This window comes from Papilio machaon, chromosome 6 (assembly GCF_912999745.1).
Source record: "Papilio machaon chromosome 6, ilPapMach1.1, whole genome shotgun sequence".
Lineage (NCBI taxonomy): Eukaryota > Metazoa > Arthropoda > Insecta > Lepidoptera > Papilionidae > Papilio > Papilio machaon.
The window spans coordinates 5,422,634-5,494,722 of NC_059991.1; the positions used below are offsets into that span (position 1 = coordinate 5,422,634).

The window sequence follows — 72,089 nt, forward strand, 5'->3', positions numbered from 1 at the left end:
ACAATAACATACTCCGTTTTTAATTCAATCCTAAGTTGCAGAAAATAGCTAGTAGGTATATCTTCTAATTATTTGTAAGTCAAAAGAGAGGAATTGTGTAAGTATATATGTTTATGTTGTTAATATATTACGTCAGAGTTCTTATTAGTCTGGTTGGGACGAGTGCGGTGCGTACGCACCGTGCGGCTCGGCCGGCCATTTGCAACGATCGATTGTTTTGGCTGCTGGCAGTCACCTTAATTGCTCGCGAATCAGGACGTCTAGAGCACATCTGTATGGCACGATGAACTAACACTGTTTCTTTTTAAACAAAGGATTTACAAACTTACAAACTTCGTTAGACGTTATTGCCTTTTTAGACGACTGTGTTAACTTTTTTATATTCTTATAAAGGTTAAGCTTTATGTTAGTTTACATGGACACTTTAGATTGTGTAGATTCGAACTTGCAATATTATATGTCATGTTAATTATTTATTCAACCGATGAATTTAAACCTTAAATCCATGCCTAAATAGATAACATTGCTGGCATTTTGTATTCAAAAATTCTGGGGAATAAATTGATAGTCGTCAGATGAATAACATTCGTACAACAATAACAACAACGTTGAATGGAGTTTCATAAAATTCATATGGTTTTCACGAACAGACGGAGTGATTCACGGAAAACGTTTAGATACGTAATTTATTACCTATGTTTTAGATTATGCATCTCGTCACGTTATCTGCTGAGGAGCACGACGTTTGTCAAAATTAATATCAATGCTTAAAAAGAGTTAAATTGAAGCGTTTCTGCGTGTTTATAATTTGCGACATTTCAATTTATTTATATTGACAAGGCGATTAGAAAATGTACATAAACATTATTTACAGTTATGTTTTTTTTTACATAACAATCGTGTCAACTGTAAATACATATTCCTAACAGTGTAATTTATATGGATTATTATACTCCCGCACTCCGTATATTTATACTTAACAGTTATATAATGATCGAGAGAAAGATACAAGTTTGCTTATTTAATAGCGGTAGGCATGTTAAAAAAAGGCAGCTACGATGCGCGCAGTAGCATGCCGTCCTTGCTTCGAACGATAAGAAAATGTTATTTATAAAAATGACAAGTAATTCACGCCCGTTGGTACTTTTGCACCTACGCATACACATTAAACTGTGATGCATTTGTCAGTTTGGTGAAAATAAGAACGAAATAAAAGATACACTCACCATTCTTCCAGTGAAGTTCAGTTCGCAGCCGCGTCGGCGTGAAACATTCTTAAAAATGTATCTAGTCATTTTTCTATTTTTATATTACAAATATAAAAGGATCTTTTGAACACAAAATTGAAATTCCGTAGTACTTAAAGTCCTATTTCAAACATTTTTATGTGATACTAGCTTTTACCCGCGACTCCGTCAGCGCGAAATAAAAAATAGAAAACGGGGTAAAAATTATCCTATGTCCTTTTCCTGGTCCTAAGCTACCTACCCATCAATTTTCAGCTAAATCAGTTCGACCGATCTTGAGTTATAAATAGTGTAACTAACACGACTTTCTTTTATATATATAGATTATTTCAGCCTCCCCTTCGCTCGTGATGTTTCATGATGTTTTGCCTTTCGAGCCTAACGAGATTAATGAACGATCCCTAACATAGTAAAACCAAGTAAACTAAAACATGTTATTTCTGAAAACCTGAACAGTGTATAAGATTCTATCAATGAAAAAAAAAGTAAAAATAACAAATGTCATCTCAAATTTGTCAAAGATTAGTAATGTTATAAGCTACGATACGTGCTTACTTAATTTGAAGCTCAAACAATATATTTCAATATATTAAACTGTACTATACAACTTCGAGATGTAACGCCACGATAAGCCAATTGTGGATTATTGAGTTATTGTTTAGTTTTGACAGGACGTGCGACTTGCGTTTACAAAAATACAATTTGCTTAATTTAACATAATAACGTGGGAAAAATGTTTATAACATTTGATTATTCTGATAGCTTTTTTCCATTGGACCCATTTTCGTTATTTTATTGCATAATTATAAATATACGCATACATGCATCTAAATCTAAACTAATATAAAGAGGAACGATTTGCGTTTCTGACGACAAACTTTAGAAGTAGATAAGAAGGTCTAAACCTATTTTAAAAATTCTTTCACTACTAGAAAGTACATTATATCTGAGAAACATAGAAACGAAAAAAAATACAGTCTTAAATTCTTTGCCCCTCATTGTGAAGACTTGCGGGGTCGCTAGAATTAATGTAGTAGTGTGAACAGTTTAATAACAACAAAGATAAGCCGCTTGTTAAGACTATTTGTATGCATATTTGATAGAAGACATCATTATAGACGTAAACAAAATGTCTTAGCTCTTTTTCCACACCACCTTAGAGGTAAGAACCAAGGTGCGTTTTTTTTATAGAGGTATCCCCAGTAGGCCTAGTCCTCTCTTGAATGCATGCACATGTTCTAAAACTATGCGAATGTCCAATGAAAATCCATTTGACACTGTATATTTTTAATCACAAGTTGAGCTTATCTATTATGTTAAGTGCATGTGCAATTGAATTAAATTGCTTAGCAACAGTTATCAGGCGTTTATATATATAACTTTTGTAACTATATTTTTAGATTTCGGTACTTTCTTATTAGTTCTACATGAACATAAGAGCTCTGTTAGAGAGTAATGTATAACATAATGTGTAAAAGAAAATGCTGGAAACAGCGCAACTTTGTTCTAAAAAAACTACTTAAACGTGAATGCCGACGTCTCTTGTTCGAATTAAATTGTCTCCAACTGTTATTACCGTATAAAAGTTGAGTATAATTTTGTCGTGATGCTTGTCTTTATGTAAATACATTTAAATGTGCTCTCAGCAACCAATCAAAATTCGGATATTGTCATAGGATACGTCGAGATTATTAGGTAATGTGTCAAGAATTGTGTCACCCAGATACAAGAAGGCGGTGCGTTTGCACGTCGATTAAAATTAGGGTTGCTAAATTTGTCTCATTGTCTCCCAATTTAGCTTGTTATCAAACGTTTTATCAATCATATTTACATCAAATACTTATATGAAAATAAGTTTATAACACGTATTTAAACATTTTCTTGTCCTAGATATTTTGTCAAGATTTCGTTAATAGATAAATGATCAGAGAATATTTCTCTACCTTGTTAAAAATAATACAATTCGACACCAAATGCAAACTATAAATATGAATAATATATTACTACTATAATTGTTTGAGTACTTTGGTGTTTCATATTTTAATATAATTTGAAATATATAGTTTCGTAATACGTTATATCAATCATAGGCAGTATTATACAACATTATCGTAGTACATAACATATTTTCCTTGATAAAATTCTAATTTTAATTATAATATAATTTAAGTTAAAATAGTAGCAGCCCTGAAAAATTCGCAAGGTAACGTTGTAAGAGCAGCAAGCCGCAGACTCGGAGTCTGTGGCAGACGCCTACATGCCACTATGTTGAGCCAGTGCGGCTACTCACTAAATCTGTCTTTACATTCTTATCACTTGCGTAAAATGGCAACACTATATAAACACGAAGCTCAAGTAACCGCAAAATATATATAATAAACGCTTAATTTCAATAAAATTTGAGTAGTTTTTAAATAATGCATATTTTCTGTTTGCTATTATTATTAATATAGTGGTGATTGTTAATAATAGATGTCTATTAATAAACATACATAAAGACATTTTATTGATATTGGAATAGGTTATGTTTAAGATAAATCCGTCAGACTAATGAAATTCCTTGTTGTACATATATCATGTGATAATTTGTTTTATTCCTCTATCTAACATCGCTACTCTCATTAATCGTACTTCTTCGTCTTGCAAAAAGTTTGATCAAACATTTTTAATCAAAGTACCAAAAAGTTTGTGGTGGCGGCCACGCACCCTTCAAACTTTGAATAAATCTGCAGATCAATTGCCTAACATACTTCATACACATAAATATATTCTCATCCATAATATAATTCATACATACAACCATGTATTCTTGAATAAAACAAATGCACACAATATTTGGCGAATAAGTATGTTTGTTTTGCAAATTACGATAACGATTAACAATTAAAACAATAGTTATGAAGATGTATATGATGTAAATACAAGAATACATAGATATGGAACAAGTTCTTATAATAAACAAGCGACAGGCTGCAATATTATCTTATTTATTTAAGTCCTACCTATTCCTTTTATATGTTGCTGACATACAAAGTGAACTGCTCACTATCGTCTTTGATATGCTAAAATTATAAATAGTCAAATAGGTCACAACATGTTCGTGGGAATTCTCTGTTGCAAATATTTTTAATTTGGCATTAAGATCAAATTCACGGCCACTAGATTCGTTATTTATTCGTTGTTCATTTATATTAGGTACGTTTCTAGTAAAAATAATGAATTAGAGAATTTGCATAATCATTGACTGCACAATAAATATATGGTTATCTACCTAACATTGCTGTCTCATTTTTCAACAGTTAAACCTAGTATTTCCTTGCCAACAATAAATTTGTTTCCAACGCAAAAGTAACTAGTTTATGCAGTGCTTGTATCGATCCTATTAATTGTTCTATTCGCGCATCGCGTCGATGTTAAAATTGACGTTATCAGGAGCGGTCGAAGCCCCTTGGCTTTAGGCAGATCACATATTTGTATGAACTTAGATAGCCTCGTTTTCGCATAATAACCGATTCTTTGCGTTTTTTTATTTCAAACGAGCCTATGTTTAACATTCTTGACAATTTGCAGTCAAACAATATGCTAATGTAATTGTTAAATATTTGTGAATCGAACGATTTGAGGGTGAAAAAAACTTCAATATGTTAACTCCATTTAAATTTGTATTCATCGGACGTAAGCGGCGTTCGCGATAGAAATCTGGACATAGTCCCATAGACAATGATACGACGCTTTGAAGTAATCATTAGCTAATTAAAATTGGCGGTGCGTGATGCGATCACGGAGTACGTTACCCACTTATAAGCTGCACACGTGCCTGTCAATGAACTCTGGGGACCATAGCGAGCAACAGTCGCTCGCACGTGGTGCCGGCGAGCGGCGACCGGCCACCGGTGACCGCCTAGACATACTCCTACTCGCAAAACCTGGGTTCCCCTATCCGCGTCCGGATATCGCGGTTTTCTTTTCATCGTTATTAAATACATTTTTTGTCGAACATTAGTTACTAGAACACAGTAGGTAGTAGCGGGAACTGTTCACTAGTTAATCACTACATGATAAGTACATGTGTACCTAGGGGCATCGAACCTGGCTCTACATCTATCGCAGCCGGCAGGTTGCGAATGTTTGTTAAGAAACAGGTGCAGATACTAACGGGCAAATATGAGGACGTTGTCTGTGCGGGCCAAGAAGTCGTCTCGTTCGGTGTGCGTGACGAAGGTGCGCGCGGGCGCAGGCGCGTCGGCCTGCACGCCCGGCGGCGGCGGGCGGCGCTCGTAGCGCTCCATCAGGTCGGCGGGAACGCGCGGCAGCTCGCGCCCCGTAGTGTTGGGAGCCTGCGTGAAACCCAACTTGGCGAGCAGGCTCTCACGGATTACCCTCAGGCTGTGCTCGCGCGCGTTCTCGTAGGAACGGCAGGTGGCGCAGAGAAGCGGCTCCTTGGGGCAGGTGGGGTCTTGGGCGGTGGCGGCCGCCAGCCACGCGGCCAGCAGCAGCAGGCGCGCGGGCCTGGCCCGCGGCCCGCGCGACGCGCCCAGCGGACGCGTGGTGCGGCAGAGCGGGAGGCGGCGAGCGCGGCGAGCGATGTGCGGCCGCGGGCGGCGCGTGCGACACTGGCCGCGCGCCACTGCGCGACGCGCCCGGCCCGCTGCGCCAGCGCCGCGCCCGCCGCCCCGCCCTCAACCGCCCGCCACCCTCGCGCCCTGCGCCCTCACCCTCGCGCTAGGGCAACTGCCGCCCGCCCAACATTTACGCTGTTACCATATACACCGCAGCTTTACGACTGCTGGACCAATTTCTCTAAAGTTTGTTTTGATTATTAACTACTTTTACAACACTTATAAGCTCTAAATATGGAAAAAAATATGAATTACCAAAATAATATAATTTACTACCACTACAAATATAATATCAAACAATATCACACAAAAAAGCTAAGTTATTGTAATATATTGTTAAACTAGCTTTTACCCGCGACTCCGTCCGCGCGGAATAAAAAATAGAAAACGGGGTAAAAGTTATCCTATGTCCGTTTCCTGGTTCTAAGCTACCTGCCTACCAATTTTCAGTCAAATCGATTCAGCCGTTCTTGAGTTATAAATGGTGTAACTAACACGACTTTCTTTTATATATATAGATTAGAAATAGTTTATTGATAAATATTAATAAAATTATTTTAAACATAAATGCCTTATTTAGTTTTTACATTATACAAAAATTATAATAACATACTTTTTTTGGGGTGACAATGGAGATGACGGAAGAAAGATTGATTTGGAGGACGGAAACCTGGTGCACAGACCCTACGAAAGTGGGACAAGGTCAGGGAGATGATGATGAGTTTTTACATTATACTTTTGTAGTTTTTTCCTGAAAAGGTAAAATACAAAATGTATGTATTATATAAAGCTAAATATACAAGCAAAATTTATAGAATTTCATCTAATCTAATTGATGATAGTAAAAAAGCAAATAATTATTTATTTTCTGAAAAGTGTGAACTAAATTAAATAGAAAGAGAAGATAGTTTACAACAGATTTATTTATACACCACAGAGTTGTACAGTCGGCAGGCCAATTTGTTTTGTAAAGACTAAATATTTTGACGGAACACTAAAGAAAATATACTTATAGCTACGTGGGTTTCAACGGCCACGCTAGCTTCGCTTAATTTTAGTTTGCCTTGGAGAAAAATGCAACCGCTGTCGAAGCTAAAATAATTGCACATGTGTGTGTATTACAGACGATATCAAAATTAAAGTAAATTAATGATCGTTTGCTACTTGAGGTCCTCGCGGTAGACAACTTGCCCACATCAAATTTAGCTCTCGCTCCGCCACTGTAACTGAATGAAAAATACATGCATGACTGAAGTGTAGAGTAAAATAATATGATTTTGTAAACTTTGTAAAGTAATGGTAACTTCTTTGTAATAAAAATAATAATAACCAGTAATAAGACCATCCCAGAAAGATACAACAAATAATTATTATTGAATAAGATTATTTTCCGTTATATATATCAAGTTACGTTCGTACTCTAAGTATATACGGGGGTGGCTTCACAAAGCCTGTCACCTCCATTGTTAGTGTCTTCTCGCCTCTTTCTTACCAAAGGATCTTTAATTACCACCTTAGGAGTGTTTTCTTTCAGTTAATGGATCTATTCTCTGATATGTCAATCAATTTATCATATATAAGTCGAGGAAAACGATCTTCAAGACGTAGTATTAGTCTGAGGACAGTAGAGAACAGAACCAAAGAAGGATTTTCTAATAGTAATCATGGTAAGTTTGATTATATTTCTTATTTTATCATATACATTGGTCGGTTTTGTGTCGCTTTCTAATAAGAAATTGTAAAAAAAAAGTTATGTAATATTTTGCTTACGCATTTTCAAAACGTACGAAAGCAAATTAACAAACGTGTCGACGTCAGCTCATATGTCTCCGGGCTGTCTAGGGGGCTCCGATCCTATCTAAATTAGGGGTAACAAGACCATAGTCAACTGGGGAAGTACAGTATGGCCTAGGTTGGTTAGTCAATTAACAAACGTGTATTGCGTTGTTATTCCCTATACCGTGGGCTTCTACTGACGAAACATTTATATATAAAGATATCAAAAACAGAACAGATACAGAAAGTATATCAGGCTTAAATTATCCAGATGTGACTTTTTTATTATATCATAATTTGTCAAATTATTAATCAATATAAAATTTATATTTACAGGAAATAAGATGTTCAAGCGTAATCCGAATTTGCACAACTTTTCTACTGATTACTCAATTATTTATAATCATATCAGCGGTACAGAAAACTTCCGACATTACCGAATTCAAAGTGGAAAATCAAAGAACACATAGGAGACAGAATTTTAGAAAGAGAGCGATGGACGAAAGAATACCTGCCACGATCGATGAATCCGAAACTTATTCCGCTGATTACATTGACACTGAAACGAATCTGGAGGAACTACCATCACTGATGGTCGATTATGCGAATATGATCAGAAACGATATTATATTATTGGACAATTCCGTTGACACAAGGTCTCGGAAGCGCGGCAACTTAAAATTTAGAGGAGACGATGTAAGTACACTTACTGAGTTACTAACGAGATGAAAAGCATTATTATGATGGTAATGTGAACTGAAAGACTTTATTAGTTTCTTTTTTATTTACCTACTCTCTATTGTATTGAATATTGCCAATTACTACTAATGGCTTGCTATCAATAATAATAAACCCCGATTGAACAGCTATATTAGTTTCCACATTTTTAAGAACAATCAATATCTAAGATTATTTTTTTTAGCAAGTATCCTGCAGTTGTGAACGCCAACCAAACGATGTAAGTATGTTTATTCACGAATACATATTAAGCTTTAAGTACTTTTACATAAGGGTCATTTCTACATTTTACAGAACGAAAAAGAAACTACATTAATTGATTTAGGCGTGGAATATTTTCCGAGATACATCGAAAAGAAGTTTTGCGCCGACCTTTGCCCACCTTTGTACAGGTGTCAAGAGAGTGTATACAACGTATGTATTTATTTATGTACATTTGTAGATTGAAAAATAAATCTCGTGTTATTTACTTAAGCCATATTTACACCAAAACGCATTATCATTAAACGCAGGCTCATTTTTGACGCATGTGTAGACATAAAACGCCTTGCATAATGCGCTTAGTGTAAATAAAGACGAATATGAATTGCAGAAATTTAGTTACTACGACTTGACACTATAGCTTTTGTCTATGACTAGCTAGTTATGTTAGAGGCAATGGGATAGAGTCAGATAATTCACTCATCAGTCGAAAGACAGAAGTTTATTTCTATATATACAAATATATCTACACGTATTCTGGAAAGATGTCATGTCTCGAATCGGTCTGTCAATAGCCGAATCTTCTTATATCTTAAAATGAGTGTAACTGCCACTTTTTTAATTATTTCAGCTAACGATATTAAAGAAGAAAGGATTACCAGATAGGGAAGATGAAGTGGTGTTGCATTTAGACATGCCACGAGACCTCAAGAATCACTACGTCGCTATAAGGAAGCCTGTAACCATTGGATGTGTCTGTACAAGGGATTATATTGAGTACCACTGATTTATCCAAGAAAATTTAAATAGAAATGTTATATTGATACAGACAGCGTTAGAACCAATGTTATTAAATTAGATAATTCACTTTTAAAACTAGGATTACTTTTATTATAAATAAATAAGAAAATATAACCATGTAGTATTCCTTAAAAAATTGTTTTAATATATTTGTAAAAATTTGTTAAATTCTAAATTTCGAAAAAATATGTATCTAGGAGAAATGTAAAATAAAAACAATAATGAAATGTTTAAATCTATATTATTATTATTATATTACAATAAGTCATTTAAATTACAAAAATTGTCGGTCCCGTTTTCGCACGACACGGTTTGTTTCCAAACTTAAGTACCTTTAAGTCGCACAGTTGAGAAGTAATAACGCGGTCATAAGTCAATTTTGTAAAAAAAAAATACAGTCGAATTGATTACCTCCTTCTTTTTGAAGTCGGCTAAAAACAAAATAATTTCCTTGACTAAAAATCAAATTAGGTGCCAGCAGTGTAACCTGTTTCTTCAGGTTTCTCTTATTGGTGTAAAGTTGTATTGTGTATTACATATTATATACAAAATTATTGCTATCTCACTCATTCTATTTGGGAACAAAAAAGAACAGAGATCACGGCTATAAGAAATACTTCTCATGCACAATAACCACAGGAGGGCACAGTTAATCAAAAAGTTAACTTCGTTAACCGTTGATTCGTTAATCAAAAAGTTAACTTCGTTAACCGTTGTTTCGTTAATTAAAAAGTTGACTTCGTTAGTCGTTAAAGCGTTAAATTCTCGAAAATTAAAGTTAAAAACGCAAGTTCGTTAAAAGTAAGTAACCATAACAAAATTATACTGCTTTTGGGGCTGAGAGAAATAGGTAAAAAAAAAGGGGAAAAATTTTTTGACGATTTTTAATAAAAAACTTGTGAGCCGTCATGGGACGCCTGGCAGATGTGTAACATCGTGTGTGTACAAGTTATATGCATAAAATATAAAATATTATAGTTAAATGAATAAGAATAATGATAATAATGATGATAATGATAATATAATTATTATTATAATAAAACCAGCCACGTGGAGATAGATTTAATATAAAAGAAATAATAATAATAATAATAATAAATATTATTAAACTAAACACATAAAATATATACATGTATACCTTTGTATAGCGTTACGACCCGTCGCCACGGCAAGCGTCGCCACGCCAACAATTCGGTTTAAAAGTGATCCTATAGATGTTTCACATAAATATGCAGGAATTGCACACACTTTTGTAAATTGAATTTACATTTTCACAATTATTGTGGCGACACTTATTTCAGTATATTAATTTCACTATACATTCTCTAACACATTAATTCGTTCTTTTCACACTTGATTATTTTGATTGCAATTGAACCTGGAGTCAGTTAGTGGTATTCGTATCTCCCCCGTTCACGTCTTTCCCCCGGACGCTTTGATGCATCACACTTGCAAGCGAATTCCACATATATTCAACATCAACTCGTTCCTTCACTTTTCGACTCGCTGACAGTTGCCGAACATAGCTCAACTTACGAGCGTGGCGTGGCGCGTTATTTAAACAAAATGACAACACGTCTCCAAGATTCAAATGTAACGATTAACGGACTAAATTAACGGAAGTTAATAAAAGCGTTAACACTTTTTGAAGTTAACTTAAAAGTTAATCCGTTAAGCAAAATGTTAACTTTGTTAATTAACGATTAACGGATTAACGAGTTAATGCCCACCTTTGACAATAACATAATATTTTGATGACGTCACAGCATATTTGTATATTATAAATTGTACAACATAAATTCATCTTATCACTATTAAGAATACATTGCTAAAGATTCAATTCAAAATAGATTCTTAGCAATGGACATTGACATGATCAACAAAAACATTTTTCATATTTTTGAAACCACGCTTTTAAAATGTTTAGAATTTTTTATGCAAAGACTGTACTGTGAATTATGTTTAGTTATCTAACTATAAGATCCAAATAAAAAAAAATTGTTTCGTCAAAAAGAATTAAAATTTCAATTAGACAACAGTTCTTAGAACTTCATATTTGAAATATCAAAAGAGATGCGGCAACAAGCGTGTTAAAGTGACCTATTAATTTACGAAACAAAATAACATTTCTGTTTCTTCAACATACCAACATCAGAAAACTGAAGCGGACTTTCTTGTAATATAATACATACATGATGTGAGTTGATACATTGTTTAATACTCTGAGGTGTGGTGCACAGTCTCGTGCGCTGCGGGCGTGGGCACGTCACTGAGATGTGGCATGATGTGGGCAATGGCGGCGCGCGTCTCGTTCACCATGCCCATCTCACGTCGCAACACTTCCTCCGTCACTCTGTGTATCGACTTGAACTTGAAGTTCAGACCGTGCGCTTTCTGCACATGATTGTTCAAGTTCACTTTGTAACTGAATGCAACGTTGCACACCTGGAAAATTATCATTATTATGTCATTTTTCACTTTAGTCTTAATATTAAAAAGATAGGCAGAATTAAGGTGATAGTGGTCGGCAATCCTAAATTTATGTCATGGTATGAATCTTGGGTAAAAGTATCTCAATCCAGTCCTGTTACAAGCTGGATTAAATCAACAAATTAAAATTGTATAAAATATTTTTTTACTAGATTTAACCCGCGACGGCGTTCGCGAAAATAAAAAACATAAGAAACGGTATCACAAGTAGTAAAAAGAGAAGTGAGTGTATGCGTACCTCACATGTGTAGGGTCTCTCTCCTGTGTGCATCCGTTCATGGTTCTGAAGCTGATGCTTAGCATTGAATGACATGGAGCATTCGTTGCACTTGTACGGCTTGTACCCGGCGTGGATGCGCAAGTGACGGTTCAAGTCACAACGCTGAAATATTATTTATCACTGTAATGTAGTTTATATGACATTAAAATTCTCCAAGTGTTTGACTTGGATCTGGAAAAAATTAACTCACCGCTATAAACTTCTTCGTGCACAAATGACAAGAGAATGGTCTTTCGCCTTTGTGGATAAGGTTATGCCTGTAAAAAAAATAATAGATAATTAAAGTTATATTCAATTTTTTAATAATTTGTGGTCTTTCCTTATATACTCTTCATCATGTCAAAATAAGGAACGTAGTATTTTTTTTATAAAGCAGGCAAATAGATGTCACATGATATTATAAGCCAACATAAATATGATTGTAGCATTCATAAAATATATCTAAAGCATATTTGTAAGACACAAGAGCTAAGAAATGCAGAGGAAAGAATAGGAGAGGGTAGAGACTATACATTAAGGTTATTACCTGATTAATGATTTCTGTGTGTAGAAGCCAGCACCACAAATTTCACAAATATGATCTTTAATTCCAGAATGTTGTTTCATATGCAACATTAAATTACTCTTTTGTATAAACGATTTCGTACATTGATTGCAAGAAAATTTCTTCTTTTCTGAAAATAAACACTTTGGATATATAAAAAGAAAGCGCAAAATATTTTAATTACTTGATAATCTGTGAGTTTATGGTCCTTTCCCACTTAGTAAATATTTTTTTGACGAATTATTATATTCAACATCAAAATTATTACTTTAATTTTTATTCATTACCAAGCTAGTTATAAATTACAAATGGCAACACTACAAGTATACAGTTATACTACATGTAAAATACACATATAACATTCTCTTACCATCGTGAGTTGCTAAATGATTTCCCAGTGTATATGTAAGTATACCACAAACAGGGCACACAAGTTTTTCTCTTTTCTTTGCTTCAGGTCTCTGAGATCTGACCACCCTTAAAGTCTTGTCTCTACGAACCATTCTATTTCCATCACTACTTCCTGAATTTCTCGATTTGTAATTTGGATGAACTTTAAGTACTGTTGCATCTTTGGGTCGCTTTAGTAATATTGGTGGACCTCTGGTGCCATTTTTCATTATTGGATCTGTATAATTTTTAATTTCACTTGACTGAATATAATTAGGTATAATTTATAATAAGGCTAGAAGATTTTAATATACTTGTGCATAAGTCATTTTAAAGAAAACAACAAAAGGCACCATCATATGTTGAAATAAAATTAAATATCTAATATATAAAATTCTCGTGTCACAGTTTTCGTCACCGTACTCGTCCGAAACGGCTTGACCGATTCTCATGAAATTTTGTGAGCATATTCAGTAGGTCTGAGAATCGGCCAACATCTATTTTTCATTTTTTTTTAACTGCGCGCGGACGGAGTCGCGGGCGACAGCTAGTAATATATAAAATGGAGAAATATACATCAAAATGGTAGGAAGATACCAATTACTAAGGCTGGATAGCTTTAGTGTATCTATCTTATATATACAGTGAAACTTGGTTAAGTGGGACCTGGATAAGTGAGAAACCTCCATAACTGGAACTCATGCTGAGGTCCCAACACTTTGGCACTGAATTACCTCTGTTAGTGGGACGAGGTAAACCTCTATATCTGGGATTTGTTCTTTCGATTTATCATCATAGTTACCTCTATAACTGAGACAGCGAGTAAATTTTATATGCATAAACCTCTGTAACTGAGATAACATTGTTTGTTTACTCATTCTTATTCTACCCACAAATTCCACACGTAATTCCAAGTACGTAAGTACAAATTTTGAGCTTCAATTACCTTCAGTTTTAGTTTCGCTTTACTATCATACAGATGTTTATTTGAAAAATGTCAAAACGAAAGCTACAATCGTTATTATTACGTGAAAAACTGAAGTTAATATCCGTTTATGAAAGTGGGAAGACACGCGAAGAAGTTTGTGCCGAATTTAATTTGCCAAAATCTACTCTTTGTAGAATAATTCAGAGTAAACATAAAATTGAATCACAATGTTCTGAAGGACAAGGAAAACTAAAACGTGTACGTAAATGTAACCGACTGTAAATGAGACATATATTTATTTATACCTGTATATCTGAGACACTGGGTAAGTGGAATACCTCTATTAGTGAAACGACATTGCAGGTCCCTTGATGTCTCACTTAACCAGGTTTCACTGTATATATATATCTTTAAAATTGTAAAAGCAACATTCTCAGAAATAAAATTTACTTACAACAGGTAATTGTTGTGGATCTTGTTTTGCCATCTTCACTTTTACCTCCATTTTCTTCCAGTTCCTCTAGTGTCTTTAATACTTTAACTTTCCTTACTACAGCTTTCTTACCTTTAAAAACTTTAATATCACATAGTTTTGGTTTTTTGAATTTATTTTTCTTACTTGTTGGTGGAACATAATCATCATCATCATCATCATTATATATATCATCTGGTACATATTCAACCTGTAATATTATAGCATTAAGATTTACAAGTGCAACTAAACAATACAAAATACTATCAAAATGGTTCACATTTTTATATCACAACTGCTCTGCCTTGCAATAAATATTATATGAGATTGGAGGAGAGCTTTTCAATGCTAAAATAATATACCAAAAGTCACAGAAGTTTAACAGATACAAAATAAAATATTTATAAACACCACACTTTCAACATCTTTGTTCAGCTACAGCTAGGCTTGTTACTACGCTTGTTACCAAATAATATGAAGTTTTTAAGTTAGTGATATAGAATAAAAATTCATATACTTACATCATCATCATCATCAGTATCAACCTCAGCTTTAAAATTGTCATTGGTAGTTTTTGTCCAACTGATATCAACTTTATCATTATCATTGGTTTCTCCTTTTGTTTCTTCCAATTCATGGTCAACTTTTCTTATCACAGTATTTGCTATAACAATATCCTTACCATCAATTGTTTCCACCGTCTTAGGTGGATCAACATTGATTTCCATTTCCCATACAGGTTCCGATTTAACTGACAGAGGACCAATTTCACTTTTGATGTCTTTAAAAGAATCAAATGCAATCTTTTTGGTCGGCACATTTTGAATGGCTTTAGCTAATATGGTTCGCAGTTTTCTATCAGTTCTGCAAAATTAATATTTAATCTGTACATTTCTAAATTCTGTGTGACATTCTAAATTTGTGAAATTTTATAAGGTAAATAATGTTTATAATGATACCTCTCTGCTACTGTTTTTAACAGGTATGCTTTCTCCAATGAAGTACAACACTTGTGACAAATCTTTTCAGGTAAACCATCATTTGATAGCACCTAAAACCAAACAGTAAAAGGATTATCAGGCACAATTAGATTGGTATGAACATAGAATTTTTTTTTTTTTAATTCATAATGTGGTTACTATTAGTGTTAGTATAGTTGCAATATTTATAACCTACATACTAATACTAAACACTTATGTTGTTACTAGATTCTAACTAAAACTATCTATTGCTTTGTCGCTTGATAAAAAAAAGTTTGTATTAAATGAATTTTAAGAATTGTTTGACATTTATTTTTGCGGCTTAAGCAAATGAAAAAACTTTAAAGTTCAATTTTACTTTGATATTTACCTTTACATCGGCAATTGCCGTAAGCATTTCGGCATAGTTTCCAGACAATTTATATCTGAATAAAGGACACAAGGGTTTTTTACTCGATAAACATACACGACAAGAACTTAAGTTTATTGACTTTCTTGAATCATACATATTTGTAAACTAAAGGGATGATCAAAAATCCGTAATAACTATCAACACGATTGCCGATTATCAGAGAAGACCTCAGTTATTTCAACAAAATTGAACGAAATAGGTATGGCTGACAATTCAACTCGCTTGGTACGACATCGACATTTTCCTCCCTATTTCAAGCAGAGCACAGCAAATAGTGCAGATTGTCGATGGTTTTTTTATTCGAAATCAGACACGCAGTCACTATCTGTCACATCACATCAAAGTATTAATTTATGAGAATTATGTTAAGAGCTAAACGTGATTATAATACTATTTTTATCACCCAGATAATTTTGAGGAACTATAAATGAATTATTTAATTCCAGGAAGTCGCCAACATTTTATTTTTCAAATGCTAGAAATACGACTGTATCTTCAACTTACTCTTTGGCAAAAACTCTTTGAATTAAAACCAACAACAACACGAAATGTCAATTTAACACTGCGTTGGACGATAACAGGAACTAATTCCAACTTATTTTTGATCTAATTCTTGTTACGTTTGTATAAAACTCAAGACTTTAAACCTGGTTAAAGTACTGAGTAAAGTAATAAAATTTTATTAGCCTGTACTCCTGAAATTGTATTATAAAATGTTATGATGGCTACCTACGAGAATTGGTCAGGTCGACGGAGAGGTAAATTTTTCTTGTACTGTTATTATGTAAAATTGGTTTTTATGTTCTAATTGAAGTCTTCTATTGATTTCCCTTCTATTAATTTGTATGCGGACTAGTCATCAATTAGCTGAATTTTTATGTAAAATTAATTATTGCAGGTAAACAAGGTGGCGATTTATATAGGTTAGACACTAAAAATAAATCACCTGAAGAAAATGTAAAAGAAATTATACAAGGCTTGTACTTGAAGAAGCCATTTAACAATGATACTTCACCTACTAATAAGAATACACCCATGGAATTTAAGACTGGTTTGCGGAATGTGCAGAAAAATGGTTCTGATTCGTATAGACTTTCTTGTTTAAATGCTTTAGTTGTGCTACTGTCGAAAGAAGATAGAAATAATTTAGGATTTTCAACCGAAGAATTAATGACATGGTAAGCTATGGTTAGGTGACTGATGTTAATATGATATAATATAGTTTGGTGTGTTTTCTTCTATTATTATTTTTTCCGAAAATTGTAGAATATACTAATAATTAAAGTAAGCAGATGCTACTTATATATGAGAGAGTTAGCAAGGGTTGCCAAAGTAAAACATAAAAAACCATTGACAACCAAGTTGATATCATGATGTATGAATGTACAAGAAGAATGGTGTGCAAGAACAATGCTAATAGAAATATGTATATTTCTTGTCACACTGTGTAGTTTTATTTGAAACACATAAACACACATTTTGTTACCTTATTAACTTATAGAAATGTTACCAGTAAGGTGTTTGCAGAAATTATTATTTTTAAAATGTATAAATGTCTTACAGCATCCGAGCTAGCCTTGTAGATGAGTCTACAGTTATCAGAGCTGCAGCATTAAGAGCTCTAAGATATTTGATTAAAACTGAGAGTGATGTAGCCACATTCAACATATTGAAGTTAACACATATTGTAACAAGGTACTTGAATTCTATACCATATTGATGTAACAAAAATAATACTATGTTTTAATTTAAGTGTGATTATTTTACTGTCTTAATTTTTTGTATATGTTATATATTTTTTGTTTTTCTGATACTCTGTTTTGGTATGTATTTAATCCCAAAGTAGGATTTAGTAATAGAAAATGTTTAAATTACAATATTTCATTTTAATTTAAATAATGTTTAATAATATAAATGAACTATATACAGAGACTACAAAAAAATTAAAACTGTAACAATTTGAACACAATTTAGATCCATGGATTTAATGCTACGGAATGAAGAGGAGCGAGCACAAGCTCTCAGAGTTGTCCGACGAGTTATAGCCGTGGTAGGGGCAGCAGAGCAGCCTTTACGGTGTCACAGATCAGCGTACATTGACCAGGGCTTGCTCAGGTGTTTAACTGCTGTGGCTCGCGCTGGCAGTGCGGGGGATGGAACTGGGGATAGACTGTCTCGCCCAGCTATTGCCACTTTAGCTGAGATTTGTAAGTTTATAATAATAGATAAATACATTAATGTTTGAGTATATTTTCTAAACTGTAAATTTTTTTATAGGTGTGCTAAACCCTGACCTATTCATCTCGTGTGGAGGTGTGAATGCAGTAATCCGTCAGTTGGCGGAGTGTGCGACACCGCGCATGGCGGAGGCTCTCTGTGGAGTCTTACTACACACATTGAACGAGCCTTTGTCTCGGAGGGCAGCTAGAATTGATCTAACCTGCCTCAATTCGCCTTACTGTGATTTTCACTGTCGGCCTGCAGGAACTGATTCAAATAGGTAATCTTTAAAATATTAATGAGGTATAATCTAAATGATTATTGAAATATTCATTGTTAAAGTGAGTTTCCATAGTCAAAAATCTGCACAAAAGCATAATTTTAATAGATTTTTTTTTGGTAAAGAATTCATTCTAACATATTAAATTTTACCATGTACAGGGATGAACGTGAGATGCGATTCACTTGCAGCAGACTGGCACTATTATGTGTGCTGCGCAGTTGGCCGGGACTGCTGCACTTCTGTAATCCGTGCAGTAAAGGTGGCCTACGCGCGTTGGTCGCCGCTCTATACTTACCACGGTTAGAGGTCCGAGTGAGTATACAGTTATAGAGCTATTTATTATCTCAATTTTAATTTTTTTTTTGGATTTGATTCAATATCTCAATTTGATGTAATACAGTTTGTTATTTTTAACGTTATTTGAAAACTGTAATTTGTCAAAATTAAATAATTGGCTTTTCTTTTCTTTGTACTTCGTTGTGTTATCAAATTAAAGTGAGGTAATTGTTATTATTTCTTCTATTATAGATTCTGATATTGAAACCTTAAAAATATTTAAAAGCAGAAATATGTTTTCAGAAAGCTATATTGGATTTGTTGTATGAGTTAGTTGGACTACCACAACCAGAGTGGACAGATGAGATTTCCGTGGCCTTAGATGCTGTAGATCCATCTGACTTTCAGGTATGGTATATTTCGTTAGTGTTATTTCAACAAAATACATAGATCTGCAGTTCACACTTATATTTTTATGTGTTGTCTTATTTGTAGGATTCCTGGCGTCTGAACGAAGGATTCGTGGCAGCTGAAGGCACTGCTATTCTACCTCACCTCAGTGCGACCGGACCAGATATTATTGAAATTCATCTTGCTCTGTTACTTCAATGCTTCCTAGAGGTAAACCAACAGTCAAACTCGTGTTATCCACGTAAAATTTTGTTTATGAATATTAAAATATTTTATGATATTTAATGCCTTATCAATGTTGTAAGTTGTGTTTAACAATAGTAACATTTGTTACTGTTACAGGCTGGACTACTGGACGGATTAGCAGAAGTAATAGTGACAAGTGATACATTTATATCGGTCCGTGCTACCGTACTTTTAGGCCAACTATTGCATTTAATACACCTGTTTCTACCTCCTCAAATATGTAATTTAACGCCTGCACTGCCCACTTTGATGTCTCAAGCATCAGCGGGCAAGCCTCAGGCGTTAGCTGCCGTCGCGGCCCTAAGGAGACTCCACTCCATGCTAGAGTCGCGTCCGGCCAGCAACAGCTTGTTCCTAGACCATATCATACAGTACTGCAGTGGCGCATTCAGACTGAAAATAGAAGATATGACAAAAAGTAGGAAAGAAAAGGACAATGCTAACATGGCGAAGCCGCACCAGGAATTATTAGTACATAAAGAGAGTAGCATCGAGTTTCTCAACGAATCCGACAACGAAAACGAACCGAAGCAGAGGCATAGTGTCGGCTCACGTGCTGACGTCACCAGCAGGAATGTTAGTGCACTAGTGAAGAGCAAAAGTGTCAGTTCACGGACTAGTTCGGTGGGAAAAGTATCCAAATCGGCAAAGTTCTTCAGTTTATTCGAACGTGATAGTGATAGTTGGATACGATCCAGTCTTGTCATGCAAAGCAAGGATGGCAATACTTGGGACTGGGAAATTATACGGACGATATTGAAGGTAATATTGCTTGTTCCATCATGAATAATAGTTTTCGACCTTTCTTAATTAATAAATTTATTTTAGGAAAGTGATAGTGCGCCATTGTTAAATTTAAACGACAGTGGACACAAAGCCTGGGTGAGCCGTATCATCAGCTATCTCAAACCTTCATCCAACAAGTATTCACATACAGATATATCAACCACTTGCAATGGACATTCTGCTACGAGGGCTGGATGTCAATTAATTAGACATTTGCTGCAGCATAATGACGTAAGTAATAACAATAATATTGCTTTAATTTACAAACATAATTTGTCGTCGATTCGTATCACAGTAAGATGTACATTTTATTGGTGAGGACGATTATTAATTAAAAAGTTGGTCTTAATCATGTTAGTAAACTATTTTTTTTTCTTTCTTTCATAGCTACAGCTCATATATAATACATCTTTATATTTATACTGTGTATGTTTTCCAGGCTGATTCGCATAGGATGTTAGAAGAGCTATTTACGGACGTCAGCAGACAGATAGAGGCGATAGAGACTGGACGGAAGGCGCACGAGTGTCTCTTCAGTCCTCAGCACATGTGCAACACTATGTGCCAGATGTATTTCCTATTTATCGGACAACTCTGTCACTCGCAAGTCGGACTGAAATTGTTCAAACAAACGGGATTATATGATAAGTAAGTATTTTTTTCTTGGTACTGTTGTAACATCCATCTTATTACTTAAGATTACCTTAAACAATATACTATAGTTATTGGTTAGCTATAATTTAGACCATAGACAATATTTTTGTTCATAAAATTGTCTTTGTTGCAGTCTTCTAGAACTTTCGACGAAGACCCATCACAGTTGCTATGTTAAGCTAGTTATATCGAGTTTGGATTACACGTTGGACTCTAGTCCTCGGGATGTTCTGGCTAAAACATTAACTTGCACCATTCAAGCGTCGAGATTGTATGCGACGCAATTCCTGAATGTCCTTCTACGAGCTTCTAGAAGCTCCCGTGAACTTGTAAGGAAGAAATCTAAATTAAAGAAGAATTACACCCAAGATCAATGGAAACATGTTTATAGAGATGACGGTGATAGTAATGCGGTTGATATGGACACATGGGTATTACAAATGTTGGTTGGACAAGTTAAAGATGAGTCTAAGAAGGTTGTCAAATGTGCTTTATCTATATTGGAAGAAGCATATAGTGTACCGGTGAGTCCATTATTTTGTCATTTTTGTGCACTTCTGTAACTACATCACTCGTCTAAATATAGGCAGTTAAATATATGAAAAACTACCGTTCGCCCGCGATTCTGTCTGCGCGGAATTAGCGGCCTATGAGTTCTTCCAGACTATGTTGACTATGACTATGCCAAATTTCATCAAGATCAATTGACCCGTTTCGGAGATACCTTCATACATCCATCCATCCATTTAAACTTTCGCATTTATAATATTAGTAGTAGTAGGAAGTAAGTAATTTTTTTATATCATAAGATGGCAAACGAGGAAGCAGCCACCTTAATTCGCCAAACAGCGAAGTGACCGCTGCCCATAGATATCCGCAGAAGTGTTGCCTACCTTCAATCTACGGAGGAGGGGATGCATAGAAAGAGGATTTTTCCTTTCCTATGCGTGCTCCCCTTCGTCAAGTCCACTTCCTCCCTCTCCTTCTCATCCATTCCTTTTAAGGAAATAGGACTTATAGGAAGCCTGTGTTACGCAAAATGTGTTGTTTTACATAGGCGTCAGTATAATGTTCATTAATTCTAGTGTTATATGTATTCTTTTCCAGGCGTTCTTGGAGAAAATGATGACAATGAAAGACACTCTCGGTCAGAACTGCCGATTGGACAAAAATGCTGATCCATCAACGTTGGACTTTAGCTCCGTTGGTGATAGAGGCTATTTGATATGGCTGGGTTTAGAAGTTGCTGCAACCGTTCAGACTGGCGATTCACAATCTATAGCATTTCTCAAGAAACATTTGGATTTCTGGGCAAAATCTTACAACTACAGGTAAATACATTGAAATTGTAATATCAAAAAGTGTACCGAAGTTTTATCGTTTATTCGGATGTTGACTGATATTTCTTAGTGTCTTAATTTTCCTTGTCTTAAATAAAAAGTTAATAATTTCGCTGAATAAAAAAAAAAACTTGTGAGCCGTCATGGGACGCCTGGCAGATGTGAAACATCGTGTACAAGTAATATGCATAAATATTATTATTAAATAAATAATAATAATAATGATAATGACCGTGAGGATGACGATGACAATGATAATAATATTAAGAAAAATGTATTAAATACCTTAGTATAGCTTGGCGACCCGTCGCCACGGCAAGCGTCGCCACGCCAACAATTCGGTTTACAAGTGATCCTATAGATGTTTCACATCAAAAACTAATAAAAACAAATATATAAAATACCTACTAAATACATACTTATAAAACACAAAAGACTATCAGATTATTTGTACCTACTAAAAATCTTTACATAATAACGTCCACCATTTCACTACCTGCTTTCTATATGTTTTTAATTTAATGACCAAATGCAAAATATCTACCTACCCCTTTAAATTAGGGTCGCGAGTTATGTTATTTTATTTAATTTTTTTAACTTATTGTGATATCCAGATATGTGTAATGTAGTGTGTGTGCGTGGTGTACAGATACGTGCGGTTAGTGGAGGCGGGCGTGCACGAGGCGCTGACTGTGTGCGAGGGCGGGCGTCGGCCGCGGGCGTCGCGTCGCTGCGTGCGCACACCGCCGCATCTGCTGGCCGCGCTCGCAGCCGTCGCGCACCCCGCACACGCCCCGCACCCCGCACACGCCCCGCACCCCGCACACGCCCCGCACCCCGCACACGCCCCGCACCCCGCAGCCGTACAGCTGCGGGGACTGCTGGCTGCCGCGCTACCACCCCACTACAAGGTAAACCCAACATGTTAGATTTCATTTAAAAATTAAATCACAGTTTTAATAACTAAATAAGAAAAATTACCTTTATTTTTTAAATAAAACCAAAATTTTGCATAAATAGGTAAACTTAAATTATTTTCTCTATACTCACTTTTTATTTCTACTGTCTTACTTTATCAGTCATATTACGTATATTGATTGTATGTTTTGATACCAGATAATACAAGCTATGAAATGTTCAACGGAGCAAGAGATAATGGAGTTAAAGTCATCACTGTGGGCGGTGGGTAACGCGGCGCTGAGCGGTGCGGGGCTGCAGCAGGTGCTGGCTGTGGGCGGCGAGGAGACGGCGCCGCACCACGTCGTGCGCCTCGCCAAGTACAGCCCCGTGTACTCTGTGCGGGCGACAGCTTTCTATGTGCTCGGACTCTTCGGAAGCACCTTTGAAGGCGCTAATCTTCTCTCCGATTTAGGTATAACCAATATTCTTACTAAACACATACCATGTATTGAAAAAAACATATTAATATTCATATTTACATACTTTACGTATTAACAATATACCATTTTTTTTTAATCTTATCCATTTGTCCAGATGTAGAAAATAAGATTTTTTTTCTTTGGACTTTTAGGTTGGATATGCGTGAGACATACCCGTCACGATCAATTCCCTATAATACCGGACGAGAATTACTCACCATACGATAAGACTGGAGACGGCAACTATATCACATCACCGGAACGACGTTACAATGCATTCGATATAGAATTGAGTGAACACTCCGATCATACCGACTTAAGTACTGCTGAAAGCGTGCACTCAGACACGAAACATGGGATTAAAACTATAGTCGACCATGATGTCGTTGACCACAAGACTCCTTACAATGAAAGTCGCCGCGAAGTCAGCAAAAGAAAGTCCCATACATTACCAACACAAGGATGCTCTACTTCTCACGATAGACCGGCTCTAACTGAATCTAGGACTGTTGATATTCTAAGAGATTGTTCGAGCTACGAACGACCCGGACCCCATCGGTTGCATTTCGAGAACAGATTGTTACTAGGAAGGATGAATTCTTTGGAACATCATGAGGGCAGAGTGAGGAATACCAGTGAATCAAGCACGAGCGGTGTCAGTAGTTGTGATTCAGCCGGTGGCAAATATGCAATACCGTAAGTATTAAGACTTTAACATGTTACCTTACTGACCGTAGGTTTCTGAAACCTAAATCTCTGTTTAAAACATATTATTATCTCTCTTTTGCTAAGATGATGACAGGGATGAAGATATGTTTTATGAAGATATTTTGTTCTCAGAAACCCACGGTGACTCAGTTAAAATGTTTTTTTAGCTCGAATGTATGTATGTTGGTTTGTAAATAGTGAGTTTTTATGAATCTTGATCTTCACTTGAACGTCATTGAGGCATATTTTTTTAAGTAATAAAATGAAATATATGCTATAATTTAATTTTATACTCGTTGTCGCCCGCGACTCCGTCCGCACGGAATTAATAAAAAACTTAATAAATAGCCTATGTGTGTTCTTCCGGACTATGTTCTACATCTATGCCAAATTTCAATAAGATCTGTTGATCCGCAAACATTCGCATTTATAATATTAGTAATATTTAATGACTTATATTACAGTGACAGAATATTGACACTGAGTCCCATACCGAGTTCATCAAGTCTGTACGGTATGAAGAGTAGTAGTAGCTCTCATCGGCCCCGACTGTCTGAGTCACAACGGAGAACTTCCACTTCAAGTAAGTTATTTCTTATGTGTAGGTCACAAATACAATTAGTATTCATATCTAAAACATTCGTAAAAATATATTGTCATCCCTTTCATTCTTCTTGGAAAAACTGAGATAGCAATGTTTAATGTTTTAGGTTTTTCAACTTGTGAAGTGGCCAGTTCTCCTCCTACACAAATGGACATGTCAGGTTATGCCACACTCAAGACCATAAATAAACATAGACGGTTAGTTAACTAATTTTAATTCTTTGATATTCTGATATTTTATCTAAACTGCATTAAAAGATAATTAATACTTTAAAAAAATATGGTCAGAAAATTAACTTCTTCAATCAGATTCTTAAGTGCAGTAAGTTCCTTAGTGTCTAAATTAAATAATTTATTATGTGATACTATAAATGAACAACCTCTGAGGCTAGAATTCAAATGATAATATAAATATATATTTTCTATTTAATGGAATTAATACATTTTGGTAATGTTTAGGCCGCACTTGTCGGAGAGCGCGGCGTCAGGTTCTAGCGAACTGGACGACCTGACGTGGCTGCTGACGGACACTCAGCGCCGCTCCAAACCCTTCTCCTCCTTACGAGACCGGGCCAAGTCCACCAGGGAGAGGATGACCAAACTAAGGTATAACTACTTTGTTATTTGTGTTAATTATTGAGCTTTTGAAGTCCAAATGATTTATGTAAATCTCATAATGTAAAATAAAATGTTTTTTTTTTTAACTTTATTCTTCAAAAAAATGTGTCTCCAATACTTCTCTAATTAATATTACACAGTTGGAAGGAATTACTTTCTTACTTTTTTAAAACAATGTTTTTGTCGCACAATTTTCTCAGCCACAGGGAAATGTTATACAATAGATTTACATTTTACAAACTGTCTCTCAATGTTTCAGTCTCCTAGATTACGATTGGAAGCCACTCCCCCTGTCGGAAGGGGGTCGGACCACTCCCCCTCCCGCAGCGCGCGAGCCCCCGCGCCGCCCACCGCAAACCCCCTGCGCCCCGCCATCGCACCCCGCGCACCCCCCGCACCTCCCACCCGCGCCCCACGTGCCGCACCCGCCGCCTTACATCGGCATCTGTCTGCCCAGGGATCTAAAGGAACTGTTTCCTAGGTACATTACTTAAAACTTTGCAATAGTTGATCACAAAGACATTTCCTTCTCTTAATAATGAACAGCTCAAGATAGAGAGAGCGTAAGAATTGAACAACCAAATCTTTATTATAATAATAATGCTTTGCCTTTTCATAAGGGAATGTTACTTCGAATCGGAAGCCAGACATTTATATAGATTCTTAAAACTTACATTACTAAGAATTTAACATTGTGATTTTTAATATTCAGAGATGAAGATGGCAAAGAAGATATTGAAACTGAGAAAAGAGTACCATTTGGTCGAACCGGGTTAAATCTGTTCCCAGCAGAGTATAGTAATATTAGTACAGATAACAAAACGAATGACACGCCTGAACATCATGCTGCCCATATTAAAGGTATGATGTAATTCAAATTGTTGAATTCTCTAAACATTGTCACTTAGACCATAAATAATACCCAAATTTAATTTGACTATGTGCCTAAGGTTAATAATTATGAATAAGCCTTTTTTAATATATTTTTAGATGGCACACCGCATACGCTTCCGATTTCAGTACCACAGACAACAGGAATGAATGTAACAACTATAGCTGGCAACACCAACAATAATATAAGTTTTGAAATACCCGAAGATGTAAAAATATCAAAACCAGAAATAAAGAATACTGTTAAAATTGATACTGGAAAACCGTACGATGATATTAAAATTAATAAAATATTAAATTTGGACAAAATACAAGAAACATCAACAGATAATATAAATGTTACGAAAACTGACAACATTGAAAAAGTCAGTTCGCCCGATCATGTTGCGAAATTCCTTCCAGGGAGCGTTCCTAAGTCTGTGACTTTACCTGATAAAGTCTCAACAAAGGTTACATCTCCCGATAAGACTGGTAATAAAGTAGCAATTGAAGGACCAAGTGCCTTGGACCTATCAATATCGGAGAAGGTCAATGTCACCACAGGATCGGGTTCCCGATGGAGGCATTCTACTGCCGACTGCCTGGCTTGCGTCAAAACACGACCGCCTTCTTCACACGAGTTGCGTGAAGCTTTCTTTGCAGGTAATATTGCTTTCAAAGTTACAATAATAAATAATTATAACAATTTTTCATAGTTTTGATGTTGTATACCACATAAAATTTCTTCAATCCAGTTTACTAGAGTGTTATTGAAACCTGAATATAATTTACGGTTGCAAAATTAAGCGGTATTGGGTTTTTGCCACTTTTTCGATGTTTTGTTTCATTTCAGGAATGGAAAGCCCAAGTACCAGTGTTCCTCCTGATCTTCGGAGTAGATCTGTCAGTCCAGCTAGTGATACATTGTGTCCTCAAGCAGAAGTCTTACACCATGTGCATTTTATGTCAAACCCCATACATCTAAGACAGGTTGTTGTTTTATAATATACTAGCTTTTATCCGCGACTTCGTCCGTGCGGAATAAAAAAAAATGCACACAAGATAAAAAAGTTCCTATGTCCGTCTCCTAGTTCTAAGCTACCTCCCCATCAATTTTCAGCTAAATCAGTTCGACCGATCTGGGTTTATAAGTAGTGTAACTAACACGACTTTCTTTTATATATTAGGTATATAGATTTTGTATTGTATGGATAATATGGGATATTAAAAATTTTTGCAGCATTAAATCGTTATTTTGAATAGTTTTTAGAAAGTACAAGTAATCTGCACTTTTTGTTTGTTACATTAAAACAAACAGAAAAATTGGATCAACTCTTCAACTACTTAATTTGAATAACCTATGCATAAAATTCTACATTATGAACTTAAATAAAATATTTTTGTTATAAAAGCATATAATTTTTGTTTTTTTTTTAATTAAAATTTTTGAATATATTCATGTTTGAAATAATTGAATCTTAATGACATAAACCTTACATTTTGCAGGCGCGTTCTACATTAATATCATTAAAGCAGCGCTACCCTGAGGTATTCCGGAGCCCGTGTGTCTACTCCGACGTCTGCGTATTACTTGCTCGGGACACATACATGTTGTGCGCGCGACGATTCCTGCAGGACCTATTCCTGGACGTCAGCTTTGAATGTTTCGCTCATGAGCCCGCTAAAGTGCTATCAAGACATGGCGCGATTTTATCTCCGACACAAGTGAAACCATAGTGCTTTTGTGAATATAGTGTTATTGTGAGTTATTAAGTGTTCAGTGATAGTGCTTTTACTTGCAGTACGAATTGCTCGACTAAAGGATCTCGTCTCCTAACCTAGAGGTACAGTAGAATCTCGATGTCTAAAATGTCAAGGGAAATACAAATAACTTTGACTTATTGAGTCAAATTAAGAAGAATCAAGATATGAATTTATTTGCTGGGGGAATTAATATAATATTCAAAATAAATTTGTGATTTACATATCAAGAAAATGGTAAAAGCAGGCAAGGTCACATTGTATAGATCTTTACACCAGTGTGTATACCTTAACTATTTTCAAATAATAGCCACTTATTTGAAAATAAAATTAGAGTGGTAATGATACAATATTCGTACTGTATTGTCAAAAGGCATTGGATAGTCACAGAACTATTTTTAGCTTTTTATATCATGAGAGCTCACAGCTTTGAAATAATCTCTTCTATAATTTTTTTTCTTATGGTTTATTGATTTAATAATGACAAACAATATAGACTACTATAAAAAACTTAGACAGAGTTTCAAATACATTTTAGCTTAAACATAGGTCAACCCTTTTGTACCGTAATTTTAGAGCCCGGCGCCGGATTTTTGACAAATTATGGTTATTGAAACATTATGCGTAAGCTTGCGAAATGCGATCTTGACCATTAAATAATGAAGCACTTATACCGAAAGCGTTATGGTGATACATATTTATGGTGAAACATATGTTGACATCAATAAAATCAATCAGCGGTGTTCAAAGGGATAAGACATGTGTTTAACTAAACAAACAGTATTTTTTGGAATAATACATCTTTTTATTTATTTTATTCTTAATAATTGTAAATTTTTGATCCTCTTAATTACAATAATTGTATCATGTGCAATTAATGTCAACATCTAAAATTATATTGTAGAACTATGAGAACTCTATATAAAATCTATAACATAATGTTCGAAACTCGCTAGCCTGCTTTATTATTTAAATTATATAAGGTTAAATATAACTTTCATGTAAAAACTAAACAGGTTCTATTCATAGACTTCAACCAATTTTAATAAATAAAAGCAATAAAACTTAAAAAGAAGAAAATCTAAAAAAAAAATAAGTTTATAGTAACTTAGTTTATATTGTTTGGATTGCATTTCTTCATCCAACTCCATATCCAATTAAAAGTGGATAGATTCGTATAATAAATAAATTCTTTTATAATCTAATTTATTGTGTTGATTTGTCACAGCTAGTAAAGTACTAGTTTAATCAATCTGTCAAATATTTTATTTTTATTTAAATTGTTATTTAGGTGTATAGTAATTACTATTATTTATAAAACACTGTAAAAGCTGCCGATTTGAACAAATTTTTATTTTACTGTGGACTTGATGAACTAAAATTGTTTATAATTTTTGTATAACCTTAGGATACAGATAATCTGTTTCATTTAAAATAATAAGTATATTAATTGCTTATGTTTGTAAACAATTGCATGGCAATTATTGCATGATTTGTTTTATATTAATTTATGTTATTATTATGGAATAATTTATAACCAGCTACTGTCCATATGGTTATTAGACTTGTTTCTAAACAAGTCTTCTTTCTTTCTGACACTTACAAAGACATGTTTAGAAATAAGTCTTAAAGCCATATGGACAGTAGTTGGTTCTCAAGAAAAAAAATTGTATAAACCTTAATCAACCTCCATGTATTGTAATTGTCTAGGCTGTTATATAATGTCTAATCTGTATAGGCTGCTAATATGTTTGTTTATTTAACTTTGGATTCTGACTACAGTGACACTTGTATAATACATACAGTTGAACCTGGATAAACGAGAGTTCAAGGGACTGCAATATTTTTCTTGCTTATAAAGATTTCTCTCTATCCCATGTTCCTCATTTAACCAGGTTCGACTATGTTGTCATCCCTTTCATGCTATTTGGAAACAATGGAGACAACAATATAATATACAAGTGTCATGCCAGTTGATACATTTGTGATATATGTATACAATGTAACAAAGAAAAATAAGTATGTTTAATGGTATTCATAGTTTTATGTTAAGAATTTTTCCTATTAGTTTTGTTTGATAAATCCCATGAATATAATAGCAGCATTTTCGTATATTTATAAACTTACATATTGTATTATTATAATATTGATATCTAGGTCTAGTTATTTTCTAGATTAAAGTAAAATTTCTGAAATTTAATTATCTGTTATGTTAAAAGAATTTGCATCCCTGCTACTGCTAATACAAAAATAGTACATTAAGCTGTTCACCCATAAATATAGATTGTTCAAGAAATGATGACGTCATCAATGCTAATTTGAACCGTGTACTGTATATAGGAAAAAATGTAACATGGAAATTAAGGGAAGATAACTCAGTACATTTTGTCCCGTGGAACTTAGCTCGTGTTTGATTGCCTAAAGCAGTGTTGTGTTATTGATATAGGCGGCAGGTGTCAGATTAACTGTTTACTCACTGCCTCATGCTTTGATGTGTGCTTTGGTATTTTGCTTTTCCAAACTCTTACATACATTGTGACTGATCCATATAATATTAGCCTGTATTGGTACCTGTATAATCTGGCATAATGTATGTGACACAATGAGCGCTACAACTCTTAGCAAGCGCATGTTTAAAGTGAGTTTATCTATCTATAGTTCAGTTAATTGTTCAGCCTAGTATGTGATTCCTTATCTGATTTAATGACAATAGTGTAGGTACATAGAATTAACAATAATTAAAGTCTTTCTAGTGATATTTCACCCACCTGTGGTTAAAATAAAAGAAGTCTCCCATTATATAGAAATTTATAAATACGCCGTTGTGTTCAATTCATATAGCATCTTGCATTTAATACATATAATTCTTGGTCCTCGTTGAAATTAATATGAATACAGTTTATACAAATGATATTATAATAAGTATTAGTTATAATTAAACCAGTTGTCCCTTACATGGTTAGTTTCAATATTCATAAGCTTAGTTACCCCCTTTTTGCAATGTCAATAATTTTATGTAAGCTAGGGCTATCTATGATAGTTTTCAAAGATATTTTACAGTATTCCTATAAAATTATGTACATGTTTTTTTTTTCTAGTTCATTCTAATAGTTCTCGATGTCTGCATTTATATTTTTTTTAGTTTTAATTTCAATTTAGTTTGTGTTACTACATAATAAAGTCACTGTTTCCGTCGTAAATGCTAGTCTTTAAAGTATACGAAGCTCCGTATATTTTTCATGGCATGTTACAATTGTAAATAACATATAATTTGATTTGTTTCAAATGCAATGGAAAATATTGTTTATGTATTTTCCTCAACGGAAATTAAAATATTTCATGAAAATACTGTTAGTACTAGTGCCATTGAGCCTGTTCCTTGAAATTGTAATACATATTATGAAGTACGCATATAAAATAATGTTTAGAAGTATCTGATCACATGTAAAGTATAATCAATATATATAATTTTTATACTATCTTTTTCTTAATTTTATTTTTTGCCCTACTGACGTGTGTAACATTTGTCTAGTAATCTTGTAGTATGGCTGCTCTGTTCCGAGGTGCTGGATGAAATATATATATTTTTTTAATTTCCTTACTCTTTATCCCTGCTGCTATCAGTCCTGCTGCAACCTTGGTTTCCTTGGATGAAATAATATACATGTATACATTTACAAGAAGGCCTATACAAGTTTATAATTTTATAATGTTTTATAAATGAATGCAAATTATGCAGCTGATTGTACACTTGACTTATAATTTTTATATTAATTGTTGCTTGTATTATTAAGATAATGGTAATTTCATGTTTTTTCTAATAGGTAAATTAACCTAGTCATCGGATTTTAAGTGATCACCATCAACGTCTGTGAAATTTTCAGGGTCTTTTGAGACCTATGGTAGAGAATAAGGTGCATTTAATATTTAACAGTGGCAACGCAATAACAATTTGGCCCAAAAAGCATATAAAAAAATGTTTTGGCATTTGGCGATTGTCATTTGTCCAATGCCAATGTATTGTCTTTATTATACCTTTGTTTTTTTTCGATCCAAAGTCAATGTTCAAACTGGCTATAAAATTTACCCATAAAATAATTTGTCTCATTATAGATGTTTTTAATTCACAATATTTAAATATGAGTAATGGGGTAACTGTTCTTTCTAGAGGAGTTTGTAAATAACAGTTCCAAAAGTGCAAGAACCCAGAGTTGTTAAAAACAATCTTTTTTAAGCTGTTTGATAAAAACAGTCGATGTCAAAATTAAATAAACTGTCAAACGATTTCAAAGTGTTAAGTTAGTCAGATTTTTATTTTACATTGGATCTTTTAATCTTTAATTCATTTAAATACATTTCAAAGAAATTTATTTAATGCTTTCCTGGATTTACGCCTCAGATTTTTATATTGTTTGTCGGCAAGAAGCATGATGTTTTGCAGTCTTCTCGAGTTTTATTAATTCACACAGCAAGTAAAACACAAACTTGAGGAATTGTGTAGTTATTTACATACGATGGGAGAACCGTCCAGTGATAGTAACACGTATGGCATGGAAAATTGGACGAAAGAAGAGAAATATAATCTTTTCCAAGCACTGAAAGTATGTGACTTCCACGATTATGAAAAACTAAGTACATTCATTACCACTAAGTCCATAGACGATATTCGAGGCGCTATAGCACATTACAAGAACAAGATATCTAAACATCCAGTTTTGTATAAGAAAGTGAAAAAAAGTATTAAGAAGACTGGAGGCAACCTTATACCACTGACAGATTGGGCTAAATTTCTCACAGAATCTTTAAACTTGAAGGATCTTCGTACAGAGACTGCAACAGCTCTTCGTTTGATAGCAGATTTTGAAGAGTTTCCTGCACCCATTTGCACAAATAATATAGATTTCAGTAAGATATATCACACATTGGCAAATGCATTAGAAGGCAAAGCACTGACTAAAGATAAAATGATAATTTCAATGATGGATAAGTGCCTAATTGATTCAGCTTTGACAAGTAAAGCTTTTATTAGGTCATCAAGTTTTAAAAATGTTCTTAAGACACTTAACATGTCTGATAATGAATTAAATTCATTTCCTCATTATACAGATAATCAAGAGCTGGCTAACATAAGACATTTAGCTTCACTGAGGTCATACAACCCGCTTAACTTATCTGAGGATGTTTTAAGACCATCCTGAAATTGTTTAATAAATATTATTCTATCTATGTTCAAGTATTTTTTAACTTTCTTAATAGTGCTTTTATACAAAAGTATTCTCGAGTTCCTAATGAAATTGAAAAAATGTTAAGTGCTTGTTTTATAATAAATCTTTATTGTACATTTTACATATCTATTTCATTATAACCTTGACTGTTTTTAATTACCTGGTATTCTACAAAACAAACAACGAAAAAAATAACTAATGAAGATACAACTTGCAAACGTGTCATTGTTGTTGATTGTATCTCCATACAAACGTTATGTAAGTTGGAACTTGGTATTTATAGGAAGGCGTGGTATATTCATGGTCCGTGTATAGCGCTCACTAGAACATAATCACGTGTATTCAATGGATTTCCTCATTGTCCGCATCTTTCATGGCATTGCTAAAAGTACATTGATTGCAAGTCATCCATCCGTTCCAATGTCGGAAATAAAGACGCATGGTCAGTTCCCATCCTTTATTACAAACGTTCAACATCAATAAAACTTGGCGCTTTCGAAAAAAAAAACATTTGATTTTACCGCAGGATACGACTAAAAGAGAATAGAAACATCTCTAGATTTGAAGGTAGTGCAAAATTATATCTGTTAGAGTAGGTCATCAGTTCGAATTCCAGTAGACATAGAAAAAAAAATAGTGATGTTTTTCTCAGGGTCATTTCCTTTTATTCGTATTTTATTTGTATTTAGCGATATCGGCGAAAACACGTATACTTAATTTTTTACTAACAATCACGTGGATTGCGTTGGGGTAGTTTAATTGCACATTTCATTAATGTCTGGAAGTCTCATCCCTTCTCTTTACCTCAATAATGGCTACCAACTTGTTTATAATCAAATCTTGTGTCAACTGAAGTACAACAAGAGGTAAACATTTGTTTGTTTGCCATAAAAAAGTATGAACACTTTAATAATGTGTTAGCGTGTTTCAATAAAGCTGACCTTTGTTCCGCTTGAAAAATTGCATACAATTTGTATTGACGGAACATCTAGATTATATCAAGCTGCATTTAATTCATAATCAAAATGTAAAAATGTACATACTGATTTATGTTTACTTTTTTATATTAGTTAAACAAAATTTAACAGTAATAAACATAACCAAAACTCGCACTTGATTATACCTTAAAATATGGGATAAAGTAATATGAAAAATAAGACAGTATAATTTCCTAATTATAATATGTTTAATTAACATAGTTAAATGATTGATACAAATGGATAATTATCTTCATTCACTTCTTTGAACCTCCAAAACCTGAGAAACCCATTATTTGAGCAAGTTCTGACTGAGCTGGGGTATCATCGGGATCTTCAGTCTCCTGTATTTTACGTTTCTTGTCACGGCGTCTCTCACGACGGAGTTCCTTTAACCTTGCCTCTTCTTCTGCAGCTTCCCTCAATCTTGTATCCAGTTCATAATCTCGCTTTTTCTCTTCTAATTTACGTTTGTTTAATGAGAATCTGGCTTTTACCTGTAATATAGTGTTTATGCAGAATTAAATGCATTCTTATAACTTTGTTTGAATTTGCTCATTGCCATTTAAACTTTATGGTCAAAAGTACAATGTACCATTGAATAAATATTACACATATTTAGACTTACTGAATAATACACTTACTTGGTCTAGTGTACTTCTCTCTATCTTCATTGACATGCCAAGGTTCCGTTGATGTTTTTTGCCATTGATGTGGTCCAAAAAGTTGATGGAATCTTTGACAACACAGTCACAAACGTTACAGTAGTACCCACCAGATTGGGAAGTTGGAGTGTTCTTTGTTATGACGACGCTCTTGCCTAGTTTGGAATCTAAGTCAACTTTATAATCGCGTTGCTTCAAGAGTTCTCTTTTTACTGGTGGTGCTGAAAAAAGATTTATAAGTTAACATTGTAAAAGTAATGAAGATAAACTTTAATTAAAATTGCTAATTAAATCTTTCAAACCTTTCTTTTTGTCACGTTCTTCCTCTTCTTCTAGTTCTGCTTTTAATCGTTCTGTTGCGATTCTTTCAAATTCGTCTTTATCCCATTTTCGACGGTGGTCGTCTGGTCTCATACTCATTTTGACAGATTTATAATCACTTTCAATACGAAAACAAAACGTATATTTTAAGTATAATTCGTATTTAAAACTGATATCTTGACTTCGAAATCATTACATTAATTAAATCTGCGATGAAACAATTTTAATGCAACAAATAACAATTTAATTTGACCATTACCATCTGTCATCTGTCTAAACAGACAGCCTGTCTATGAAAGCAAACACAGATAAAAGAGAATATTACCGGGTAATAATGGTAAAATGATATATTCGTTGCGAATGTTTGTACCTAGATTAGTAGATTAACATTAATGAAAGATGTTTGCTGAATACTAAAATATTAGAATTGTTTATAATTTATTTTACTAATATAGTTAGTAAAATAATATACTAATATAAAAAGTGCACCTCCTCTTGTTTTCGCCTTAAATCATCTAGATGTCGTGTGTGTCGTCGTCCGATTCAAGACTATGAATGAAAATACATAGATTTATAACCTCCTTTTTTTTGAAGTCGGCTAAAAAAGAATTAGGTTTCCCACACTCAAATTTCTGATATCAGAAATAGTAAAAGAAATTAAATTTACTATAAATTTCAATATATTTTTTTTATATTTTAAAAACTTATTCATCTAGACCACCTGTATTGATACTGTAAATAACGGAAAAAAAAGTTGTAAGTGCTCACCCAATGTCGAGCCAATAGCTAGGATTAGGCACCCTGAACTCAATAAGGCAAATTCCCAAAACTGCCTTGCTTAGGATAAAGTTAGACTTAAAAATTGAATGTGAGTTAGGAATTATAGAAGGAAAGCGATCCGAAATAATCATTATTAGATAAAATTATAAAATGAAGAGGAAATATTAATATGAAAGAAATTTTCAATATTTCTTTTAAACAAACAAGTTGTATAATCTCTGGGGAGCAACAAATAAAACAAAATATAAATTCAATTCATTGCAGTCGGTAGAAACTGCGGCGTGCAGTCGGTGCAGTACGGAGCAGTACACATTATGTTATGTTCGCGCTGGGAATAAACGGAAGATGTAATGAGAAAAAAGAACTTCCTTAATAGTTTTCGGAATAAAAATGCGATTCAGTGTTGCGATATATTCAAGAAAAACTTTGAAATGAACACTTCGGCATGAGTTTTTCGTTCAATATAAGTTTTATAATAAAAATTTCTCAAACATGTTGTATTTTGTTTTACTGGCTCATCAAAAATTCTGTTTCTTATGTGTTATAAAAGGCAAGTGAGAAAGCGAAAAAAAATTCACCGTAATAGCGAAGTAACTTCTGCCTAGACATCCGCAATTGTAAGAAACTCAAAGAGGATATTTTCCCTTCCTTTGCGATCCTTCCTTCATCATATCCACTTTCTCTTCCCTTATAAGAAAAGGGCGTCCTTTCCGTATAAGAAAAGGGTGGGAAGGGAAAGAGGACTACAGCATGCACACTATCAGATGAAACGCGGAATAATGTACTTCCGCTTCACGCCTGTCTTCTGTGTGGTTGTGGTACCGGTCGAGCCGTCCCATTCGTGCAACAGATGACATTGTAACTGGTGTCTGCCATTGTCTATTATCGTTTTTTAAACTACCTCACACATTGATGGTCACTGTCAATGAAGTCTTCCATCAATATTATGATACATATGCTTGCTTATTTTTAAGTTAAACTCAGTTAAGATAAAAAAAAAACAAAAAGGCTCGTCCTAGAATATTGCTGAATATCCTGAGGCTCATAACATATGGCACGGTCGTAATAAAACTGCGTCGTAATATTACTTCATTTCTTTCTTTTGTCACAGAGAAGCCACTTATTAATATTACGTGGGAAAGTCTCCGTCGGGTTGTAAAATGACATAAAATATATTACCCTACAACTGGAAGTAAAAATAAAGAATTTACTTATTTGTTCACGTCTCAAAAGCCTCTGAAGCCAAAATTGGGGTTTTCCTATGTGCAAACTTGCAAACCCCAATTCAGAATACTACTTATTCATATAATTTGGTTGCGCTTTCAACAGATAGGTTTCTTTTAGCATAAAAGATCATTGTTAGGTACTTTTGATAAAAAAAATTGTCCTGATTTTGTACGTCTTTCTCGTGTACTGTAAGACTCATTCATAAAAATACTACAATATATGTATACTTACTATGTGTATAGCTATAGGTATATACATTTACTTTTGTTATTTCTTCAGCTTTGTATTTAACGCCAGAAATTCTTAGTTTCCGAAGCTGGCAACCGCATACTTCGTTTAGTTTACTACAAAGTATTGCTTTACTCTTAAAGTAGTCGATTTTATTAGCGACGTGTGATATTGCTTCTGTGGCGGGAAGGAATTTCTCGATTCTTGCTAAATAATTTCCAGGTTGAAATTACATTGCGACAGTTTCGGAGGCTGCACGTGCTGTATAAACGTAGTTTATTTATTCTACGATCCCAAAAATTTAAAATTGAATTTTCTCTGAGACTTTGTGCGAGAGAAAAGCGATGGAGACAATACTTATACATTAAAATTAATAAAAAAAGTTTTATAACATAATTTACAGTAAGTTTTGAACAGTTGGCGATCACTACATTCCATTAAAATTTTAGCATAACCAAAAATTAAAGGGTAACATTTTCATTAGAAAAAGATTTTTTTCGTGCAAAGTTCCCATGGAATTTATGAGATGAATACGTGTATTATTATCGTGTTATTAGGGTCGTGTTTGTTGAAATGGCGACAGCCGCGACGCAAACGTGCTAGTTCACGTAATGCCATCTCATTTCCAGGCTTTCGTTCTCATCCCGAACCTCGTTAGCTACGACTAGTCTATTTATTACGTATATTGTTTTAGGTGATTTTTCTTGTAATCAAGTATAGAAAAGAAAGCAGGAAAAGAGAATGTCAGAGTAAATATTTCTTCCTATGGTGCAGAACATTTGGGTCGTTAAAAATAATACAAAAATTATTTGTTTATTTCTCCGTGACATTGATTTATATATTATAAGCGTTTATCAGATTTCATTTATCCAAGCATAGATGCAATTACAACCTCGGGAACCCTTCCGCTGACAATCATTTCTAATATGGACTTTTTTTCGTTGTCATCAGCGTTATTTTTAGTTATATGTCTTACACCGTCGTTGCTTCTATCTTGTAAAAAGCCTTTTGAAAGAGAATCTTTTTTTATAAATCCTTCTCTTTTTTGTTGCCTCCTACCTTCTGGTTGTTCAAACCTAAAATGAAAATTGTTATAACTATCTGTAGTTAAAAGTAATCAATCGGTTTATGTTCTTAAACTCTTATAAAGATCACTATACTGAAATAAAGATGTTCCTTAATTTCAAGCTAGATGGCGTTTATAAATTCTAAAATTGAATTAATTCTTTGACACGCACGTTTACAATTTTTTCCGATTTTGATATACTTTAATGTATTTTTACTGTTTTGATATAATTATTTTTAACTATTTACTATATATGTCATATCTATAAAAAATGCGGTCTTCTTCTGTTATATTTCTTCGTATCTATTATTTGAAAGTGTTACTTACCCAAATCTGTAAGCGAGACCATTCTTAAAATTGTCAAAGCATAAGAATTTGTCCTCGTAGTCATAGCAGTCACTTACACTATCCAAGAAAGCATCTGGCACTGCGTACACGGCCCCCAGTAAACACAGTAGCACTATCTATAAAATATTTAATTTCATGAATATTTTTTCAATGAAACATTCATACTAAAAAAATACTTTTCACGTAAACACGTCTATAATATTCATATTCTTACCTATGACGTAGGATAAGGACGGGTAAAATGTAAATATCATGCAAAAAGAATATAATATATTTTGTTTTTTTTTAGTGGAGTAATTTTTAGAAAGAGACTTTACTTGAAACACATATAATAATTATTGTTTTAGGTCTTTACTTAAAATTTCCTTTGCCGCGTTCATTTTTAACTGTTGACAGAATGTTAATAATTATAGGTAAAATAAAGGTTTTATTACATTCTTTGGAAAAATATAGTCATAAGATGGATATTTTAAACTTTTAACTAAGTAAAGAAGTAAAGCTGTAAAGAAGGTAAACTATCTACTTAACTTTGTTAAATAATAAATACATTTTGACAGATCTTGACAGTTATTTACTTAAAAATGGAACTAAGAAATATCCTTTTTTTTAGAAGTACATAAATATATAATGTTAACATTAATTCGAAATATAGTACAACAATATTTATGTACAGTCGAGGCGAAAAATACGCGAATGCAATATTCTCAAACTTCTTAAGTACATAGAAAGTTTACGGATAATATAACACATATGTATGTAATAATGATGAAACTGTAATATTATTATTTAATACCAAAATTTTCTTACTCACAGTATACATTGTATGTACCAGAGGTTCGCTGGTATATGCATAATATGAAGTAAAATTAATCTCAACGCTATTTTCTCCACATTTAGATTAAATTGTATTGTATTCTACAGGATGTCCGGGAAAAAGGTGTAAAATGAAGTACCAACAACAAATTTCTTTGTCGAAAATATAACGATTAACCCATCTAATCTCTATCATAAGTTTCTTCGTTTGTGCGCTACGCTTTAAAGTTGGCAAATTATTTTACATTTATTCAAATATCTAGAAAAGTCTTTAATGATAGATATAATTCATATTGAAACCATAGTTTTTATTTGATAAAATACACCTTTTTTGCGAAACAAACCTTTGTTATAAAACTATCAGGGAGCTCGAAAACATGACTGTCATATAAAAATCAATCTTATTTTAGAAACAGCCTGTACAATCTCACATGTTTTTATTCTTTACTAGAAAATTTAATTTAGGAAAAATTAGTTCCTTGATAAGATTTGATTTGTTTTCCACAAAATAAGTTTTTCTTAATTCTTACGCGTTTAATCTTTTAAATGAACAGTTAGTTACTTAGTGAAATAAAATGAGTATGCAAATGTCACATCTACAGCCATACTCTAGCAACAATTATAATTAAAATAAACAATTGTGTATGACACTGCAATGTGGTACCTAAAAGTCAATTTAATTTTGATAAAAATTTTAGTAGCGGTATCTCGTAGTTCCAAAGTTAAGCGTACTTCGAAAACATTATTTTGTGGTGAAACCGCTGGCGAAATCAAAATTTTACCAGAGGACAAAAATCTTGTAAATTAAACTTTCTATGTAACAAAAAAAGTTGACAGATTATACAGACGGTTGCAAAAATATTATCGATTTTTATCTTCGAGCCTGTAGGTTTTATGACGAAGGCTTATTTTACCAAGTTTATGAAACAAAAACTGTGTTTTCAATATAAATAAAATCTATGTAAGACTTTTTATAAAGTTATTTGAATAAATGTAAAATACTTTGCAAACTTTAAAGCCCTTTAACGGTTAAACGGAATACTTTGTATAGAGGTAAGTTAAGTCAAATCGGCGTATTTTCGACCAAAGAATCCATGGTATTCTAATGTAGACGTCTTTCCCGGACATCCTGTATAAGTGCGTTCACACTTATAAAGTTGAGTTAATTCAAATATTATTGTAAAATTATGTGTGTAATGAATTAACGCATGTACAGTTTGTTTGGTACGCTATATATCAATATCACGCTGCGAAATTAATCGGGAAATAACTATTCGTGTAACTGGTTTTTAATTCCACGCGGACGAAACACGCACAGCCAAAACTAAAGAGCATATAATGACTTGAAATTTTGCATAGATTTTTTTCTTTACAAAATTCGGTCTGTAAGGGTCCAAAGTGGGGGGTGAAATGTTTGAATAGAGAAATGTCATTTCTTCAGTATTTATTATTTATATAGTTTTTTAGCCTATTTAACTCTACGCAAACGAAGTCGCGGTAAACGATGAAACTTGTGATGAAATGTTTAATTTAATTCATTATTCAACATTAGTTTCTTTTGAAGTTCATCTTTAAGCTTGGCTGTCATAAGTAAAAGTATAATGGCCACCAACTTTCACATGAACAGTTTTCGGTGTGATGTTTTTATCGAAAATGTATACAACTTGAATATATTGTGTATCTTACAAGAATATTCTGTCTACATAACATGTTACATTTTATTCACTAAGCGGATCATACCGGATTTGAATCCGTCTAAATTGTCACAAATAGAATAACAAATAATTTTGCGTATTCAGTTAATAATAAGGTTGGATGAAATATTAACATTTTGTTTTCGTTACATTAAGATTATTTATATTAACTTGTTGTTTTACTTTATTCCATTTTTTCTTATTATATGTATACTAGCTGTCGTCTGTGACTTTGTCCGCGCGAAATTAAAAAAAAACTTGATTAGTAGCCTATGTGGTATTCCAGATTATTTTCTATATTTAAGCCAAATTTCATCGAGATCCGCTAAGCCGTTCAGGAGATACCTTCAAACAAACATCCAGTCATCCAGCCATCTATCCATCCATCTAAACATTCGCATTTATAATATTAGTAAGAAGTAAGAAGTGGGATAGTAAGATTAATTTGATACAATTTAGAAAGTATTATTATTTTTTTAATTATCGACAATTCTTAAATTATGTAAGTCACTGAACAGCTTTGAATGTTTTACGGTTTTCTAAAGCAAGTAGACCAGAATATATTTAGACAAATATGAATGGAGTTTTCTGGCACAGTTAGTGTAGCAGAATCCAGCTAGCCATTTTAGTAACATTTATTTACAAAGCTGGTAATACAAGATTTATGATAAAATTAGTGTATTTACAGTAACAAGTAAAAACCTATTTTGGTTTCAATGTGACCGTTTACTTAATTTAAGCGGTTAGTTATTAAAAAAAAATCAGTCAGTATTTCAAATATGCGTGTACGATTTTTTTTTATAGAAACAATTTTTTTTTGTATTAACATATCAAATTGTAAAATCTATTTAATTTATTTTCAGTATGTTTCGAAGATAGATTGACTAGCTGAAACTAAACTAAACTAAACTAAACTAAACTAAAACTAACTATCTGAATGTATTGACGTTAGTAACAAGTATAGTCACTAATAAATTAAGGTCACCTTAATCCTCTTGTACAAAGAGGGGTGATGTCGCATACAATAGATATCAAACTCGACAGTGAGTATACGACATTGAGATATCCTTTGTCCTTATTGCTACTAACATTGTGTTACTATGGCTTGGAATATTATGTTACTACGAACTGGCGCCTTTGATTTCGTCCTTGTGGGTGTTGAATTAAAAAAAAAAATTTTACCATCTTTTAACACTCGTTCATACTTCCTAATACTTGACTGTAAATTGATTACTACTACTAGATTGACTTCTCGACCATCTGCTTCCAACATTCCAATATTCCAACATTTTAACCTGCCAGCGTCCCTTATTGTAGATTTCTACTTGAGTAACAGTTATATAAATAAACGAAGGGTAGCAGTTAGTAATCATCAATTCTTTATTTAAATGTATCTATTGCGTCTAATGCTGCATCAAAAAGTTGATGGAAGCAAAGGGAAGAAGTATGTTCGTAAGGGAATTACTTAATGCCTCCATTTGCACTGCTAATGGATTGTGTATCAATCAGAAGCGCCAAGTTAATTGCGCATTTTGTTGATCCACTATTCCCTATTTAACTGAACTGAATACTAAAGCTTTAAATGTATTTGCCTACATTTTTAATGTTTTATATCTCTGGTCTAAAACTTGACAGGTGGGTATAAAGTAGTAACACTCTTTCCATTCCCTTTTAATCGACTTCTAAAAGGAGGAGGTTCTCAATTCCTCGGTATGCGGTATATGTTTTATTTTTATTCTTTATCACTGTATGATATATTCAGCATGTGTGCAAAATGGAAATAGAAATTTTAGTTCTGCGTACTCTTCTGGGTTTTGGGCGTGATTTTTTTTGAATTTATTGCGAATGCGCCATGCCGTGTATGAAAAAATTAAGAAACTATTTTATTTCCATTGTGTATCAATTCATTCTGTATATCAAATAAAGGCAGCATTTTATTAAATTTACTTCAATTTCATTATTTTTATTTAGAGAATCTTGGCTCATATAAAGGCACCGTAATACTAGCTAACGCAACATAATGGATGGACTGAAATTAAATATTTATGTGTAGTCCGCTCAAGTTAACTCTGAGTGATTGATAAGGTGAAACTCTTAAAAAATAAAGTGAAATAATGTGTATACAGTTGTGAGAACATTAATTTTATTTATGGTTTTAAAGTCAGTACACTAGATAATCAGTTTTTAGCCGGCTTCAAAAGAATGGTTATAAATTCGTCTGTATTTTATTTTTAACAAAGTATAAGTTGCTTTGCTTTACGTTTTCAATTCTGCCATCGGACTTTAAATTTTTTTAAAGTGATAAAAAATTACAGAGATTTGCTAATAATGTATTGCCGTTCATTTATCGTATAAAAATGATAAGGAATAACATTTTCCATTTACGTATTATTATAGAGGAAACATAAAAGTACCTTCGATTACATTTACGTTTTACAGATTTAAAATAACATTTGCAGCATGTATACATAAATCATTAATCTGAAACATCTCAAAGACAAACGTAATGATTTTTAAATAAAACTTTTTGTTTATACTTAAACAATGGCAACTTTTAGTTTGTTCCAAACATAATCCTAATGCCCTATAGTGCTCAGAGCACCACCGTATCCGGATAATGAGGTTACATTAGTCAAAAGAGAGCTTTTCCGTGCGGCAGTTGAAAAATGTTACTCTTAATTAATGAACGCAAGCTTTAACTAATCCCGTCTCTGTAAATCTCCTCAATTTATCTTCTTTTAATAGGTAAATCTTGCATGTCACTTACGGTGTTAAGATAGCGATAGGAAAGAAGGTATTTACCATAATTTATGTCATCATTTTTTGTTTTTTATCCGATAGATGTTAACAAGGAAGAAAGTGGGAAATAAGTAGACAAGGCTTTTCATTTTTTATCTCTTTTCAAATGAAATGAAAGGGATGGGTATATTGTTTTGTTATTTTTCCTGCAATAAATGCCAACAATTAAGTATTTCAGGTCTGCTTCTGAAATTATTAAACATTTTGATTTAATACCGAAAATTTAGTTATATTTGCTCGTAAATTTGCACTTCATATTTTATAGTATTCAGATTGGCAGGGTTGTATTAGCAAGGGCTTATATTGTTGGGATCGGGATACGCTCGTAAAATAACAGAACCTCAAGTTAAATTAAATTTAATAATTCACTTTCCATCTTAGAAGATAAACGTTAAATTCATCTTAAGTTCCTATTTGTAAGTGTATTATGTTTTTTATAACTGCAGTTGTTAATCGAATTTAAATTATTTTTTGCCTAAATCACACATCAGTCGTCCATTTTTAGATTAACATTTTTATTTGTATGAATTGTAATAAATAAAAAATATCTAGACACGACAAACACTAGGTTTTACGTAATCCTTCTATAGGTTTGTTCATAGAAACTATTTCCTTCCGCTGCTAATCCATAGCAGGAGATTATAAAATAAAAAAAAACGACCTATAAAGCAAATTATTTTTCAACTCCAAAGATCTATATCTTAAAGTTTATATTCGTTGCTTAATAAAGGCTTTTCCAAGAATAGCTACAGTGACCTCAGTGGCTTCATTCATGAAACGCCCGTCACTCGTGGGTACCTTTTTACAATAATGTTCATATTAAACTTTGTGCAATGAAGCATGAATTATTTATAGACCATTTAGTTTTGAAGGAATAATTAAAATCTAAAATAGTTGTAATAGTGTGTTAACAAACAAAAATATCTATTCCTGTTTAGTTTGTAATATTGAGATTGTAAATTACAAACCTTCTGTGTTACAAGTGGTACGTGTCATCATTAACGTGTTACACTTCTGACAGTTACAACGTGATTAAGGGCGAGTGGTTAAAGGTTTAAAGGCACTTTCGTCTTTGCCTTTGTGCTATAATTGCTTAGGGATTAGTCGAAGTAAAGCAAAAAGTGTTTTCGTGTATCATAGAATGTATTTTGTTTTCGTTTCATACATACGTACTTTTAGCGTAGCGTAGTATACACACTTTGTAGCACAATTTTTATTGTTATATTAATTATAAATAGGAAGCATCCAAATAAATAATTTCTCTGTTATTTTTTTGTGGGATTATGCCCGATAACACAATTTCCCTTGAATTTTTTTTCAACATCTTTTCAGAGCGTTTGTTTTTTTTTTTAAATTAAGAAGACTGTTTATGTATTATTTAGTTATTATTAGTAAACTTCATAATGTAATTTAATGTAGTTCGTAACATAAAGTGTGCTTGTAAATTATCTATGGAAGTGGTTCTCAATTTTATTGACAGCGGAACGCTTTTTGATTATTCTGGAGCCTAGAATAAAATTAAAATCCCGATTTATTTGTAAATCTTTTCTCCACTCTTTCGTTCAGTTTTTTTCCTAACTTTTTGTAGGCACACAGTATTAAACTTTTGACGAATTTTTAATTTTGAACCGCATACTACCCCTTTAGAATATTATTATTACGATCAGAACCTATTTTTGTGGACCCCCGAAAGGCGAAAAGAAAAGGCTCTGCGGAGCACACTTTAAGTAAAGCATTAACCAAAGAACCCAGCTTCGTTAAAAGCTTTTAGGATAACATGAAATTATTAATATAAATGCATAACGTTTCATCCTCCAAGTGTCCGGAACATGAGCTTGTTAAGTAGCCTCAAAGGGAATATGCAAATCACTTCATTAGACAGTAGTGTTGTTGTAAACATATCTTGTTAATGTTCCCCCAGCGATTGTTGTTAGCGGCAAATGTTGTTTCTAACTTACGAGTATACCCATCTGTTAACTTACAAAAACAAACTGGTACCAAAATATCTATGCAGAAGCCTTTGCTCTATACTCGTAATAAAAATAATGAAATCAATGGGGAGAAAAACTGCCTTTTGCTAACTATAGATGTCAGGATGATCAAGAGTGATAGTAGCACTAAATATACTACAGATATAAAAAAAAAACTTTACCTCATATACGAAGTACAATGTACTGTGTGGACTATTTTTATAGCAACAACTTTCATCGAATTGACTCAAAGAATCCAAAAATAAGTAATTTTTATAAAGATAGTTCATAAATTATTTATAACAAAAAAATGCATTATTTCCAGCTGTGGATGCATTCCAATATCGGACTTCTTTGTTTTATTCCGGTACAGAAAATAATTGCTAAAATGTCGTTTGAAACCTTTGACTCTTGGCGCTGGTGCCACCTACCCAGACCTTTCAGTTTTTCTACCCAATTACCACTACTTTTTGATATTGAAAATTTTAATAACATATATACAAGTATATTGCTTTTATCTGAGTTGAAAATTACATTTAGACCTATATCTCTTCTGTACGGTAAAGATAATTTGTCATTCCTTTGAATAACACAAAATTGATAAACAAAATAATAATTTATTAACATCAAGTGAAAGATTTAATAAACAACGCTATCCATGTTACTGTCATAATTCCGTTAGAAAATATTAAAGCGACAGATGTTTGTTGATCCCTTTTATACAATATGCATATTATGCGTTAATACATTATATTTAATTAGTAACTAGTTATCGCCCGATACTCTGTTCGCGCGGAATTAAAAGAAAACTTAATAAGTAGCCTATGTGTTCTTCCAGACTATATTCTACATGGTGCCAAATTTCATCTACATCCATTGAGCCGTTCCGGAGATACCTTCAAATAAACATCCATCCATCCATCCAACCATCCATCCATCCATCTAAACATTCGAATTTATAATATTAGTAAGATTTATAGAGCGTTATAGTACTGAAAGTTGGGTCGTTGAAAATAGAAAAGTTTGGTTTTGTAAGAGGTAGGTTTTGTTAAACGAACATCGGTTCAATTGTTTAATGTATTCTATTAAATTCAAATAAATTCCTATTTCCCTAAAAGTGTAAAATCTATATTATTTTATTTAAATATTAGTGAATACCAATACTACTTTTAATATTTTGTATTTCAACAAGCCGAAGAATAAATTTTTAATAAGCCATGTTCTCAATATTTTCAAAGGATTTTGTTTCGTGTAATCGTTTTCAATAAATTACCAGCTGATAGGAGTGGAAGGTTGTTGATATCGGCACAAACTGCTCGCTGTCACCTCGCACTGATTTATCTTGAGCTCATTTTGTTCTTTTCTTTCTTTCAGATAATTGAACACACATTTTAGCTAGTCGTACAAAATAAATTATAGATGTCCAAATGTGAAAAACAATTATTCAAGCATATCTTATAGAAAAATAAAATTGAGTAAAAGGTTATATTATTATTAAAAATATTTAAGTATATGAACCAAAGTAGAACAGAAAATGTACAAACATTGGATACAGAAAATCTATTGAGAATGAACAATTGATTATTTATAAAAGATCTTCTTAACATGGCCAAGTGTGTAAACCGTAAAATAACTAAAAAAAAACTGCAGCTTTTTTTAATTAAACACAAAGCATCGTTTTTCAAATGTTAACCCTAAAGGGTCTGCAAACGTAAAGATGTCATCACTTCTAATGGAACACCATCAATCTTTTAAAAACATTACTAAAAAGGAACCCACAGCACTTATAAAATGAATAAAAAACAAAAGAAGTATAAGGTTTTGTTTTAGTTCTTATATTTAAATTGATTAAAACTTTTATTACAAAATTTACTGCAATAAATAAGCGGCTCCTTAGTGAGGATTTCTTATACAAAAGCTATACTAAGATCCCGTCTTGTTATAATTAATACTTCGAGAGTGGAGTTTCAAACACATGTCTTAATAATTACACAAATATTTCGTTATTGATACAATGATGTTAATAATAAATTACATTATACAGAACTATAGTATTATAACTAAATGTTCAAAGCCATCAATTTAATGCATGTCGCAGATCGTACGAGCTATCAGATAGATACTTTATTACGGGCTATAAATATAGTTAGTAAGTTTATGGCCGGACCAGCTGGAAACTAGTCGATCTCTTCTCTAAGTACATAGCTTCATCACGAAGACATTTTAATTTACAAGCTTGTAGATGAAAAATTGACAGGTAGTGAAGTGTAATTAATACTAACTATTCTAAACTTAAGACAATGATTTAAATCAGTTACCTGACTAGAACAAAGGTTTTGATCCTGAGGATCAGGACACGCGACATTTTTAGTCGTTTGTACAGTTGGTCGCAAAATAATGTTACTTGCTTAAGTCGTTTTTTTTTAAAGGTTGAAAAGCACCGGTTTAAGAATAATTAAATACTGAATTACTTGAGCTTACAAGTTTTATATAAACTAACCGATCTTTTGTTTTAGAAATTCCACGAGAATTGCTGCTACAACAAACTTTTTTAACATCTTATTCTTTATACACCGAACATGTGGCAACAGGGACACGAATACTATTATGCTAACTTGACTTTTACGAGGTTGTATTAGTTTGCCGTTGGTTGTATGAAGTCTCGTAAAGATTCTAATTAAATTTCGCCTTTAGTTTTAAACTCAAAATTAATGAAGCGTCAAACATATGTTTACATTTCTTGTAGAATATTTCATACTGTCGCAAAATAATTATTTTTAAAGATAATAAATACTTTTAGGTATCAAGGTAAAGATAGCACAAAATAAAGCGTCAAAAGTATACAGTTTTAACATAAACTTATCATAAAAGAGGTGAGTCCATTTCTATTCGGAATATATCCCAAGCTTATGATTGCTTTGTTCAGCAACTTGCTGATAAAAAGATTTTTAATAAAAGTTTGCCACACTACGACGTAGAGTCTTTTTTCATCTAGAATTTTAGTAAACTATTTTAAAAATTACGTTACAAATAATTAATTCTGGACTAAGAGAAAGTTAAGCTATAATTTAATTAATTATTTTACTATTAATTGAAAAGAAAAACTAATAAAAACAATAACTACTACATTTCTTACTAAGAATAAAATTACGTATGGTTGCTAGGTTATCACTTCGATTTTAATTTCTATTCAATATGTGATCCAAACTATAAAACACATATTTACATTATAATTAGATAAAATCTATATAACCTATTTAATTGTAACTTCTAAATTATTCAGAATACGTTTAGGTCTAAAACACCATCATAAAATCAAAGTAAACGAAACACGAAAAGTACTGGCTTTGAAGAGCGGTCCCAATTTCCTTTACGATTACCCAAAGGTTATTGCGTAAGTACTTTGCCTTAAAAGATTTTGGCTAGGCCATGAAATGTGCAAATAGTTGAACAAGTTTGATTTCAATTCCCATGGAAAATCTGAATAATATTTTAATTTTATTACTTTAGTGAGTTTTGATCGCAACTTTTGATGACAGCAATTGTAGTTACATTTTAATACGTTTATAATCTAAAACACGAGTAAAGAATGTTTTTAAGAAACATTATTGCAAAATCAATCTGTTATATCAGCCACATAAAATGATACATTTTTGTAAAAAAATCTCAGATGTTGAAATATATGTTACATTATATTTTCTTAAAACAACAATATAAGTAGCAAATGTTTATAAATACACATTTGTAATTCACTCTCAATACAAAACAAAAAATAAGAACATTTGTTAAAAAGTTACAAAGCAACATCTTATATAACTTGTTAATACTTCTTTTATATTTATTATTTTATTAAAATTCTTTGGAACTCAAAAGGAATTGTCCTTCACTTCGTCCTAACTTCTTAACTTCTGAGTTTGGCACAGGAAAAAGATAAATAAAATAGTAACATAAAGTTATGGCAGCCCTGCCACTATAATTTTATCCAACGAATATAATAAGACGTTGTTACGATGGACTAAGAAACGTCATTTTCTGACCAGAAAACTAATAATAAATATAATAAGTTCAAAAAAATAGAGATAAATAAAAGGCCGTGGTTTGTTCGTATGAACAGAGTTTATTAACAAAAAACAAGTTCATTAATTTTATTAACCATTTCGTGAAAAAGTCCAAATTCGACAATTGATACAAGTTTTCACACTTGCCAACTAAACGTGTACTTCCAAATATCAGGAGCCATAATTTTCTAAGCGAGTATTTTGCAGTAGAGAAATATCTCACGTGCTCGAAATATGATAGGTTTCACGAATGAGCGATACAAGTTTATATCGGAAACAGGGATTTACTTTATTTTATGTCAGCAGCAAAGGTTGAAAATCAAATTACAATTTAAAACAAAAGAAGTTTCGGTAAACAGACCTCGAATATCTATAAAAATAGAAAAACTATTTTCAACAGTTAAAAGAGTATCTCTGATATTTTGTGATTTTAACTTTTCGAATCAAATCATGAAGCTTTTAAAGAAATGGTATAGCGAAGTGCCTCTGATACGTACCAATAATATACACATCAAAAAAGTCTAAGCAACACATAGAAATTTCAATTTTACAATGTGTTTTCGCATTAAATCCTTAGTATTTTCGTACTTTTATTATTTATTAATGCTTTTTTAATATTAAACAACAATTATTTTTTTTTATTTACTTTTTAATAATCTTAATAACCAATAATTACGAGTAAGGAATGTTTGTACGTAGTACAAAGTAAGGTGCCTAATCAACTAAACTTAAAGTAAAATTAAATGGTTGTACAAAAATTGCATAAATTAAGACAAAGTGTGGTCTCCTCTGTTATGGAGAACTTGTTGGCACCGATTATTCATAGAATCGATGAGACTGTTAATGTGATCCTACGGTAATTGCTCCCAATGAAATTTTAGTAAGTCCATCAGTTGTTGGGTTGTTGTCACTCCATCCAAGTCATTTAAAACACGTCTCTGGAGCATGTCCTGTGCATGCTCGATGGGGTTGAGGTCTGGCGATAGTGCAGGCCAAGGCAATACCAGGAAGTTTTCCCTTGCTAAGTACTCCCGTGTGTGCAAAGCTGTATGCGAACGCGCATTGTCATGCATCAAGGTGAAATCGAAGCCAAGCGCTTGTGCGAATGGATGGACATAAGGTCTTAGAACATCCTCAACGTAATTTACAGCGTTCATGTTACCATTTACAAAAACGAGCTCTGTTCGTATGTTCTTCATAATACCCGCCCATACCATAACTGTTAAGTCGTTGTATGGATGCACTTCCTGAAGCCACCTAAGTCTTTCAGTATTTCCAGGACAACGGTACACTCTTACCCTTCTAGTATCAGGCTAGAACCCAAATCGAGACTCATCGCAAAATAAAATTTTATCCCAATGTTTCCGGGTCCATATAATGTGTTGCCTAAACCATTCATTTCGACGAGCGCGATTCCCGTGACGTATCGGTGGGCACCTAATTGGCCGTCGTGCTCGTAGGCCATACTCATGCAATCGATTTCACACAATTTGGCAGCTAACAACTACACTACTTGAATTTTGTAGCCTCAAACCTATCTCTCGGGCGGTTAACATCGGCTGGCGTCTTTCAGTCAGTTGTATGTATCGATCTTTTCGTGTTGTTGTACACCTTCCTTGACCTGGGTGCTGCTCAGCAGGATCTCCCGTGTTAGTTTAACGATGATGAACACGGCAAATAACGCTTCTGTTGATACCAAAATACCGAGATACCTGAGATTGAGTTCTTCCCGCTTGCAACATCCCTACAGCTCTCTGCATTTCATCTGCGTTCAAATGACGTCGCTCCATAACGTAAAAAATGTCTCAAAATTCAAATTTGTTCAAAACTTTTTTTAATTATTGTTTTAACCTAAAAATTGATACCGAATACTAAATTTTAATAAGCAAAGAAAACGCTGTAAAATTCGAACAAATGCATTCGCTTTTGAATTTGTGAAAAAAAAACAAATGATACTCGATTTTTTTTCATAACCAGCCAGTATGTCCTATAGATCAAAAAAGTTTACATAAGTATTACCTACTTGGTAAAAAATGATAAAATAATTGATTAATAACTTGAAATAGTGTGTGTTGCTTAGACTTTTTTGATGTGTGTAGTAAAGACAGACAATTAAAACAGATATTAAGCAACGCAGAGTTCAGGTACCATACTTTTAATGATAATTGTAAATGTGAGAGATTACTCTTTTGTCAAGTCTTAAGTTTTGTGAGTTAAAATCAAACGTAAAATAAAGACCTAGTTTATTGAAAACATTATTTTAGCATTAAAAGGGGTTTAAATATTTGATCGGGTATTGACTTTAAAGTCGATGCAAAGCTACGTATGTACAAAACCCCATCTAGTTCGGATATAACTTTAAAGTAAACCTTTGAAAGCTTCGTTAATATTTTAGTATTCGGAATGTATCAGCTGTGTGCCTTTAATGCCTTCCACGTGCGTATTAAACACAACGAGAACTTCTTAATCTTTTTTCTTTGAATTAAGAATGTAGATACAATTTCTTACAATGGAATGTGGAACATTTTTTGTTAAACCGTAATATCTTAACCTATTCTGTTTTTGGATAATATATTTGTGTGACCCATTATGTATTTTTAATAATTATTAGTTACAACCAGCGATCGCCCGCAACTTGGTCTGCGCAAAAATAATAAAAAAGTTATTCTGTCAAAAACGCGTCAAAATCAGTCAAAATCAGAAAGACAAAATTTTTTTAAATTTGTTTTTCGTTTTCAACAACGCAAATACATAATGTAACCGATATTTTTTCAAAATAACATACAGACACTCCAATGTTATTAATATGTATAGATAAACGGATATAAAGCACTCGATATAAATGTGTCATTTTATTCAAAGCGAACAAAACGTTTTTATTATTTTTTCGTTCATCATTCGCCACAGCGAAAGCCATCCAAACGGACGGAATAAATTGACCATTTTTCTCTGAATGCAAATTTAATAATGCAAAAATGTTACCCCTTTTTACTCTCTTCAGAAATCACATTGCATAAAATTTAGAATCACATATGGACGTGAAAATTATATTTCTCGTTTTTGCATGCTTTGTAACATTTGCAGACATTTATCTTTTATCTTTTAAAATTGCATCTTAATTAATTTTTCCGTTTATATTATATGGTGGCAAACATGGCAGCGGCCACCTGAATTCGCCAAAATAGCGAAGCGACCGCTGCCCACACACCTACCTCTGATCGACGGCGAAGGGGACGCAAAGAAATAGAATATATCCCCTTCCAATACATTCCCTCCTCCGTCAAATCCACTACCCCTTCCCATCCTTAGGATTGGATCCTGAGGATTAAAATTAGGCCTCCGCAACCACATTCATTACACGAAACGCAGAATTGTTTCCACTTCACAGCTGTCTTCTGTGTGGTCGTGTTATTTCAGCGGGCGAGCCGGCCAATTCGGGTAACATATTATGTCGTTGTTACTGACGTCTAACACTGTAAAAATGAATTTTTATTAATATCAATAATATTTTATTAATTTTTATTAGTCTAATTTTTTAAACAAGTTTAGGTCAATTTTTAATATCTTACCTTGGCCCCAAGTACGAACGGAAACAAACCCTCAAACGTTTTAATAAAGTGATTTCCTTACGTCTCTCCGGGGGCCACTTTACTAAAATTACGCGACGGAAACATACACCTAGAGAGTAACTCAAGTTTATTTATGTCAAATTACAAACGCACAACAAACCCTTGGATGGGAAGTTACGTTGTAATTACTTTACAAATGACCTCATTTAGTTTTGACGACGCGCGTTGATAGCTTATATCGTTTTAAAAGTTACCTAATTTAAATCCATTTTTATCTTTACTTACGACTTACTATACGGGGAGCTCGAAACCTAGGCCTTCACACTCACTTGGTGGATTTCACATATATCTTGGAATTTCGGATAATAGAAGAATTGTAAGAACGTCGGATAAATGTATTATCTAATATTATCATATGTTCGAGACGATATTTAGGTATCTTTGTTAAAATATTTATGTTTTTCTGAAAGTTTTATAGTATTATTGAATTATAAGTAATCGAAAAACTGTCATTGGATTTAAAAATTAAAAAATTCAAATAAGAAAATTTAAGTTAAAGAAATAAAAAAAATCTAGTCTGTTTCTAATATTCGCTACGAGTACATTGAATAATTCAACATGCGTTCTGAGTAAACAAGACTTTTCTCGTATAAACGGCCCTTTTCTGTCTGGTAACTTGCATTATATTACCGTTCTATATTTTGTCATAGCACTAGCGTCCAGCTCCAGCGTCACACGACGTATATTACTGTTCTAATATTTTTGTAGATAAAAATGGCATTACATTAATTTAAGTACATGTACATGTTTTATAACTATACATATACAACTAGTATATGTTTTTTTAAATATATATGTCCTTAACTTTCCTCTCCGATTTTGTTTGTTAAACTAAATTAATTCGTGAAATTATTTAGCACATAAAACTAAGCATAAGATTATGATTTAAAACAAACTAGGTATAACTATTCATATCGCAACGGCACTCAAAAATAATCCTCATTCAAGTGGCCTACCATTCACACGCTAAAAGCTTGCGCGCCTTCGTTTGTTTCAAGAGTTTTTTCCCCCGGCTTTATATCCGATTAATAGAGACTTAAGACACGAGTGTTAGTAACGACCCCTTGATTACACTCGATTATTTGTTGATGCAGAAAAATAAGCGAATAAATACTTTTTATTTATTTATGAAACGTCAAAAAAATTTCTTTTTTATGTGCTAATTTTTGCTCATCTCGATAATCTACATATTTAAATTAGAAGTGACAGTCGGGGTTTGCAAAAATATTAAAATATAGCAGAAAAATGGAAAGAATGGTGTTAAATTTCTTAGATATTCTTACGTAATTAGAGCAATCATTCAGGTGGTAAATATAAAGTCAGAAAGAAAAAGCTCTAGAGAGCAACATTAGGCAGGTTGCGGCGGCAGCGTGTGACATATTGTAGGGGCGTAATAATGCTCACTTGAAATATTACTTCATTTCTTTCTTTTGCTAACGAAATGACACTAATTTATAAAAAACAATTTTTATAGAGTTGATGTTGGAATATTGCGTAAGCTACGATAAGGTACGACTTGCTTTATCATTGCGATGTTTATACTCTGATAGGAATATGTTTAATCTGAGAAATCAGGCAAATAATTTGATTACTTATTTGGCTTTTGTAATAATAAACTTTAGCTCTTACTAAAATTGAACATTATAAAATTATCTGAACTTATAGTAATAGTTATATGTTTAAAAATACATGCATATGTATATAACCTAACAGATTGTATCGGGTTGCGGGTATTGTTTTGCAATTTCGACAAAATACACAAATGCCCTGAAGGTAAAGCGATTGTATGCAAACTCGGTGCCCGAGCGTCGCCTTCGCGTCGGTGCGGTCTCTTGTGACCGACTTCTAAATAAAACTAAAATCGAAGGAGGGGTTGTTTAGTTTTACTTCATTTTATGTTTAACTTCAATAAAACTTTTTATATAAATTGACTTCCTTCTGGGCCTAATGATTTGTAAATCGTAGAACACACTGCTATAACGCCAAAGAGGCAATAGTAAATCACTGCTGTATGTTGCACAAAGCAAATAGCAATGTGATGGATACCGACGATAATGAACGGCCTCTATTTAGAAACGTTTAAACATCGTTCTTGGTGTTATTATTACTTTCCTAGTTTATTAATACAATATCTAATAGTTACATTCTAATTTTCTAAAGCTACAGACAGAACAAAATAATCATACTAGAATCGAAAGCAGCTTATTTAATAATTATTTACCTAAAAGAAACATGCATTCAAATACTTGTAAGCACTCTTTTTATGCATTTATGTTTCGTCAGATGAATAAAATATGAAAGTTAAGGTACAAGTTGTGTAATGTTTCTGATCATGTCTTCGACCACTTCTTCCTTGCTTTATCTCCTGACTTACGTTATAAACGTTACTCTTATGAGAAAAAAAACATTGTAACTATATACTATAAAATATTACATAAAAGTAGCATTTTACAAATATTGTCATTTGCTAACTTCCAGCCATTGTGGTATTGTGTTAACTCATTCAATTTCAATAGTGTATTGGAAACTAATTAATGGAACGCTGAATTGCGAACGTGTAACTCATCTTTCACTGTAATAATTTTTGATGGGATGAAAGTCATTTAAATACTATTTATATGTAAATGAGTTGAATTTCCGCGGAAATTGAGAAACTTTACGTAATATATGTACATGTTTAAATTTAATATAATAGATTTTTATTAATAAATACTAGGTACATATATAAGTACAGTACACATCTTACAGAACAAGGTAAACAAATACTAGACTAAAGCTGTTACATATTAAACGAGTCCAGACATAGTGAAGAACTCTTATCTGAAAACAATACCAAGAGGCAGACATCGTTGAATTTTGAGTACTTTAAAGACGTTTTGAAGTGTTGTGCCGGATGAATACACACACGTTGGACGCTTGCGCTGTCTAGGGTAGGGCGAGGACAAATGGGGTTTCTTAACGTGGGCGACTAATGATGCAGTGTCTACAAAGCAAATATGTATCGAAGCAATGTTAATTTGAGTGGCTTGCAACATAATAAATACTGCATTAATTTATACAAGGTCCACCCACCTTAGAAAATATACGATATAGGATTCGTAGTTATCTGTGTACATCGTCGTCCTCGTACAAAGTTGTTTCATACTTTACTACGTTTAAAAATTTCAATTTTAAGTTATAATTCAAAGAGAAAATGTACGATACAAACATTTACACCACGTAAGTAACGGTTTTCAATGAATCATTGAAAGTTTACGCTTTACAAATTCACCGCAAAAGCAATTAAAGTCGTTACCTCCGCTGAATAAACCTTTCAGCGTATACAAGTTAATTAAAACACTTCTTAATCGGGTGCAGGTCGCTTCGGCTGCAGATTTTAAATATTCAAAGAATGTTTCTACGATTTAAAGCTTTTATACAAATATATCGCTTTAAATAAGTGGAATGACTTAACTTGTCCCTTTACTATGTAGTAAATAATTAAGAATTTCTCCACATTTGATTACGGGGCATAATATAAAATTTCTCATGTCACTAGTATACTGGATTGCGAGGACAAATGGTAATGATAGATAAAATATTATCAGGTCTAGTTTGATATAAGTGCATCTCTCGTTCTCTGTTTAGAAATTTATTTATATATCTACTATTAATAATATGGTTATTGGAGTTATAAAAAAGTTGGTATGGAAATTATATGTTCAAAAATGTTTTGTATTTGCGTTACGCTAACGTTACATAATACGCGTATAAACGTTACTCTCAACTCAATTTATTGAACCAAGGCGTTAAGCTGAGTTTTAGCGAAGCTTAACTACTTGTGATTAATTTTATGGGGAGATTTACAAGTTTGTATCCGGCGCGCCGCCCCGACCGTTGCCGGGTAGCCTCCCCTAACGCATTTTACCTGCGCCTATTTGGTACATTTTAACATAATAGTATATTTACCTTGGGTTTCTGAAACCAAAATCTCCGTTTAAAACATAGTGTTGTTATCTTGGTTTTTTCAAAAACTACGCTACATTTTATACAGACATTTTGGTCTTAGAAACCGATGGTAAATGGAGTAGAATTAGTTTAAATTTGAACTAAATTAAATTGTCCTACAATAAATTACCGTTATTTTTTAAACTGGTAGCTTTTTTAGATTTAGTAGTAGTAATTGTTTTTTTTTGTCCATTCAAACTCTCTTTAGTTAATTTTCCGTCAATTTTGAAAGGCAACAGTTATTTAGAAAAACGAACCCTTCATAACAATAAATGTAGCAAAAATAACAAAGAAATAATATTTTCAAAGAACATTTAGAAAAGTATAAATCAATAGACCGCATGTTGTTTTAGGCACTGGTCGGTTATTTCATAATTTATAAAATTATTTCTTTTAACATTTCTGTGTTTGAACATGTTGATTGATAATAAATATACTTTTGGGTGAAATATTTGGTAAAACTTTACAACAGCGAATCTTAGCAAATTTTTATAAAATTCTTTCTACTTTTTCATAGTAACAGGTATGTTTAAACTCACCATTTTATCAATAATCACATTTCATAATAGAAAATGTAAGTATTTTTTCGATTTTATTAAAAATGTTCCAAACATAACCTAACCTATGCTATATGGTTTTTGTTTTTTTTCTTTAAAATAACTACGACCCCAAAAAAAACTCCGAAACAATGAGATCATTCCCTATCGTTTAAGAAAAAATTTATGAAAAGTCGGCATGATTCGCTTTTGTAAAGTATTAACAAATATTTATTATTTTAATTTTAATGTCTATTAAATAAGGAAATATTTTTACAGACAATTGGACTAATTACAGTAAGACATTTTTATTGATATTAATTATCTGTGAATATTTATGCTTCAGGAGTATTTCGTAAATAATCGGAACAAGTTTCAAGTTTCTGGAATTTTTAACAAAATCAGTTCGTTTGATTTGCGAATACGAATTATTATAAAACTTTTCTTCCACTTATCGATTAGTAAATATTTTCATATAGAATTCGTAGAAAAATACCGGAATATTCAACTATAATATTATGTACCTACCCAAGCTGGAATGTTGTTTTATCCTTGGTGATTTTTGTAGTGAATTTATATTCAGTTACTAGCGTTAGTAGCACCTGTGTGCCGGTGATATTTCTTGCAAAACATTATTTTTAAATTGCAGTGTTAGAAACTAGTAGTTTGTTTTTTTTTAATTTTTTTAATTTAGAGTATAAAAGAAAGAAAACCTTGCTACAATTTCAAAGTTTCCACGTATTTTATTACATACATATTAATTTGCATTAGACAAAACGAACTTTTATTTTTAATTGAATAAACTTGGAATTACTTTTATTCGATTTTAGTTTATTCATTGAAAGTGCTTAAGGGACTAGAGTTAGCTATGGTGGCAATAAAATTCTTATGTTCGAACCCTATCGATACTTGATATTTTTAATATAATTTAGAAAGAGTCAGTCGGAAATTAAAGAAGAAATTATAGTTAAAAGTAAATGACAAAAATGTGACAGACTCCATCGCTCTTTATAAAAAAAAACCCTACATTCCAGACATCGCAGCATAATTGTATAAATTTATAGAGAAATATGAAAATCTTTTATTCTATTTGTAAAATGAAACGTAAAAGTTGCTGAATAAATATTTGATGTTCTAGATCTTTTTGTTAAATGTAGGTTGAATGTTAGCATTTAGATATTTCGCCGATAGTTGCAATATGTACAAATATATGATGATTGTATGCAAAGTTATGATATTCTCAAGTGACCGCACAAATACCACGTTCTACTTCCATTTATACATTTAAACAATAACTTAAAGTTAAAGGTAAAGTCTTGTTGTTTTTTATTGCTTTAAAATACTTATTTGTGTTTTAAATTAAAAAGAACTCGCTCACTATTAAAATTTGAAAAGAAATTAGTGGATGTTGAAATTTTAATTGCTGAGAACTTCATTGCTGTGACAATCTTGACGAAATTCAATTAAAAATAATTCATCTTTCCAATAATCAATTTTTGTAGGAAAGTTTAAACCTTGTGGTTTTTTAATTGCTTCAACAGTGAATGTAATTTCAGTCACCATAAAGGGAGTGTAAAAAATAATAAATCGCATATTTCGCATTCGAGAAATATCTGTAAATTTATTATTAACCTGTAGGGTCACATCACGTGTGCAGGCAATACATGAGTGCTTATCCGTTATATTCTATTTAATAAATTAAATCCTAATTTCGTAGATGTTACTAATAGAAAGAAATGTATTTTAGTACTTTTTAAACATATATAATTATTCGCTTTTACTAATTTTCCTTGTTTCTACTTTACGTGAACTTAATTTCATTACTTAGGAAAGTAATAACTCATAAGGATAAGCAGTTTGAATGAACGATAAAAGAACGATTTGCTTCTCCGGGCGCGACGCGTTTCCAATAAATTTAATCACTTAACTTGACGTTCAGCTTCACTCGATTTCCGAAGAACGCTTTAGTCTTGAACTTTTTCATGTTTTTTTTTGTGTTATTACTTATGTAGATTTTTTTAGCAATACTTAATGTATGTCCTTATACCTATCTGTAATGTTCGTGACAAGAAATTTAAATATGAATGTGGAGAGGTACATCAGCTTATAGGCCTAGAAAAAGATAAATGAATTGAAAATTGACGTGATCGTTTGACGTAGAATAACGACATGATTATAAAGTTATCGTAGTGATAGGATAATGACTTGTAAATTTTAAGTTTTAACTTTGTTCAAGATCACTAGAATAGGGGTGGATGACATAGGGATAAACTCTAATAATATTTGAAAACAATTACTTAAAGTTTTATTGAGATTATCAGACACAAATTTAATATCGAAGCATTAAGATGTCAGGACGTGAAATTAAATTAACCGAAATCAACGTCTAGCCTTCTTCAGCTTTAGTTTGAAATATATTAAAACACCACTTTATGAAATTAAATGAAATTTTCAAAATTATTAAATAATGATATATCGACAATTTGTACATATATATGTACTAGGCAAACAAATTACATTACTTAAACAACTAGATTTGATTAATGGACATATATAAATATACAAATTTAGTATTTTTTGTATATATAATTTAATATTTTCAGTTTCATTAAGCTGTATGAAAAAACTTTGGACCTTGATACAATACAGCTTTGTGACGGATTCACTTTGCATTATACAGCTGCCTCGACATTGAAAGCCTCTTTTCATAAACCTTTGAATGAACAGGATATCTCGACAGCGTGGGAACTAAGCGCCTTTTTATTTTGCTTCATGATTCTATGTCTACAAAGGTATTGTTTCCCAAGTTTATTTAAGAAATTACTCAGATGAATATAAGGTTAATAGTAACGAAACATTAATAACAACAATCTTGGTTATTGTCAATACAAAGTAAAGGACAAGTTTCTCAGAAATTCTCTCTCTAATCATCAATTTTCAAAGTCAAAACGCCAGTGTCAAATATATTGTCCTCCCTCTCATTCTCTTTTTTAAAAACCGAGATAGAAATATTCGACCATGGAAAAAAGAAGATCGCAATTATTTTGATTGATCTTCGATCCTTACACAATTAAATAAATAAATCTATTACCAAAATCAATCATTATAGATAAATGTTTTTAGTTGAAAAATTATATATATATTATATATTAAGATGAAAATATATCGTATGGAAAGTCATTACATGTTCTTCATCCGTAAATTTCGTTGAAGAAAATGTCCGGCGAACATATCGAAGGATCAAATGCTAAATTGAATATTGATGAAAAGGATAAGTTTTCTTTAAAGATTGCCTCAATTTTCTGGTAATGTCCACAAGCTATAGAATATATATAGGTGTGTGTGTGTGTGATATTACTTATATAACATATTAGGTAGAAACCTAAATTGCGAAATAGTTTCGCAAAATGTGTGAAAAACTGTAAAACTTTCAATATTTTTTCAAATTTATTCCAAGACTTGTGAAGTTACACATCTCATCACATCACATATGATCACAGTATGATTCTTAATGAGGTACAAAGTTCTTAATAAAATCTCGATGAAATTTGGCATAAATGTAGAGCATAGTCTGGAAGAAAACATAGGCTACTAGTTAAGTTTTTTTTTTAAATCCACGCGGACGGTGTCGCGGGCGAAGGCTAGTTGTTCATAAAATTTTATTATTGTTAACGTATGAGTACATCTGAAGATTAGATTCTCGTCTACGTTTATTCTCCTGGCAGTTGTAAGGTGTTATAAAGTGTAAGTAGAATAGGCTCGGTAGCTTTCTATGGTCCTTTGAATGGCTCAATAAAGGATTACGAGATACAATTGTAGTAAAGCTTTTGCTTTTATCCTTAGTTTACGTATCGTCGGTGGACACTATATCGGTGAGTAAAATAATCCGATGTTATAGCGTACACTATCCATTACTAGGTAAGTACTTTTCCTTGCCTATGAGTAAAAAAAATTGATTATATTTTATTCGCACGGGCGCTTTTCTATCGCGCGTTAGTTCAAATAGAACAAATGAATTCCCTTGTATATGTTCATACGGGAGCGCTTTTATAACGCGTCACTTTATATCGCGCAGTGCTTCATTTTGAGCGCTGAGCGAACGGAACAAGAGTGAACAAAACGCTCGTGCAAACTGTCAAAATAAACGTGACAATTTCGTTCTTCATCTTATTTTACTAATGCAATTGAATGATATATTGCAATAAAGTTACCGTTACAAAGATGAAAAGAAAAAAGAACATTAAAATTAACTTCTGAATAAAACACAAAAATGGTTTCTCTTCGTTTTTTCTCTGAAATAATAATTTAATGCAAACATTTTCTCCGTTCCAATAAAAGTAAACGAAACCGCTCATTAATCTCTAAGTTTACTTAAAAAGACAAGCTCCTGACTTGTTGACGTCATGGCTCTTAAGGTTTATTTCCACGAGAAGCTAATTCAGTGATCGTAAATTGAAAGTACACATTTATTTTCTGTAATTTCTTCAAAAATTGGTACTTTATACAGCCAAATAATTGGTGGATATCAAATCTTAGTTCTACCTGAAGCTTTTCTTCGCACTATTTCTACTTTTAAAAGTTAATCTAAGATTCATTAGAATACTAATTTGTGGAGTTAATTTCTGTTATTTAAAATCATAGTTGGGCCTTTTAAAATTTGGTCAATTGAATCTATCGACTATTAAATATTTTATAATAAGGCTTTCTTTAGTCTTAACTGAATAAAGCGGTGTCGTAAACCGGTTTACATCCAGATGTTACTTTAAAGTAAACCTTTAAAAGCTTCGTTAAAATTTCAGTGCCCATCGCTACATCCACCTGTGCCCCTGTAATGGCTTCTCTATTTTATGTCGTTTAATGTAGCTTATTTACCGGCTTAATATTGTAGCCTTATATATTCTATTGATATATTAAATATAACGAGATAACAATATGTACCAATACTTGTTACTGTTATAATGTTTTTTAAATTGTTATTTTAAAAATGTTTTTCCGACGTATATCTTACGTTTTACAAAGTTTGATTTTAGTTAACATGTGTATTTGAGAAATCTGTATTTCGTTCACGTAGCACCGTATCAAATGGAGCTATTTTTGGGCTTTTTGTCACTCCATATTCACGTCAGTATGTTGCAAGCTCAGTGCGGACCCTCTATAAATCAGGACCGTTTACCCTCGAGGTTTTTCATGGATATTCACCAATATTACGTAATTTTAGCAGTCAAAGTAAGGTTAATAAGTTGACCTGAAATTTTAAAAAAAATAATTAAGCTAATATTGGGCCAGCGTAGTCGAATATGGCATAGTCACCCCTAAATAGGGTAGGCTCTCGATATGGTCGACCTATAAACCCATTTGACCTATAAATTTACCAGATACTAAATGAATCTGGGTTCATTCATATAAATTTTGCGTACAAAAGTGTCCAAGATCTGTGCAAGTGAATAATAAGCTAAGCTTTACTTGATTAATTATGGTAGGAGATTTATTTCGTATATTCACATCAACAGCTGCTAGGATATGGTCGGACAAGTATTAAGTTAAACAAAAAAAGAGGTAAAAGCTTGACGGAGCGATATCGAGCATGTCGGTGCGGTTGCCCAACGAGTGCCGGGCGGGCGCTAGACGGGTGACGTGTGGTTAGGTCGCAATAAAACTGCCTTGAGATATTACCTCACTTAGTCTTTTTGTCGCAGCCGACTTTAATTTACTATCACTATAGACTTCTTAGCAGCTTGTTCTTGGCCTTTTAGGAAAATATATGTTATGAAGGAGAAATTTCTTTTAAAAGAGTTCACTAAATCAATACACGAATTATTGAAGATAATTTTTATATTTATTGGTAGAAATTATTCCGTATCAAAAAGTCAACAGTAGGGAACTGTAGAGAAGACTGAGATATTCCACTAGCAGCATTATTCACATTGATGATGCTGAGGATATGATGATAAACTTGAATGTACTTGTGAAGTTATTATAAAATTAAGTTGCGTATATCAAAAGATGAGTATGTTAGTATGAAGACATGTTTTTTATGCTGTTGATGTCTACTTCTTGGGTAACGGAAAGCAAAATTCTAGCAAGTTAGTTGAAATAATTTATTTATCGTCTTAAATTTTCTCCGCTCCAATTATCTGAAAGAAACAAAACAACAAAACAAGCTGTTCATAAATCACTTCCGCAGCGACAGCACCTAGTTTATATCGATAGCAACAATCTCTCTCGTTGAGTGACTGGACAATTTGTTAAAAAAACAAGTGCCTTAACAAACAAAACTAATGATTTTTTATACTATGGAGACCTATTGTTTCTTATTTTGTTTTAAGCCACTAATTTTAAAACAGTCAAAAGTACAGTGCACAAAAATCTATTGTTATCACTATTTTTAAAGAAAAACTGAAGGATGATAATATTTTTTGCAGTGACAATCCGTGGTAAATTACACGAATCTTAACAGATTTACGAACGTCACCTAAGAATATTAATTTCATAAGATTTACTTTGCGTACGTGAACGATTTATAAAGGAGACACCGACTCTTCTGTTACTGACTTAATACCGCTTAATTCACTTTACGCTATACCGCACCCTCGACATCGTAAGTCACTTTTAAATAAACCTTAGTATGAAGAGGATATTCTGTCAGAGTGCGAGCGGGAAGCCATTTTCGTTTTTCATAATACAGTGAGTCAAACGTAGTGAAGCATTGTTTTAAGACTTTATTTGTGTTTTACTTTTGAACAAACTCTTACCGAAATGTTGTCTGAAGCTTACTTTTTTAGTTATATATTAAAATAAATATTATTAAAAGGTAACCTACTTTAATTAGGGATTAACTGTAAGGAAATTTGAATAAAAATATACATTTTAATATAAAAAGATTTTCATTTAAAAATAACGTGGTTTTAAACCTTAAACATATTTGAGTCGTGAATCGTGAACATTATAAAATGAAACCCACGTACTGTTATGGTTTAAATGTTTATAAAAGTTTTTATTAAGACCAAAATTATAATGTCGATAATTAAATATTTGTTTGGAAAACAACCAAAAGCTATGTAGAAGGCCGGCCATATTTGAATATTAATATATTTGGGATTTTAATCCGGCTTATCGTTAGATATAACAGCAGACCTTTCTAGTTGAAAGCTTTTATTTATAGTTCTACTCGTGTGGAATGCATTGATATGTCTGCATATATATATATATATGTATATTTATATATGTGCATACAAATACGTTGACATAATTATACATAACATTCTGATAAAATGATTACAATAGAGTTCTTTGTGAAGCAATTTTTTTAAAGATTCACAGTTTTAATGACATTGGAAATATATTGTTTACAGTGGATTAAATATTAAAAGGTTACTAGTGAAATCAAGCAGCCGACAAACATCAGTCAGAGGAAAAAAATATTTTCTGGATTTAAAGAGACTTAAAAATTATTTAATTAAATAAATGTAACGTTATATAGATACCATTGTCTAATCAAACGATTTTGTGATACAAAGTTTTTATACGTATATATGTAAATATGCGGCCCTGAAATACTAGAAATTAATTTAAAAAATATCTAGCGAATATACGTCTTAAAATTGTCCAACCTTATTATTGGCCAGGTATGTGAGAATGTCGCACTTTTGACCTACATTCGTTCGAATTTTTTAATAATATGGCTGCTAATTGTTTAAAAAAAAATTAAACATAGATCTTTTTTAATTGACAAAAATTATAATCATTGCAATCCAAAGTTCAGTTTAGCAAGAAAATATAAAAATTTGTCAGCAATGACGCAATACTTCAAAGTTTTAGCAAAATCTGTCTACATTCTGGTTCACGAGCTTGTATTTTTTTCGTTTTGTGAGTGAATGTAACCTATTAGTCGCCGGGCTGTTCCATCCGAAATGTTCGGTGTGACGTTCATTACTATATTTGTAAAAATAAGTCATTCGTGTCTATGCATTGAAAACACAAAATTAAAATAAATATAATAATGAATGAATTTCAATTGCCATTTATAGTAAATGACTTATTTTTTTTTCTTTGCAGGAATCTAAGTGCTCTTACTAAAGATATAGCCAGAGTTTCTATCTACTCCGTTTAATTGCATGGAATTCTAAGGAGGAACAAGTAGCAAAATGCAATTTAGTTCACTTAACTAATTGATACGCAATTCCATTAGCGATACAAACGGCAACGCTGAGCAACGACCCTTCCAACTCTATTACTTACTTTATTTACATTATCTGTTTAATATGTTCACTCTTTGCTTAAAACTAAATAGTTACTACCATTGTTGATTTGTTTATGTTTATTCTTCTAGCACTATATCATTTTGTGGGTCTTGGCTTGAATATTATTTCCATTGGTTGTATAATAAAGTGCATCCCTAGGCTCCTAAAGTTAAGTTAGCCTAGGCCGTTGTCAACCACGCTTGTTATGCTAAGTCATAAAGCTTGTGGTGAAAGATCTTTAATACAATAAAAAACACAAGGAAGTAGGAAGCATCTAAGTACTGATAGTAATTTAAATTTTTTTCAAGGAATCAAATCTTTTAGATTATAAGTATGAGATTTTGGCACTACTTTCTACTTACTTTAACTGAAAACGCGAAAATGCGAAAGTTAAACCTATATAAAAACATACCAAAATAACCGTGGTTTTGCCACAAATCTTTTGAGACCCCAAAACAAAACACACAATAAAACCAATACGTTAAATGAGTAACCTTCATATTTTATTTACATCAATACAAATTTGGGTATATAACCAAATCCAAGTCATATTGCTTGGGATTACGTCAATGCTTCTATCTACATATAAAATCAAATCTATCTTGTTTATATCTTTTCTGTTCTCAATGCAGACGTGTTTTTGTACAGTTATTATGTCATATTAACAAGCTCCCAAGTATGATGACGATAAAAAATTTGCCGCATAGTTTTACAAATACATATTTGTACGTGAAGAAGTTTTAAAAAGAGAAATATGTTTTACTAAGAGTTGTTTTCCTTTATTTGCTCGGATAACAGGAGGGATATATTATTTGTATTTATTTATGTAAATAATATGTTCGTTGGGATTTGATCTGTAGCCTAAATAATTTGAACGATGTCAGTTGCATTTATAGTATTCTGTTTTTAACCATCTACAGATTTCTTAAACAATTTCACATGTACATGTACTTATTAGTAAAGTTTGCGATATTAATTAATATAAAAGGCACACATGGGCAGTAATCTTACTAGAAATTCTCTGTGAATGGATGCCTGCGTGATATGTTCTGACATTGATTGATGAGTAACTGTAGAATCTAACAAGCCGTTTGTGTGTGTGACTTTAATCTCTATATGATCATTAAATATTACTTATAAAGGTTTTATTATTAAACGAAAATTACTGAAAGTCAAGTTCTTATATTTTGTGGGATCTTATTCTATCAAAGCAATATTTTTTACCATCCACTGAAAGAACGAAAAGATGTTATTTCGTTAGTTATTTTACAAAAATATGTTATAAGAAATTTAATACGTCCCAAATATTTTTTGTTTACGTGTTATTTTCTCGGAACATATATTGGAAGGATAATATTGCCATAAAGTCTGCTTTACGGTAAAGACTTTATTGCAATGTTGTAGTTAACCTTTTGTAATATTGTGGATCAGCGTTTATTTTTAACAAACACGGCAATATTTTATCTGAATTTGTAATAATTATGTCTAAAATTTAGTTCACTATTTTTAATATTAAATTCAACGTGTTAGAGGAAAGTAATTGGAGATTTATTGATATATTAGGTGAACTGTTTGACTATAAACAAAATCAATGTTATGTTGTATGTTTGTGCGTTACCTAACTTTGTTTTGACTTTATTTTTTTCTATTAATTAGATTAAGCCGAATTAAGTTAATATGTTTTAACGAAGTTTATAAATGTACAATTACGGGAAACGAAAAGTCAATGAGATAAGTCAATTAAAAGCTTTCAGACACAGTAAATGGCGCATTGCAAGTAAACTTGAAATCAGATAAATTACGAAGTAGATGTTTGTTTTCTTAACATAATGTTTGGATAGTTGCTCCCCGGAGGAACATAAGCAAATCTCTTCATGAAACACTAATGTCGTTGTTTATCTTGTTTGTTCAGTTTCTAGTTTGACATGAATTTTAATTTCGATCTTATGAGGAGGTTGTGATAATAAAATTTCTGAAGTAGTATAATTTACTAATGTCAAAGGTTAATAAAATAAAAGATAATAACTACTTAAATAATTACTGAATTTATGTTTATTTTTCTCTAGATAATTTTCAAACAAAAGATCTTTTCTAAGAAATCTCAACGGAATAAATAAATACTTAGTTTTCAATACTACTCTTTATATTTTTAAAATGCCTTTTATATATTGGATTCATCTCTACTTAATAGCTACAGAAAATTTATTAATTACAAAGCTAGAAGCAAAATAAATTTGAAATGAAAATTCTAACGTACATATTTGAAAAGAGTGTGAAAAGGGTCCACTTTTTGTTTTATCGAATTTGCATTCAGTCAAAAAGCGGAAAATTCATTCCGTCCGTTTTGATAACTTTTGCTTAACGTAGGCCGTAGAATATAGCCGTTATAAAATCATAAAGTCGCTCTTCAACAAATATAAAAACAGTTTTTGTAGGACGTATTCTTAGATTTTTTTATATATTAAAAGCTGATTTATATTTTATTTCCTTTCTTGTTAATTATTAATACTTGTTAATGATAAAGGGAGATAGAGAGGCATACATATAGGGTACATAATGATGTAACCAGAGATGGTATATTATCGAAAATCCTCAAACGCAATCTTCCTCTGACCTCCAAACAGACGTAACTTATTATTCGATTTACAAATATTCTATTTGTCTCTAAAATATATATCAGTCAAAAGTTTCATCGTTTTGTAATAATTATGACGTAAACTATATCTATTTGCAACCTTTCTTTCAATACTATTGCAATTTATTAAAGTAATAATTCGTCTGTTTTTTAGTATGAACTTATTTGTCCATTACAGTCTTGACTTATTTATCAATGGTTAGCGGACTTCGCTGCGGCCATAACAATATAGAAGGAATAATAAATAACAGCTGTCTGTTACACAAAGCAAGTGAGCAATGTGATGGTCTCAGAGGATTAATGATTTCCCTCTTTCCGAACTTAATGTTGTTAATTCTGAAGTTATAGAAGCAATCCACAGTTATGTTAATGACTTAATATCTTGTTTTATGAAAATTAACTCTAATATACACAAATAAAGTATTTAAGGCTATTTATTAAAGATTATTACGTAAAATATTAGAGAGTTCATGTTTAATTTAATAATGTAGTGTTAATAAAATTTGAAATTAATATGTTATTCCGCGCCGGAAATCATACATATTTGGTTGTTTCCTGTTTTGAATTTGGTAATTGAATATAAATAATGTAAATTGTACTCTACATCTATTCAGTTACGTCAGATATGTCTCCCAGAATAAAACCTTTGCTTTTTTATCAAATATTAGTATATGTACTTTGCTTATCTGTATATTGTCTTGTTATTTTAGCGAATCCATAGCTAAAGTTTACTAGGAACATTGAAGAGGGCGCCACTGACACTCGCATTGTAGACAAATAACCTCCGATACTTCAACGAGAACGGCAAACGACAAACTAATGTTTCTCTAACTTGCTTGTACGCTTAGGAAAATGTGGAACATATGTGAGTTTCCAATACTAAAAACATTTATAAAAACATGTTGTCATCCCTCTTATTTTCTTAGAAAGAACAGAGATGACATTATGTTGGAAACTTACATACGAATTCTTTTTTTATCTGAAAGCTAAATGTTACGGTTCTGTTTGTAAAGTGAATGAGGATCTTTTATCAGAACATCTTAAAAGTATATTTATGGCTAGAGGTGAAAGACTAATGTGAATTGCTTAATTTACCTAGCCACAGTTACTACAGTTACTACTACTATTATGTTCCAAAACCCGTAAGTAAAAATGGTATTTCTTCAATTATATTTTATTATCCGTTTCATAAATAAATAATTCGTTTCTTTTTACATGTCAATCAATGTCTTCCTGTTAAAAGCTTTGCGAAACAATTAAAAAGGTACATCTTTGTCTTGTAGTTATAGTTATTAAAGTTATTAGTCTGAAAATAAGGAAAAAAGGCAACAAGAGGGTAAAACAAAACGAGAACAAATAAGATTAAGTGCGGCAAGACGGGCCGCGGACCCACTCATTACCATTAGTTGTAACGCAATTTGGAATAAAGAAACCTTTTATTGCTTTAAGAAAAGAACAGCTTATTTACAATTTAATCATCTTCATAACAGACGCGAGAAATTATTTTATTGACGTCAAATATACGGAATATGCTTCTGAGTGAAAAACCCTTTAGCATAAAACTTGATTGTAATAGATTGAATGAAAATAAAAATAAGTTATTTCATTTGATTACCTTATATTTTTCTCCGCACTAATAACTTTGAGGTTACCTAAATTTCTTAACCTCTTGTGAATGTTAAAAATATTTCATTATTTTCTGCACAACCATATAATGATGCTAAGTAAAATTGTCGTGTGGCCTATAAATAAATTTCGGTAGCAAAAGGAAAATGCGGACAATTTTACGGGTAACTAAATCCTGACTGGCTCTGTATTGTTATAGATTAACTCTATTGTGCTGTTTTCTTTTAGAATGAAAATAAGACTCGACCAAAATGTGTTTGTTATGTTTCGGGCACGTACAATATTTAGGGTTAACATTAACAGTATTATGATTAATATTAAAACTTATAATTTTTCAAAATAATGGAGAATGTATTATTTACAAGTAATATTATTACATCACCTTTTTATAGCATCGGACCTGGTAAAGGCGGTTACGATTTAAATGAGTAACCCTTTAATATCAATAGGAAATGATACAGATGCATTGAGATGTCAATAGTTAAAGAAAAAGAAAGAAAATACGTTATAATCTTTAACATCACGCCGGGTGGTTTTAAATGACTTCTACGACTTCACGTAGACCGGAACCATTAGTGCAGTTGAGAAAACGTTTAGTCTCAAATACATACGTTGCTAGTTTACTCCTTCGAATCTAATTCGTCGTCTTGAGCGTGACATCAGATTATAACGTTAAAACATTTAAATTTAGTATTCCTCCCTTGTTATAATTAGTACTGCATTCGATTAAAAATCCCGATCATGCCGTGGATATTTTTGATACATTAATGAGTACATTAATAAGAATATACGTATATAATTATTAGAATTATAATCAATGTGGTCGATGTCAGGTTTAATTCCCATACTTGAGTCAAACACAGCAATCGTACAATGGTAATTGAATATAACCCCGCCACCGTCTATCCTATGTCAGGCTAACCCAACCTAACGTCGTCTATATAATTAAATTAATTGAAGACCTCTTTACAGCGTCAGTTACACAATTATGTCGGCCCAAGTCCGCCCTTTGTTACCATACTGTTGAATGTTCAAGATATGAAACTAGTTTTGGTATGACATTTTAACATTGGTTTGTATTATAAAATCAAGACGATTATTTTCCAGCAAACTAGTCATAAACAAAAAATATTAGGAGGAAAAGGCACGAAGTTTATATGCTATTGTTGTACATACTAACTGTAGTTAAAAAATGTCGATAAATACCTTTATAGGTAGAACATTTTGCTCTA

At 32.4% G+C, this 72,089-nt stretch overlaps 6 protein-coding genes across 7 annotated transcripts; 3 read left to right on the top strand and 3 right to left on the bottom strand.

Moving 5' to 3' along the window:
- Nucleotides 1-6,820: 6,820 nt before the first annotated feature.
- Nucleotides 6,821-16,095, bottom strand: LOC106714986 (zinc finger protein 25). Of its 2 annotated transcripts, XM_014508159.2 has the most exons (10): nucleotides 15,837-16,095; nucleotides 15,446-15,537; nucleotides 15,008-15,350; nucleotides 14,469-14,697; nucleotides 13,067-13,324; nucleotides 12,679-12,826; nucleotides 12,343-12,409; nucleotides 12,111-12,254; nucleotides 11,575-11,827; nucleotides 6,821-7,092 (listed from the first exon to the last, which is right to left on the bottom strand). In XM_014508159.2, the coding sequence occupies exons 1-9, from the start codon at nucleotides 15,972-15,974 to the stop codon at nucleotides 11,597-11,599; spliced, it is 1,650 nt and encodes a 549-aa protein (XP_014363645.2). In that variant the 5' UTR covers nucleotides 15,975-16,095; the 3' UTR covers nucleotides 6,821-7,092; nucleotides 11,575-11,596. The 2 variants fall into 2 exon arrangements, with proteins under 2 accessions (XP_014363645.2, XP_014363644.2); XM_014508158.2 differs by lacking the exon at nucleotides 6,821-7,092 and having other exon boundaries at nucleotides 11,339-11,827.
- On the top strand, nucleotides 7,105-9,416 carry LOC106714757 (prothoracicotropic hormone). Its single transcript, XM_045678419.1, has 5 exons — nucleotides 7,105-7,533; nucleotides 7,979-8,338; nucleotides 8,565-8,600; nucleotides 8,675-8,794; nucleotides 9,213-9,416. Exons 1-5 carry the CDS (start codon nucleotides 7,531-7,533, stop codon nucleotides 9,366-9,368), a joined length of 675 nt encoding a protein of 224 aa, XP_045534375.1. The 5' UTR covers nucleotides 7,105-7,530; the 3' UTR covers nucleotides 9,369-9,416.
- A 351-nt stretch (nucleotides 16,096-16,446) lies between the features above and the next one.
- Nucleotides 16,447-28,683, top strand: LOC106714756 (rapamycin-insensitive companion of mTOR). Its single transcript, XM_045678299.1, has 25 exons — nucleotides 16,447-16,636; nucleotides 16,777-17,056; nucleotides 17,442-17,573; nucleotides 17,853-18,085; nucleotides 18,156-18,378; nucleotides 18,540-18,693; nucleotides 18,961-19,065; nucleotides 19,153-19,278; nucleotides 19,411-20,076; nucleotides 20,143-20,331; nucleotides 20,540-20,748; nucleotides 20,888-21,278; nucleotides 21,862-22,085; nucleotides 22,744-22,860; nucleotides 22,939-23,005; nucleotides 23,211-23,466; nucleotides 23,626-24,169; nucleotides 24,646-24,764; nucleotides 24,892-24,982; nucleotides 25,244-25,390; nucleotides 25,662-25,883; nucleotides 26,115-26,263; nucleotides 26,393-26,935; nucleotides 27,126-27,262; nucleotides 27,779-28,683. Exons 1-25 carry the CDS (start codon nucleotides 16,597-16,599, stop codon nucleotides 28,007-28,009), a joined length of 5,595 nt encoding a protein of 1,864 aa, XP_045534255.1. The 5' UTR covers nucleotides 16,447-16,596; the 3' UTR covers nucleotides 28,010-28,683.
- Nucleotides 28,684-32,346: 3,663 nt separating this feature from the next.
- LOC123721072 lies at nucleotides 32,347-33,262 on the top strand. The gene has a single exon (XM_045678371.1). It carries the CDS (start codon nucleotides 32,548-32,550, stop codon nucleotides 33,229-33,231), a length of 684 nt encoding a protein of 227 aa, XP_045534327.1. The 5' UTR covers nucleotides 32,347-32,547; the 3' UTR covers nucleotides 33,232-33,262.
- Nucleotides 33,263-34,428: 1,166 nt separating this feature from the next.
- On the bottom strand, nucleotides 34,429-35,493 carry LOC106714893 (zinc finger matrin-type protein 2). Its single transcript, XM_014508016.2, has 3 exons — nucleotides 35,203-35,493; nucleotides 34,880-35,121; nucleotides 34,429-34,732 (listed from the first exon to the last, which is right to left on the bottom strand). The coding sequence occupies exons 1-3, from the start codon at nucleotides 35,318-35,320 to the stop codon at nucleotides 34,493-34,495; spliced, it is 600 nt and encodes a 199-aa protein (XP_014363502.1). The 5' UTR covers nucleotides 35,321-35,493; the 3' UTR covers nucleotides 34,429-34,492.
- A 2,803-nt stretch (nucleotides 35,494-38,296) lies between these two features.
- LOC106714755 lies at nucleotides 38,297-39,717 on the bottom strand. The gene is made up of 3 exons (XM_045678472.1): nucleotides 39,682-39,717; nucleotides 38,850-38,986; nucleotides 38,297-38,532 (listed from the first exon to the last, which is right to left on the bottom strand). The coding sequence occupies exons 1-3, from the start codon at nucleotides 39,688-39,690 to the stop codon at nucleotides 38,322-38,324; spliced, it is 357 nt and encodes a 118-aa protein (XP_045534428.1). The 5' UTR covers nucleotides 39,691-39,717; the 3' UTR covers nucleotides 38,297-38,321.
- Between the last annotated feature and the right edge of the window lie 32,372 nt (nucleotides 39,718-72,089).

Bases quoted from the DNA above. Each gene is read 5' to 3' on its own strand.
- LOC106714893 (XM_014508016.2), bottom strand. From the start codon at position 35,320: ATGAGTATGAGACCAGACGACCACCGTCGAAAATGGGATAAAGACGAA. The intron at 35,122-35,202 runs GTTTGAAAGATT...ATCTTTTTTCAG, and splicing joins AGAACGTGACAAAAAGAAAG to CACCACCAGTAAAAAGAGAA. The intron at 34,733-34,879 runs GTAAGTGTATTA...ACTATATTACAG, and splicing joins AGAGAAGTACACTAGACCAA to GTAAAAGCCAGATTCTCATT.
- LOC106714757 (XM_045678419.1), top strand. The intron at 8,601-8,674 runs GTAAGTATGTTT...TACATTTTACAG, and splicing joins GTGAACGCCAACCAAACGAT to AACGAAAAAGAAACTACATT. The intron at 8,795-9,212 runs GTATGTATTTAT...TAATTATTTCAG, and splicing joins GTCAAGAGAGTGTATACAAC to CTAACGATATTAAAGAAGAA.
- LOC123721072 (XM_045678371.1), top strand. From the start codon at position 32,548: ATGGGAGAACCGTCCAGTGATAGTAACACGTATGGCATGGAAAATTGG.
- LOC106714755 (XM_045678472.1), bottom strand. The intron at 38,533-38,849 runs GTAAGTAACACT...TTTTCATTTTAG, and splicing joins GGTCTCGCTTACAGATTTGG to GTTTGAACAACCAGAAGGTA.
- LOC106714986 (XM_014508159.2), bottom strand. From the start codon at position 15,974: ATGTATGATTCAAGAAAGTCAATAAACTTAAGTTCTTGTCGTGTATGT. The intron at 13,325-14,468 runs GTAAGTAAATTT...AAAATTATACAG, and splicing joins ATCCACAACAATTACCTGTT to ATCCAATAATGAAAAATGGC. The intron at 12,410-12,678 runs GTAATAACCTTA...TTTTTTTTACAG, and splicing joins ACACAGAAATCATTAATCAG to GCATAACCTTATCCACAAAG.
- LOC106714756 (XM_045678299.1), top strand. From the start codon at position 16,597: ATGATGGCTACCTACGAGAATTGGTCAGGTCGACGGAGAG. The intron at 18,086-18,155 runs GTAAGTTTATAA...ATTTTTTTATAG, and splicing joins TGCCACTTTAGCTGAGATTT to GTGTGCTAAACCCTGACCTA. The intron at 21,279-21,861 runs GTGAGTCCATTA...ATTCTTTTCCAG, and splicing joins AAGAAGCATATAGTGTACCG to GCGTTCTTGGAGAAAATGAT.